The sequence below is a fragment of the Phalacrocorax aristotelis genome, chromosome 1, assembly GCF_949628215.1.
Source record: "Phalacrocorax aristotelis chromosome 1, bGulAri2.1, whole genome shotgun sequence".
NCBI lineage: Eukaryota > Metazoa > Chordata > Aves > Suliformes > Phalacrocoracidae > Phalacrocorax > Phalacrocorax aristotelis.
This window is the reverse complement of record NC_134276.1, coordinates 203,608,330-203,680,418: the sequence shown is the minus strand read 5'-3', so window position 1 is coordinate 203,680,418 and position 72,089 is coordinate 203,608,330. Positions and strand designations below refer to the sequence as shown.

Here is a 72,089-nt window from a genome sequence, read left to right as displayed (position 1 = left end):
AAAATACAGTCTTGAAATACCCTTAGTGTACTTTAGGAGCCCTACACCTCAACAGAGAAGGACACATAATTTATTCTTTTGTGAAGAAAGAACAACCTTGAATGTTTGTCAAGAGTCTGAATTAAATAAGACTTACCAAATTCAACATGTTTTACCAAAGGGAGTTTTTCTTTATTATTATTTCTATAGAGCTGAAGACTGAATTTCCCATGAATTTTGCTCATTGTTTTATAGATTTGTGACTCATACAAATCCCTTTTAACATGGAGTTTCAAACATATTCAGAAAAATGTTGACTTTGTCCCAACATAATCAAGAGTGAGATTGCCTGGTGAAACTGTTCTTCAGCTGCTCTCTCTCTTTCTTCCTTATAATACATTTGTATTCGATTTCTAATTTTTATTTTTTGTTAGAAGTGGATTCTTTGGATTTAAAGTCAGGACTTTTCTTCATTTTGTTCCTTGAAGGGATTTTATGTATTAAGCGGGCAGGACACATCAGATGTGTAATTCTGTAATACAGGACCAAGTACACTTTTTTTTTGGTACCTTCAGCAGCATCATTAACATTTCTTCTTCTTTAGGAAAAGACAACAATAGGGGAAAAGGAAAATAACAGTTTTCCCAGAATCATAACAAGGTAATATTGCAGTTTCAAGTTTTAAAATATGTCTCATTCACAGCTATTTCCTGGCTGACTCCAGGTTTCTGTGATTATTATTTATTCAGTGCTGATAGTGTGCTTGACATTGTGCAAATATAGAAGGAGATATTCATGTGGACTATCTGCCAGGATTTCCTAGTTGTTAGTGGCAGTGTTAGCCTCTTCAAGCAAAAGCTTGAGGCTGTCTTTAAATGGAGATGCTTATCCATCCTGCCAGCATGCAGCTTTGTACATATGACCGTGGGAAACACTGCTCAAATGCACCCAGCAAGGCTTTGGAAGGATGGACCCAGTGGAGTTTAATTTAATTAGGACAGCAGCAGCATGTGGTAGCCCTGACTGATCAAACCTTTCAGAGCACTCATGATAATTTCAAAAGCTGGAAATTTTTTAGGGAAAGGTAACTGAGAAAAATCAATCCTCCTGATTTGCCTCCTAAAGATTCAGAGAGACTGTTTGCCTGAATGCTACATGCTTTTAAAATCCTATGTCTTCTGTAAAGTCCATGAACTCTTTTGTGACTTACCTGTAGGACCTACCAACAGCATGTGTGCTTAGTTTACCTGGACAGTGATGGTGGTGTCCCTCACGTTGTTGCTGCCATTGGCAGACTGTCCGCTGCCAGACTGATATCTGTCACTGACTTTGTCAGAAACAATATCTTCCAAATGGTAACAGTGGAAGGCTTTTGTCAAGGACTGATTTCTCAGGTTAGTGGCATTTGACAAAAAATAATAATAATAAAAAATCTTAGCCTAAATGAAAGGATCGTTTGTCTCTTTATTAGAAGAGTTACCATCTTTGGATTTCCTCTCCAATGGAGCCACAGCAAAATCATTCTAATAGATCAGATTTTTAGTGACTTTTTCTTGACCTTATACAAGAAAGAGCAGAAGGTTTGCTGTTGGCTGTTTCATAAATGAAGAGTATTTTCCTCATGAACACTTAAAAATAACAATCCCTCCCAAATCCCACAAAAAACCCAACTTGCAGTGAGGGAAAAGGTGGAATGCAAATACTAATCCTTGTTTTCTCCTTGGCTGGGATGAGCATTTCATTATCTGGTCCTTTCAGATATACCAGCAGAATGAATGAATGAATGAATGGTGAAAATAAGCTTATCTCTTTGTCTGAGATGGTGATACCATCCATCCAAGCTATCACTCAGAGGCCTTCGTTAGAGGAACACAAGTCATATATAGGAGTCAGTATCAAAAAGCCCTATGTCCAGAAATGAACACCTCTGCCACGTATTGTACAGAAGCAGCCAAACCAAAAAGACTCGTAGAAAAGTAAGCAAACCTCTGAGGGACTTGAAAGCTGAAGTCAAACATACTGAGCTCAGTTCAGAACTGTGAAGACAGTTAAAAAAGTCTAATGTGTAAGTTACAATTCCTGTATAGGTCATAGTTATTTCATCCCAAATTTTGTTTGGAAAAGGAAAGGGAGTGCTCAGATTTCCTTGACTCTCCACCCTCCCAAAAGTCTTCCCTTTGCTTGCAAGCAATTTTTTACATTGAGCAAAATGCCTGGTTTACACTGAGAGGGAAAGTTTAATTATTCCTCATTTTACAAATCCTCCACAATATTTATTCAAAAGATTGGCAAATTCTAGGAAGTTCACCCATCCCTGAAAGAGAAGTTTTGTAAACAAATCTGGCAACAAATGTATTTTAACAGCAGCAGCCCTGCTAATCTGTCAAGATGTAGTTTGTTTCTGACACTTGATTAAATTCTTTTTGCTTAAGAGTAGAAACTAATTTGCTACAAACAAGCCATTTAGCTGGGACATGGTGACTGTCCCTCTGATACTTCACAGAGCATTAAAGTCAACAGAAAAAAGCTAATAGTATAAGGTTTAGCACTTTAGAAGAAAAAAAGAACCAAAACAGAAACAAGGCTAAATTTCTGTATTCACAAAATAGCAATAATATTAGAGGTTTCAGGGTTGGTAAAACCCATTTATAGTGTATCCTGCAACCCAGACCAGCATTACTCCACATCCTCTGGACACAAATGAAGGTAGTGTGTTAGGCTATTGGTTCCACAGGCACTTTCTTGCCCATACCCTCTAGGTCCTGGCCATTTGTTCCTGGCCATGTCATCCACTCACTCAGTTCTTATCCAGCATCAATTCATGGATCTAGTTCCCTGTACAGTAACACCAGCAGTTGTGTGGGCTTATTAGCCTGAGGTAGCTCAGGCTGAGATGAAGCAACTGAGTGGACTGTACAGCTTAGGCTGGTTTTGTCGAGAAAAATGCCTGTGTCCAGACAAATTGTTTATGCAAGGAAACAGTCCCAGAGGCCTGCAAATATCAATAAAGCAAGATGGTTAAAACCCACTGTCTGCCATTAGTGTCAATTGAAACAAAAGATACATATGTGCTGTTGTTAAACATGTGTGGACATTACCTTAAAGCTGTGCATGTCCTGGGGTGAAGGCTTGGCTGGTGCACATGTCAGTAGAGCCATGACTGTACCAGCAGGTAAAATGTCCATCCTTCCTGCCACTTCCCCAGCTCCTTCAAACTTAAATGACTGATCCAGACCATAGTGAAGTCAGTGAGAGCTTTCTCCCTGTGCTGGATCCACCTCTAGGCAAGTATGCAGCCTCTTAAGTATGGCAATTAAGATATTGAGCTAATGTTAGTAGTCCCTTCCTGCCTGCCTAGAACACCCAAACTGTCTGAGCTAGCCTTCATCTCAGGCAAAAGCCTGAGGAAATCAGCTGAGTTTATGTTGCATCTGAAAGGTCAGTCTATCTCCCCATGGCCTAAGAGGTATGGGGGAATTCCAGAACTTGGTGCCAGCTTCTTGGTATTTATTTCTGGAAGCTGTTAGATTTTTTTAGCTAATCTTAGTTATGGGGAACTGAGATGATAAGAGTGAGGGTTTTAGAAAGTCACATTTATACGTGCTTTAAAATGTGTTTATAGATCTACCATCCTTGCTTTTCAGGTTCCTTTTTAGATGGAATTTTAATTCGACATTATTTATGGACAGTCAGGACAGTGCACATATTCTACTTGTTTTCTAATACCACATGTAAGGCCTTTGCTAAGTGAACCTCCCTCGGAAGCAAAGAAATTACCTCTAAAAAATCCTAGGAGTTTGACATCAGTAACTTTATACACTACTATTATTGTGAGACATTTTATTACCCCCTCTTTGGGGAAACTTGTGATACTAATTTTTTGCAGTATATTTAAAATCAGCATAGAAAAGGAAAAAATCCCCTGTAAGGGTTTATATTTGATGATGTGAAATAATGAATTTTTAAAATATAAGCAAATTAATTTAGCAGCCTCTTGCTTAATTGGGATTCATGCTATTTAAAAGAAAACGGAGTGTTGGGTGTCTCAACTATTCCAACCTGTCTCAGACTGAAAAATAATATTCTTTTTCATTATTGACTGTGATTCCCTCTGTGATTTAATCCTTTTCTTTGCATGGTTAGTCGGTAGAAATAGCGGGAAGGTCACAACCGCAAGGAATGACATGGCAATTAACTCAGAGGTACTGTTGGGATATTTAAGTAATTTTAAGTCGACATATATAAACATTATGGTGCTGGCTTGAAAATCTGGACATTGTTTGCAGCTGGAATATTTGATTGTTTAACTGATTTTGATTTTCAAATTGCTTTTGAAAATCAACCATTGGTTTGAACCTGCTCCAGATGGGCAATGACTGAAAATTCTTATAATCTGGCATGTATTTTGTAGCATAGATAAGTGAGCCTCATTAAAAGTATCTCAAACATATGTACTGATTAAAAATCCCCTCATCTCTGGCTCAGCAGGGTCTTGGCTGAAGGGAACTGGATCACCCCTAAGGGCTCTTTCTGGCATGACAACAGGAGGAAGTTAATAATGCTGTTGCACACAGAGGTGAACATATAATATGTTACGGTCCAGTGTGCCTGCCTATCAGTGAATGCAACATGTCATAGGCCAGCGCTTATTTCTACAGCGGTCAGTGGGAACTCTTGTGTGAGTATGTGTGCCCTCGCCTGAATGAGAGCCACACAACTGAGATCATGGGGTTTAGGAGTCTGAAAGCGATATTTTGTTTTTCCACCAACAGGTCATCAAAATTATTGACTACCTGGTTAAAAAATGGTACAGAGGGGCAGGCACTAAGGGTTGGAGAGATGTGAGCATCAGAGTTAGCCATCCTGAACTCCCCTGTCACTATGGAGATACAGACTGTTCAAAAGTAGAGTGCTTCCCATCCTAAAGGCAACAGCTAAAGTTGGTCACACCAGTTGTGCCCTAATGGTATTTCTTTGTTTCCAAAAGAAGCCTAGGGTGACTATATAACATTAACACCTGCAGGTTGGTGTTTTAGTCATTTCAAGGTAGGTAAGATAAATCCTACCCCCAACAGCATCCCACCATTCTGACTGCTACTTGCTAAAGCACTATGTGAGCACTTTTGCACATTTTTCACAATCTCTGAATGACTGTGAATGGGGTGTCTCCTCCAAAACATTATGACTCAGTTCCCACAGACACTGTCATTTCTTTAAAGGAGAAAATGTACAATTTTCAGTAACAAGCTTGACAAAGACACTGACCAAAATGATGTCCCTGGCACGTAATATCCGTGGATTTTAGTATGCTTTGTAACCATTGCCTACATGAATTAAATGGCTCTTTTCTGTTTAGACAGCTGGATTTCTGTGTGGCACTAGATGGCAATATTCCCTCAGCTCCAGCAATGGTCAGGGGAGTGATACATGGCAAAGGGACATATTCTGACCTTGTTTCCTTGTTATCACCCATGTAGCTCGTAACAGCCAGGTTTTAGGTGACTGAGGTCAGTCTGAGCTGCAGAGGGGTTTTTTTTCTCTCAGTGTATTCACCCACCTACCTTTACAGCTTCACAGTTGTCTGTCAAAACATTTGTTGGACAGTACGTTTACTGTGTGGCATCTTCTGTTTCTTTAAGAACACTCTTGAGGTCCCAGGCTGTTCCATGATGTTCATGCTCAAATCCACATGCAAGAAATATCTAAATCCAGAGTATTACACTGCTTTCCTGCTGCCTTTTGTGTATTAATGTAGTGGCAGACTCAGTTAAATCATTACTCAGACATAACATTGCTTCATGTCACTTGTAAGTGGTTTATTTTTTTCACTCATGTTTGCCCGCAGATAAAATAAGCATAATCTAAACTCAGCAAGTGTAAAAAAAGATTCTGTGTTTGTACCTAGCAGAATTTGGCCCTATCCCTGTCTGATATTTCTAAAGGCTTTCTCTAGTCACAGAGCTTACAGGCAGTGAGGAACAGAGCCAGCGATGAATATTGCATCTGTCTCCCTTGCGTGATTAAGGTTTTGTTTGCCTTTGGGCCACTTTATTCTGGCCTAGGTCTATTGAAATTGCCTCTTTCAAAATCAGGCTTGTCATCTTTGTCAGACCAGGACTATTAAAATTATTTGCCAGTAGCCTAGATGAAATAGTAGTGCTACCCAAATGTAGAAGGATTCCAAGGATGGCTTTAGACAATGTATGTCCCAGGCAGGGCATTGAGGTAGAAATGGAAATTCTTGTGGAAAAGTTTTTTTCCTGTTCCCTTACTGTCGTAGGACCACCCAAGCCTCCTGTTCAAGCCGATGCCTGCCGCTTCCCATTCACTCTATCACACAAACATTTTTCCAACTTATAAACCTACATCCGTGCTGCCACCGCTCTACTGCCACATGCTTCTTAGAGCAAAGATGCCAAAACCATATCCACTGACTCCTTTGTCCTCTTATTGCATATCTCCATGTCCTCAGATCAGGACACCAGGTTCACACGCCCCATCTTTTTCTTTCTTCTACTCCTCAACATTCCCAGCGGAGACACAACTTTTTCACCACCATTTCCTTTCACTGTCTCATACTTCACAGCCCCAGCTTCAATTCACTGCCTCACAAATCTCTGTCCTCATGTCCTCACATAGCTGAGTAATTTGTTGTACTACTGCATTGGGTATTGCTAAACATAAGAACGGAGCAGAAACAAAAAATTATACACAGGGTCCTCAGGTGGTATTAGGCTACTGCATGCCATCTGATCCATGGTAATATAAGAACTGAGACTCCATGAATGCTGTAGTTACCATCAGTCAGCTGATGGATAGTTATTTGATGGGGGGAGAAGCTCACAGGAACAGCAGAAGCACAGAGCCCTCAGCAGTCACCTGATTATTATTTAAGGTCCTGCATAAAAGAGTATTGTCCTTTTTCAGACACTTCAGTCCAGCAGCCAGACTGCAGCTTATACTGTGAAACAAATGGGGAAGGGAGTGAAAAGCCCCTCCTTACTCCATTACGCATGTCTTCTAGATGCCAGGAACACAGGAACAGTCGCAGAGGAGGGCAGAAGCCACATCTTTGCCAGGGGAAGCCTGTGCTAGGAGTGTACGCAGTAGTTGTTTTTTCCTCACTGGCTTTCCCATGCCAATACCTGGAGGGGAATGTCCTCTTCCAGATATGGGCTGCTGCTGGGCTACAGTCTGGTGAGTAGAGTCAGTTCAGCACCCTTTGGGGCCTGAGGCAAAACTCATTGGAACTCTGGAGTGATGAGACAGAAAAGGACAGGGATCAGGGAGAAGCAGAATCAAGTATAAAGCAAGCAGCTGAGATAGAGATTTGGTATCGTGTTGTACTACATCTGATTTCAAAGTCAGAGGAGGAGGACATAGAGCTACTTCTGACCAGTGCCTCTGGGGAAACATGGCCATTGAGATGGGTGAATGAAGGTGGCTATAACACACTGTTGCACCTCAGGGACCTGGCACAGGTCACTCCCCACCACAGACTTGGCAGTGCAAGCAAAACTGGAGTGTTTCTAGAGCTACATGCCCTTCTTTCATCACATGCCCTTCCTCTGCTCTCCTGGAGACCTACAGAGCCCACTTGAAGATCTCAAAGTTCTTGAAACCATAAACAAACAAAATTTCACAGGGTTAGGGAGTAGTGAATTATTCTCACTCCTTCTGTTCAAAGGATGGAGGACCTTGGAGTGTTGATGGACAGCAAGGTGACCATGGGCCAGCAATGTACCCTTGTGGCCAAGAAGGCCAATGGTACCCTGGGCTGCATTAAAAGGAGTGTGGCCAGCAGGTCGAGAGAAGTTATCCTGCCCCTCTACTCTGCCCCAGTGAGACCACATTTGGAGTGCTGTGTTCAGTTTTGGGGCCCCCAGTTAAGGACAGGGAACTGCTTGAGCAAGTCCAGCAGAGAGCTACCAAGATGATCAGGGGACTGGAGCATCTCCCTTATGAGGAAAGGCTGAGAGACCTGGGTTTGTTCAGCCTGGAGAAGAGAAGGCTGAGTGAATATCTAAAAGGTGGGTATCAGGACGATGGGACTGGACCCTTTTCAGTGGTGCCCAATGACAGGACAAGGGGCAATGGGCACAAGTTGGAACACGGGAAGTTCCACCTCAATATGAGAAAAAACTTCTTTCCTGTGAGGGTGGCAGAGCAGTGGAACAGGCTGCCCAGGGAGGCTGTGGAGTCTCCTTCCCTGGAGACATTCAAACCCCACCTGGACGCGTTCCTGTGGCCCTGCTCTGGGTGTGCCTGCTCAGGCAGGGGGGTTAGGCAAGATGATCTCCAGAGGTCCCTTCCAACCCCCACCATTCTGTGATTCTGTGGAGTTAGGTGTAAAAAACTGTCCACTTCCAAGTGAAACTCCACCATCTGAGCCCTTGCCCTGTGCCTAGCCATGCTCTTTTCTGCTAATTCCTCACTTTTTTCTTTCTTCCAAAGCCAACAGAAAATATTTTACTTCTGCTAAAATGCAAGGTTGCTTTTGCAAAATATAATCAAATTCCTAATGCTGATAAAATAAGATACAGTGTGTTTCATGATGCAAAAGCCTGTTTAAATAATTCCTGGTGACATATTAAAATACTTGACTAAGTGAAGTGCATTATGCTGTGTACATAGAAACCTCAGAGTTTCTGTACCCATATTTGCCCAGAGCATTCTTTCTTGTTGCATTTGCATCATTTTCTACTTCACATCCTTGTTCATGTATTTACCAGTCAGCTCTGGTGGCCAAGCAATTACAATAACAGACAAACTTGTAATACACAGTAAATACTGTATCATGAGGTACAAATTATTGCCACATAGGTTCAGGCCCTAATCCAATATCCAGTAAACTCAGAAAGAAGACGTCATTGGCCTCAACACATTTTTCACTGAATCTTTACTTGCACTAGAACTTTTTCTGGAAGAGAAATCACATGATTAAAATTCAAGTGACATATGTGACTGGTGTGGGCAAGTGACATTTCTCACAGGTATTGAATCTTCTACACCACTGCATGGTTTTGGTCTTGAATCACAAAACACAAAGTAGTTACTGATAACATCTACTTTTGCTCAGGTGAATGAATATTGAAGCTTGTGTTTCACTGACTTCCATGTTGTGTTAACACCGAAGAAAATGTAATATTTTTAAGCAGCACAAGAACTTCTTAAAGAGAAAACCATTTTGCAACAATGTGTTTTTTACAGTCATGGTGCCTTACAGTCGTCATGATTGAGCTTTGGAGTGGGACCAAGAACTTTGGCTTTTCTGGACTTTCTGTGTCTGCCTCAGTCCACAGTTGTCAAGATGGAGTGGAGGGAATGGGAAGGATCAGAACAATCTCTGCTATCTTAATACCTTACATACTCCCAGTCTTCCTAAAATAAGCGTTCAAACTCTTTGTGGCAAAACACAGACTCCCAGGATTCCTTATTTTCTGGGAAATACTTTCATCCCTTGGGTGTATAACTGCTGGAGCAATGGGAGAACTTGTTTTCAGTACTGGCAACAGCAACTTTTTGGACTTCTCTGAGTACTCATCCAGATTTTAGGCTGTTCTTTACTTAAATCTAGATCCCAAAAAACCCTCTTGGTGTGATAGAATCACTTTTTATTAACAGACACCTCAAGTTAATTATCGAGAAGGTGACTAGTTGGTTTATCTGTCTACACGTCATTGCTAGAAAATTGATGGCCCAGATATCTGCCTGGGACTTCTTTGCATAATTGCATAGGTTACTAACCTTGCTAAGCTAGGATCTCTTTAGGTGAGATTAAGGTAGCCTGAGCAGTACTCACAACTTCTAGTTTGCTCTTGTCACTCACAAATGGTACAGAGGAAGCTTTTAGCTCAGAAATCAAATGAAATGGTGCATACGTTTTTGGTGTAGGATGCTAAGGTACTCTTTTAATATTTTAGGAAAGGTTTCCAAGGCAGTGGATGGAGAAGCTGTTCTGTTTAAAGAGAAAGAAGATGAAAATAAAACCTGACAGTCTAGGTAATTTAATTAATGAAATAACAATAATAAGTACTTTTGAACTGAAGTTGGATCAGGTGTGTGAAAATTCTCCTTAGGCGGCTCAATTTTTGATGAGTAATTACCACAGTAAGAGCAAAATGTCTCCTTTTCTGTGAGTTGGCTAAGCAGGAGAGAGCCACTACTCTGGCTGAAATAGTCATTAATGGGAAAATTATGTCTTGAACCTCTGATGCGTTTGAAAAGTGAAAGAACATTTCTTTCCTGTTGACAGACTGGAAGTCAATTGAGAATTAAAAGCATAGAAAAAAGATTCATGTCCTGAACCTGCACATTTTGTTATGCAAGTAGGCTACTTCTCTGAAGCTGGCCTCTGTTCAAATCCCTCACTTTCCTGAGGGCAGGCAATTGAAAGCTTGCATATCAAGTTCTGCTTTGTCCCACCCAATATCCCTCACTTCACATGTTCTTTCTCTCTGCATCCCAACCTAAGACCAGTGCAGTCTCTCGCACTCTGATCTGTTGGTCTTTCCCTTGGAACCAAGTTTCTATAATTTCTTGAAAGATGTAGCATCTTCCTCACATTCTGCACCTGATAATCCAGAGGACATTTTTCAGAAGTGGATTTTTTCTGCACTGCTCTAAAATGCCCATGTTTCAAATAATCTTGAAAACCAATGAATGATTAAACCCCCAGTTTGTTCCTTCACCTTTTAGTTTGCTCCAATTAATTTTTCTTCCCTCTATTTTGCCTGCCAACTCCCTGGTTGCATTCTTGCTTGTGCTGCCTTGACCTCTTTTCATCTAGCTGCTTTATATTCCCAGGAATCTCATTCCTGACCTTCCTGCAGCAGCAGAGCCCACTGTTGCCAGCCTCACCAGGGAACTTCTGCCTTGCTCACCTTCTCCTAATTCATCTATTCCTAACCAGCTCTATATTTGATGATATGCATATACTTATTTCAAGTTGATTTTCAACCTGTTTGGGGCTCTTTTTTAACTCTGGCTGCTTTTTCACCTTATTTCTCACAACCTGTCAGGATGAATCAGAGAACCACAGAAATCCACTCAGCAGAGGAATATAAGAAAAGGGGGATCTAAGGGAGGAACTGAGAGATTGTGCAGTGACTGAAGGAAGAAGGAGCCAGAGCCCTTTCTGCTCATATTCACTCCACCTGTGTGAGCTGCCCTCTGCACTCTCCTCCCTTACTGTGTGCTACACTGGGTTCTCTCCCTGTCTTCCTGGTCATCTTTCTGGTCTCTTCTCACAACATGCTTGAATCATGAGGCTTATCAAGGACTATTTGAAAGCCCTGGAGACATATTTCAGAGAGAAACAGAAATTAACTATTCTATGGATATTCACATAGCGCCTGAAATAGTTACCCATTGCACTTCCAGCTGAAGCTGGGGAAAGGCTGGCATTTCAAGTGCATATGCATTCCAGATGCCTTTGCCATTCATGTCTTCCATATCCCTCTATAGTGTCTTTACCACAAGATGTGCAGAGAAAAGTCTGATTTATGTATATGGACACTGAACTCTTGCTGAAAGTAGATCTGTGTAGGTACTCAGATGAAGGAAGGACAAAACAAAGAAATTGAAATATGTATTTATATGGAAAAAAACCAACCCAATCCCCCAAAAACCCAGCCTAAGAAGTAAGAGAAAGAAAATAAAGGACAAAAAATTGTGACCCCTGAGTTCTGGGGAAGGCTTGGCTATTCAGAGCATAGGTTGAAAACAGTCCCATCACTTCAGCTAGATATTAAACAAATTTAAACATGTATCTGAAAAACTGGTTACTTTAAAACTTTGCCCAGATGTTTCTATAGTTCTTTCAAGATTAAAAGGAACAGCAGTATAATGAGATAGGTTATACATTGCAACTAAAAGGAGGCAATAAAGCTAGCAGCAGTTTTACAGTGTTCTGATAATTAGTAAAAGATCACAAGCTTATTGTACAAGCCTGGTTCATGCCTGTGCACACAGGTCTCATCTTTGTGAGATGTCCAGTCAGATCAAATGCTTCTTTGTAGACACAGGAAATGCATATGAAGGGGTGGGCAATGATCTGGTAGGTAAAGGGACAGGCTAGACTTCTTGCCAATATAAATATATTTATGTAAATATCAGCATAACTAGGTCATTTGAGGGTGAGGTTTTCCATAATTTTTTTTATGGCCATGAAGTCTAGGCACACATTTCCTGAGGCAGTGGAAGATTAGTTTCCTCAGTACTGCAGGCTGATGCAGTGTGTGCTCCCAGATGGTATGGTGTGGCCACAGTCACTTTAAACCCAGGCTGCATATGGACTTGGCAAGGCCCTAGAAGTACCTTAAAATAGATGCAGATCAACCATCAAATAAATGTTTCTTATGATTCCCCAAACCAGTATCAGATACGTAGGTATGGCTCAGTTCCAGTCAGTAGGTTTTACCGATGCATCTTTTCCAGTTTCATTTTATCCTCCAGGAGTAGAGTCCTCCAGGGCACATCTGTACAGTAGTTTAAGGTGTGCATGCAGCAAGCATAGGCAATGCCCATCCCAGCGTTAAACTAGCTGTTCACGTTCAGCATGTTCAATTAACGTGCTTGTACTACAGAAAACACAGGAGCACAGGTCAGAGATTTCTGAACTACTGTCAGCTTTCACTGGGGCAGCCACAGGGTGTCATGCAGAACCATCTAGAGATGCTAGCTTAGCTCACAAATCAGCGTGGTTTCTCCAGAGCTGTGTTAAACCTGAATCTCTGAATTCTACCTCTTAGCAGAGGTATTAAGTTTCTGTGGAGGTGTTGAGAATCAACTAGACAAATCCCTGAGCAACCTGATCTAACTAGGCCTGCTTTGAGCAGGGTGTTTGACTAGATGACTAGATGACCTCCAGAGGTCCCTTGAAACCCAAATTACTCTATGAGTCAATGCTGATGCACTTATATTGCATCTGATTCTAGTATTAGTGTCACATCTATACTATGCTCCATGAAAAAACCCTAGGACTGCCCTTAGATTTAAAAAAGAAATGTTTCATGGGTGTATGTGTGCTCTCTGGCTAAATGCCTAATCTCAGGGAGCCAGTGCACTTTGCATAGTGGTCCATGCTGTTCCTGCGACAGCTGCAGCAAAGCTAACTTCATCATGTACGTATGCTGCAGTCTTACCTCCAGGTATGCAGTGTGTGTAGTCTGAGTAATTCTCTGATACCCAGAGGAATGAGAAAACTTCAGGTTTTTGGTTTAAGTAAGAAACAACGAGTATTTGGGCCTGGTGTGTGAAGAGAGCACCTCATTTGCCAGAGTGATGAAAGCAGCACAGTATTTCCAGATTTAGAACTTAGTAGATTCTTTTGATAATGCTTCAATAAATAAGATGATTGCAGTGAAAGGACTATTAGTGATTGTTTTCTCAAGCGTGGCCCAGGTCTGTGGATGGAGTGTCAGCAAGGAGCAGTTCTCTGACAAGCAAACAAGCTGACGGTGTTTAGAAACTCCCTTAGTGACACGGGTGCTTTGTTTCGTTCTCACTCCACAACATAACAAAGAGGAAGAATTTAGGTGGAGCTGATGTAAACTAAGGAAAATATACCATGATCCTCCTTCAGTTTGCATTCTGGGAACATGAAGGACAGGGTTGTAAAGATGATGAAGAGCATACTCCTTCTCCTCATTTTGCTGGGACTAGTATCTGGTAAGAACATGATTTCATTACACTGCTAAAATTAGAACACTGTTGGCTGTTGTGCTTTCTCTTGGGAGCTTTACAACACATATTTAGGGATAAGACACAGATGGAAAAAATCAAGTAACAATTATTTTCCTACTGAAATGGATTGAGCTCTGTGGTTACAGCAGTATAATGAAGAAGAGAATATGACTCCTAGGTAAGACACTTTGCTGGATGAGGCACTTTGTGTGCAGTAGCCACTGCTCAGTGTGGCAGTGTTGGAGTGGGAAAGAAAGTCAGCTCTCCAAGAAACAATATCTGCTATTAATACTGCGGAATTCTCCTTTCAGATGTTGGTAACATTTCTCTCTGATGAATCAAAACAAGCAAACAAACAGGACCAAACAGGACCACGCTTGTGGAGTATATTAGTAGGCATATCGTTATCTTTGCCTAGTGTAAAAACATGGGACATTTGCCAATATGAATATGTGCACGTTAGCAACTTAAAGTAGACCTTCAGACTGCAGCCTGTGTGGCTCATGGAGCACTTGATGTTGCTTGTAGTAAGCTAGCTGCTCACGTAGGGTCACTTTGCTCTCAAGGAACTGAGAGAATTCTGCCAACACCCAGGAACTTGTCAGTATTTGTTGGTTTTCCTGATGGCCCCAAAACTATGATCAGGACACTGCATGTGAATCTTAGCTTTTCTTGAAAAATAGTGGGTTTTTTAACCTACATTGTTGTGGAGAGGGAAAAGCTTGAACGTGTGACTCAAGCACACTGTGAAGACTAACAAATCACAGATAAATAAGACTTAAATATACATACAGTTCTGAAAGCCAGTCTCATGATTGCTTTGTCTTGGACTCAGCATTTGTCAATGTTTGGGATTGGTAATTCTAGATAAATAATATATTAAATTGCTTCAGGCATGTTTTGTTCTCCAAAGTAAGGATGTAAGCAAGGACTTGTGAATATGGAAAGGGGGCTTTTGCAAAATCAATTGGAAGAAGAAGCCATTTAGATGCAGTACTGAAAATTTCGGTTAAAAATAAAGAGCAAGAAGTAAGAACTTGTGATTTAGAAATACAAATCCTGAATAAACAGCCAATGAAATCTTTAGAGGTAATATAAAAATAGCAACTCTTTTCTTTCTACATTTCTAAGTGTTATAAATAATTTAATTGATTTTATGAATGGTTTCTACTAATGAACTGTGGCTTGCTGAGGGAACTGCATTCATCAGATACTGTCCACAGGAGATTATATTCAAAGTTCAGCTCCATTTACGGAAAGGTATCCCCAGAAGCCCCTCTCAGCCTAGTCTCATTTGCATGGGCAATTTTTATTGATGATATTTTCCAGAATCTGTAAGAACATTGATAAAAATTCAGTCCTTCACTGGGTCCTGCTTACACTGACATAAATCAGTAACAGCTGAGATGAACTCAGTCCTACTGGAGCGTCAGTGTGCCTGGTTCAGATTAACTCTTACAGGCTGTTCCCACCTCACAGCTTCCCACATCCCAGCCTGTACCTCACTCACCTGCAGAGTACCTCCAAGGCCTTTTTCTTCATAAACACCAGAGTAATTCCATCCAGATCAGTGATCCATGGACCTGCTGTATCTGGAGCGTGGGAGCATCAGAACCTCCATGCAGCTGTGGAGAGGCTCTGGGTAAGCACCTCAGCTCTGCCTCCTACCAGTGAGGCTCTGTGCTCAGAAGAGGTCTTCCCATAGGCAAACTCTCCCACCAAAGCCTAGTATGGCTGGTTACATGAACACCACCAGCTGTGCTCCCTCCTTCTCCTCCCCACAATGCAGTGAGTCTTGCAGGCTGCAAGAGGAAGAAGTGGAGGTGTCAGATGGAGTCATCCTGCTCTAGGAAGTGCACCAGGAAACACTGCAAGGACAAGTTCCTCCTGGGATGGGGTGTGGGAAGAAGGGAGAACATGGGACTCCATGTTTTGTCTTGTGGACTCATCCACAGCTATTAGTTTTGCTTCTCATGTAGCAAAGGCATTGGGATCCTAAGTCTTCTCTGATCCTACAGGGAACAGTTATTTGAGAGGCCAGTAATAGGAGCAATGTCCATCACACAAAGGCCATATGTGGGCTATCCCTAAAATGCTCCAAAATTTTTCTACGGATGTAGGGAAACAAGATTTTTTGACAGTTTGGGGAAAAAGTAACTGAGGCTTCTTCTAATGCCATTGGAAAGTACTGGAGTTGAACTCTGCCCCTCCAGATTAAAAAGCTTGCTGCCACTGCAGGAATAGCAGTTAGAGTGCCTCTGTTAGCTGATATGGGCCATCCCTCTCCGGCCACATGAGAAGGGGCAAAGGGAGATGGCTCTGTCCCACACCGCAGAGGTGCTGCAAAGCAGCAGATTTCACCTTGGCATTATGTTCCCAAGCTCCAGGCTGAGCCTGAGCATCCAGGCGGAAACATGCTGGAGCCCTAACGGTCACAGGCTGGCTCCCATAGCAGCTTTTTACCTTGCAGCTGCCCAGCAAAAAAAAAAAGACTTCATGGAGCTTTTGTTACAGTAATTGCTGGTATGTGAATGGCCTGGCCAGGCCTTTGAGTGAGCAATATCTGCCTCCATCTTGGCACACAGTATGTCGGAAATTAGACTGAACACAGCCAGCTTTCTTGGCAAGTGTTTTGGACAAGCCAGCGAAGCTCCCCCAGGCAACATTTAGTCCTGCCATAGTCTCATGTTGAGGTACATTGCCAGTTTAGGGATGTCCTGATTTATGTTTTCTAGACAGTCATCATGAGATAAAGCACCACAGGCCTTTGTTAACGTAACAAAACCCACACACTAAACAGCAGAGCAAGCACAGATTTTGTTTTGGGGAATCCAGAGGTCTGACTGAGAAACAAAGAGCTTACGCACAGACATTGGATGCCACAGTGCTCTGTGCTGCTTCCAGGCAGTTTTGAACCCTAGGGTGCTTTTGTGGGCCCTCATCTCCTCCAAGGAATGGAGGTTGCTCTTCCATGCTCAAAGCAGAAGACACACAGCGCATCCGAAGTTGCTGGTAACCCACACTACTGATGAACCAGGCATGCACACAGCTGTGCTAGAAAGAAAAAGAAAAGGGAAAATGGAGGAAATGGGTGCTGCAAATGGCGTAATTCACAGAAAAGATTACTTCTTTAACATTCAGCCCTATGCGATTCAAGGTGCTTTCTGATGTGATTAGTGCACAGAGGCAGCAATTAGCGCAGAGGTTGAAATAATAGAAACATGTTCAGTTTCTTTGCTTCTATATAAAGGCATATATGAAAGCAAACAATGCAGTCACAATACTACTTTAACATCAGTCACTCTAGATATATAGTATAGTACTGAATTAAAGGAAAGATTGATTCTTTTGCCATTAGCACTGGATTTACTACAGTGCAATACCACCATTCATAAGCAAAAAGAGAATCAGGTCATTTTGTGCTCATTAATAGCAGCTCTTGGCACAAGCTGTGTGCTCCTGCTAGCCTAAGATTCCCAGAAGTAATTTTACATTCGTTTTCATCTTGCAGGAAGAAGAGCCCTGTTGCTCAAGGGCTTACCTGCAACAAGCACTGTTGAAGAAAATGCAGCAGCTGGTGTTTCAGTTTATACCTTTAATGTAACTGTTTCTCCATTGTCTTCTGAAGGTGTTGCAATACTTCCTACAATAATAAATTCAAACCCACTTACAGAGGCTTTTGAGATTAAATCAAAGGGAGATCTCGAGTACAGGGTGAGTTTTACATCTAGCTTGAGCAATGTTCAGTCATGCAGGCTGATGCGCCCTGGACTACTGAGCACTGACAGTGCACAGTGACTCATCTTTTAATCAGAAAAGAGTTGCAAATGCAGACTGTGGTAGTATTTGGACATGCTGTAATAGATACGGCAAATGAGTAGCAACAGTGATTATAATTTTTAATTGCATTACCCAAAAACCACCTATGACTATAATTCCATTTATTCTGTGATAGAAAAAATGTGATTTTTGGAAAACAAAAGGTGGAGAAGAACATGTAGGACCTGTTTCTGTTTTGAGGATTTGTCCATAGTTTTTCAATTTAATTTATATGAAGTCATTGTGAATTTAAATGGCTTAGTTAAACCACACGCAGCTTCTGTTTGGCCACTCTTACCTAGAATTAAAATGAATTTGACTCACTTCCAAAATAAAGTAAGCTGAGTCAGATTAAGTCATATTTAGTTCTGAATGAAGCCTGTGACACATGAGGAAGTTATCTTGAGGTAAGAAGTTATCACACTTCCACACATCTGTGACCTATTTCTATCTATTGCGTGCTCTTGTCCGATGGCAAATGCAAAGCAATTTCTATTACTTCAGGGTAATTTTCATTGCTGGATAAATTAGCAAGTATTAGCTCATATTTGTCACTGGCAATGAGTGTTCAGATGCATAACAACTTGTCATCCCATTGTAACTCACTTCTATGTCTGAGCCTGCACAGTGACACAGAATTGTGCCTTTAAAAGATACAGATAGACACTGAGTAGAGACTTACAAAGTTAATTTGAATATATTTTTCTGGGTGTTTCCAAGGAAGTTCACATTTTCACAGAACTGATACTAGAGCTTTTTTCTTGTTCTCTTCGCTAATGTTTCTGGGAGAAAAGGTGGGGGAAGTAAGACTGTGACCCCAGGCGGTTGCAGCTTATTGATCCAACCTGTCTGGCTTCTGCCTCCCAGCAGAGTACAAAGCTCAATTGTGCCACCTCTGCTGGTTCTTTAGCTGGTCCCCAGCCAGATCAGTGAAATGGACAGAAAAAACTCTCAAAAAGCACTCTTTCACCTGTGAAGTATGGGATGTGGCTACACAAACACCTGAACTGACTCCGCTGAGGGTATCTAACAGGCAGATGGAAATGGATATGTCCCTTAAGCTAGCTTTGCTGACAGAGAATTCATAATGTGGGACTCCCTTCCTAGGCTGTATTTTGGCATTTCAAGTTAAAGCTATCCCTTCTGCTGCAAAACATAGCCCTTTTTTATATCTGCTTGTTCCTGTTCCATGCCATCTCTATACTGTGCAGCATAAACATTTTATTTTGCTGCTTGTTGAGTGGGACTGACAAATTAAACTGGAGGAAAAATAACCCTGCAAATAGGTAAAAGTCTCTCCTTGTTTTTTTTTCATGGCAGGGATGATGGAGATATTGTTCTAGCACAGTGCAGAGAGTGACACAAGGGTGAAATAAATGGCCAAGAAAGGTATAGGCTGGAGACTGCTTCTTCCAAAGTGCCAGTTTATATCCATTTCATACTAGAATGGCCTATTTGGACTTGGTATGTCTTCCTTGAACTGTGGGTGTTTTCAGGGTTTCCTAACTCACTTGAGAGACTGAAACAAAGAGGTTGGGCCAGTGCATATCAGTCATGGGAAAATGATAAATAAAACTACATACGAATTCTGCAAACTAGCAGTTGAGTGCTAATTACAACTCATAAGGCAAGGATAAATACACAAGTGTCCTTAGTTAATTTATTTGATGAGCATTGCTACTTTTAATTATCTATGCTTTGTTGTTGCAGATTGGTACAATATTTTGTAAAAGTAATGTGATCCAAAATTAGATACTTCAGCGCTACCTACTGCCACTAAATCTTTGCTAAGATATAGAAAAATGAAGTATTTAATGCATGAATTATGTTGTTTGCAGATTAGCTAAGTACCTCTTAGCACAGGCTTTCCTGTATTTATGAAGCACATTCACTCCTGTTGCAGCAAGGCAAGGCAATATCACATTTCTTGATATGTTCTGAGATTTCTGAGAAAGTCCCTGTTTCTGCGACCTGGGCCCAGCCCATTCCTCATCTTACTCTTGTTTGAAGAATGCCATGGGCAGAAAATGTGTTGAATGCATGAAAACATACTGTTGCCCGAAACTACCATGATGCTGTTGGTGGTGCTCCCTCTGCATCCCGGGAGTGAAGGGGCAAGGAGGGAGCAGTGAAATTCCCAAATCGAACAAGGGGTAGACAGTTATGGGATGACTCTAGACCCCCTTTGACAAAGTCTGCAGCTGCTTCAAGTGTGTATGGTGCTGTCTTTATCAGTAAGAATTGCTCCTACCTGGAGAAGAGGTGAACTGTGGCTCACAGCCTACACCAGTGACAAGCTGTTCTGTAAAGGAGAGTGGAAGACAAGTATTTAGACAGTCTGGCTGTAGTTACATGACCAATGAAAATATTTGGCTGTGAACTGGAGGGATAATCCCCAGAGCACGTAATTTCTGCTTAGAATTGGACAGTTTCTTATTCTGAATTCATTGCATCTGTTTACTGTATTTAGGTCTCCAGCAAACATTCATTTTGGAGAGCAAGCTTCCCATTGGTGTTACAAGCTTTTGTAGAATGTTTTTTCTGACTCAGCATCACTTCTATGGGGAACTTCTATTTGTCCAATATAGGAGAGAAGGAGACCACCCAGAACACAGTTGTTTTCTCCTGCAGCAGTGTAACAAAATGATCCAAAAGGTTCCAGAGAGCAGCCGTTTTACATACCTGAAAGAATAAAATGTTTGTGCTTCTGTTCACTCTCCTCCGACTTTGTTAATTAACTCTATTTTGGCTTCTGTCTTCTAATTGTGATGCCGTCACTTTTGCATTTGTCCTCTGGCCACAGCATCTCATCTAAAATCAAGGATTGATTTCATTGTTCTCCTTCTACATCCTCTCTAGGCTCCTCTGCTCCACAGTATTGTAAATACACTGACATGCTCCTTGCCACACGCACTTGTGAGCCTCAATTCTTCTCCTTCTCCAGTTTCACAGCAACCCCACTACTGGTGTTCAAGCTTCAGAGTTTTTTAGCTACACAGCAAATTTAACAGTCATCTTTTCCTTTCTTGTCCAAGAAAGGAAAGTTCTTGTTTCTTTATTAATTTCAGCAGTGAATATCATGGCATACAACATTCAGCATCCTGCTGTTGCTCTGGACTCATCCTAAATCCAAAATGAATTTTTTCATATTTTTAATGGAATGTCAGTCTTGTGCTTATACAGCTTCTGTGTTAAGAGGTGATGTGCGGAGCTGGAAGTCTTAAAAAAAACAACCCAAAGTAAACATTTGCCTTACCAATCTTACAAAAATTAAGACCTGTGTTATTTTTTAATTAGTTCAACATATTCACCAAACAGTTCTGGTCCCTCTCGCATTCAGTGTGCTCGTGGAGCTTCCCCCTTTCTTTGCTTTCCTGCAAGTCTTCTCCCAGACGCAGCTTATACAAGGAAGGGGCTGGTACCTGCTAGACTATACATTCTCCTGCCCCCACGCTCGTTATTGCAAATAAATGGTCTTCCCCTTCGTGCTCCTAACCCACAGAAACAGTGAAACTACCCTTGGGTCCTGCAGGGCTTCCTCCCAGTTTTCAGTCTCATCACACCTCGACTGCTCCTGGAGCTTGGTGAGAAAAGGTGAGGACTTGGCACAGACAAGTTACAGCAAAATGTAGTCCTGGCCTTGAAGGCAAAGCATGGCCTTCAAGGGCATGTGAGGCAGGACAGCTCCTTCTAGGCTTTCTCTTCCTCAAATTGTCCCTCACAAAAGAGGTCCTTGAGTGGCTCCATGAAGCCATAACATTTTTGTCTTTCCACTCTGCTTTTCTCACATTTCTGCCACTGACAAGAAATGTACCAGCAAGTAGAAGATGATCTAAAATACTCACTGCTTACTGATGGACAGTGCCCCTTTACTTGTATTTACTTGTATAGACTCTGACTTATATCTCTTTTATCATGTGCTAAGAATAATTTTTTTCTTTTCAGGTTGTTACTACTGGAAACCCTGTCATAGATTATGAAACTATGCCAAAGAGCTTTGATTTACAGATTTTTGTTGAAGATACAACTGGGAGAACTGACCTTAAAGTACTGACTGTCCGAGTAACAGATAAAAATGAACGTCCTGTATTTCGAGGAAATATGGCAATTCAAAGTAAGGTGGTGGTGGTATTTGAAAAGAACAATACTTGAAAAGATGACATCAGATTAAAAAGCCACTATAGCTGCATACAGTGCCTGTAGCTAAAGTGGTCTAAGCATTTCCCTTTTGGAAAACAAGGGAGGAACAGGACACTTTTTATCAGAGCTTTATTTTACACAAATGTTTGGAATGCTTCATCTCTGGAAATGCTCTTTTAGTTTTCTTAAAGCTTTGACCAAAAATGATTTAACCATTTTGAAGCACCTGAAGAATTATAAGAAAGAAAAATATTTTTTATACCAATAAATATGGATGTTCTTTTTTTGATGAGATGAATACCTACCTAGAGTTACGTATTAGAAACTTGAAGTTTGGTGGGGATATAACCATTTAATATGGGTACATGTTTCAGTTGTTTGTTGAAAACTGGACAGATTTGGAGAAGCAAGATAAATTTAAATTAGTGTGTCCTGTGTATGTGCAAGAATTTCTGAGGGGAAACAATAAAAAAATTGCTCTGCCAATGTTTCACACCTGCGTATTGCATTTGCACCTGCACATGAGAAATTAAGTGGAAAATTGGTTTTGAAGAGTGAGATCTCAGAGATTGTGCTCTATAGTGGTGCAAATGGATAGAGGCAAAGAATTCTGTCTCCTGTGTGGGGCAGATGGCCTCAGCCAGGTTTATTTTCAGACCACTGGCAAAGGTGCAAGAGGGAGGAGTTTGCAGTAGCCTTAGGAATGAGGCTGGAGTGTCTAAACCCTGGCTGTCAGTGCAGGCTTCGCATGCCATGTGGTACATAATATGAGTGACAACACCATCAATAAAAAGGACAGGAAATAACTGTCTTACTCTCTGAGCAACATTATCATGTTTATTTACTAAGGAGAGGACCTGGAAAAATTGTACCATGAGGCAACAGGGTATGGCGATGTATTTATTGTGTGTTTACACACAGACAGAACAGTTCAGGTAGTGGGTAAAAATATGCTCTTATTATTTCACGAGGTGCTGACAGCCTGTTTGAAGTCTTGATATTCTAACAGCACTGTATAGAAGAGCACTCAATAATTCAATATTCAATTTTTTTGCTGTTGGAAAATATCAAACTGTGATCTGTTTGTGGTAGGCATTCAAAGCTGGCAGCTGAACACCTCCCCCCACACCCCCACACCCCTCTCATCTGGACTAGCAGCAGCATTGTATAGGCTGTGACTTGCAGCCTTTGGAGTGGTCAGGGGCTGCAGCCTTGACTTCTGCCTGCTACAGAGGGCAAGGCTTTTCTGCCCAGATGTGTTCAGCCCAGGCCTGCTCAAATGCTCAAATCCAGCTGGCTTCGCTAATGCCTCCGAATCACATTCATGTTCCTGCTTCCATAAAATACTTAGTTTGTAAAGCAAATTACCTTCCCCTAGGGAAGAGGCTGTGTCATCTCAGTATAGCTGGTGCCTTGTGTATCATGGGTGCTGCTGGAATCTAATAATAATTAAATGTGACACTTCAGGGGATCGGCACAGCATGAAACGCACTTTACGTGGGAGCTTGTTACAAATAAGTGCATCAGCTTAACTCTCAGCCAGAGCTGCCATAAATTGGTGAGCACAGATGTCTGATCTGTCTAACTGTGTGGCTTTAGTTAACAGTACCAGCTACAATTAGACACTAATTGCGCATTCGCTAGTTGTGAAAAAGCATCTCCCTCTCATTAAACTTTATATTCATATTGTTGTCCTCTGGGAACAACTCATTACGCTTCTCTGGGATTCCCACTGCTCTGATGAGAAACAGCAGTCAGCAGGGGTCACAGTTGAAATTAATAGTCCAGAAACAGCGGGTCCAGCAGACACAAAAGGGCATAAAGCAAATAATGTGATCTAAAGATCAGTTGTTCTTTTAATCGCTATAGCCAAGGAGAGCTAAACCTGTTGCCAGTGCCCCAGTACAGGATGGCCTGGCAGTGAGAAATCCTGACATGGAAAGATGTACACCTTGCACTGAATTAGCACCCTTAATAAGGCAAAAATTTAAGTCAGAACAGACCATCCACTGTTTGTTTACCTCACAGGTGTAAAGGAAAAGCCGAAATTAAGAGGAAAGTCTCTGAGCTCTCCTGGCAGGGGGCGGGGTAGGTGGGAGAGGATGGTGATGAGGACCTAGCACAGGGCTATGTTCTCCCCATCTGCATAGTAAAGAAAGACACAGGTGTAGCCCAATTGCATTGTTTCACTCCATACCTGGTGAGCAGCTCAAGACAGGCCGTAAGTAAAGATCAGTCTTTCTTGCAAAGGCACAATTCATATTGCAACTCACAGTGATGGTTGCCTGTTTACAGATATGCTACTGGTTTCTTTTTATCTTTTGAGTATTTGTGCTCTTTGTGATGATTTTGGAATTACACTTGTGAATTGAGAAGGTGTAGCAGGCAGTACTAGGTCTGGACAGCTTCAGTGTACCAGTATGTTTGCTGCCGTGTCCTTTATTCTTACCCGATTAACAATGGTTATGCTTATATCCATGCAGCCGTAATGATCTATGTCTTGGAAGGAACACCTCCAGAATGCATTTACAAAGTTGATGCAGCTGATCCTGAAAATGCTGAACTCAAAGTAAGTTGTATTAAAGAAAAAACCCAGAGATTATATAATCCACTGTATCTGAAATGCTAATTGCCAGCATCTTTCAACAAATTCCTTCCTTATCAGGAACACAGGAAAAGGTTTAATCAGGAAAAAAGAAGCATTTTCAATAACAAACTAAGAAAACCCAGACTCAATGTTTGGGCACAAATTGTATTTTGAGTTCTCAGCCCTCCAAAATTAAGGGATATTGAATGCGGAGTTTGATATACTTAGTCAGAGATACAGCAGAAATTGTGTCTCTCTTTTTCTTTTAGATGGCTTGCAAAACATTTCTTGTAGATGAGAGCGACTAAAAGTTAATAAAATTTTTGACCTTCTGTATCACAATGTAAATTCTTTTAAATGAGGCAGTAAGGAAATCGCTTACAAGGCAACTGAATCTCAGCTTTTTGACAATCCCAGGGCAAACTGTGACCTTCAGTTAAGAAAGTGTGTTAGCTGATCTGAAAATACTCTTGGTATCAGCAAAAATTTCTGGAAAGTGATAAGTTTGTTTGCAGACAGGGGAAAAGTATCTGTACTTACCTAGGAATTGGGTTGTAGCTTTGCTTTATTTGCTTTGGCTTTTAAAAGACAGCACATTCAAGAGCTGAACCTGAAGATGCTACTTGAATGTGTAGCATTATTCAAGAGAGCAATTACCTTGAAGTCTGTCCTCAGGCTTTGCCCAGTCAAACCACCAAACCTGAGGTGGTCAGGCGGGAAGCAGAGGCCTGGGGTTTAGCTCTGCTTTGTTTCTGAAAGCAATGGCAGCAAGTTCCACATGCCTTCTAACCCCTGACAAAGCTCAGGCATAATAAGGAGCTACAAATATAGAAATGCTGGGCAACAGGTAAAATAATAATCTGGAGAAGGAATTTAGAAAGGTAAACTGGCAAAAAATTTGTTAATATAATTGTAATCACCTAGGTGCTTTTTTTTAAAACAATTTCGATTAAATCTATCACTGCAGGAGGCAAGTTGTTTCACTTAGCACTCTGTACCTCCTGTTTTTTTCCCAAAAGATAACATGAGAGCGGTTGCATCCCCTGGACAGATCTGGTCAGTGGATTTTGCATATTACTTGTATGGTGCATGACCCTCTGATGTTGTATACTTCAGACTTTATGAGTATTATTAACACCTGCACCAGCAAAGGAAATGTCCTTGAGGGCTTATTGGTGATGGCCTGGCAGAGGCATGTGGACAGTAGCAGGGAGGTCATGGTGGGTGTGTGGTAGCTACCCGCAGCCAGGATCAGGGTGCTGCCTTTCTCCCTGCTCTGTAGGGTGTCAGGGTGCTCAGCTCCTCCCCGCACCCATGCACTGGTGCAGTACCCATTTGCGTTGTGCAATCACAAAGCAGCTGCTGCTACATGCCACCACTGAACACCTGCATTAACACTGAGCTGTTGTGAACGCCTTTCAGCCTCACACCCTCACATACTCTGTGAAAGTCCACTCTCCCCTCCTTGGCCTCTCCCATCATCCCACTCCTAAACTTCATTGCCTCCTGCACAGTGAATCTTATGCTCCCCAAATCCAGCCTCACCCCTTCTTCTCTCTCTTCTCCTTTGTGCTCTGTTGCCACTATAAAGCTGATTTTTGCCTACTGCGCTGTGGCTCTGCTGGCTGGCCTCGATGTTAAATTCTCCTTGCAGAGCTGGAGTTCACAGAGATGGAGATTAGTGTGGGCTTTATTTTAATCCAGTGTCTGTGGCTCTCCACTGGCTGTCAAGCAAAGCACGTACAACCACGTTTGAGCTGCTTCGGCTCAGATGATCAGGGCTTGTGCTGGCATCTGCATGTCACCATGTTTCACAGTTTTGGGGCCAATACTGTAGTACTACTTGGCCCATTTTACAAGACAAGGAATGAATGGAGGGATGTTTAAAGATACAAAGACTAATTTCCTGCTCTCTTCATTTCAGTATTCACTGCTCCCTGCATCAGTGCCATTCTTGGTCTTGAAAAGCGGAGCCATTTTTTCCACAAAAAAGTTTGATTATGAGAAAGATCCACATTGGTGAGCATGTATTTTATTTACATGGTCTATTAACTTACAGTAGGCAGAGAAATGTTTTCCTACATAACCACCAGAAGATTCTTATTTTGTTTTATTATTTAACAGTTATTTTTTAAATATAACAGTGACAGATCCAGAAGGACTCAACTCGACTAAAACACTGAATATAAATATAATTAACATCAATGATGAAAGACCTTACTTTACCACGTGAGTGAAAAACTTACATTGTACTCAAAATCTAGATGTTTTCCCACCTTTACTGCTTTGGCATCAATGGGAGGGTATAACGTAAGGGCAAGTAAATATAACAAAATACTACTGAAAACAGTATTTTCTTTTTTTTTTTTTTCCTTTTATTGCTGTTCTTCTACTGGAAAGCTTTTCCCTCATTTCTCTCTTTTATTCTTATTTGTATTATTAACAGTTTGAAGTTTTCCAGGCTCTGCCTTCATGCTAAGAACAGCCAAACAAGCTTGTTGTACTTGTTAGCATTTAGAGAGGTTAAAGCTGTGCAAAGACCTTTGGACAAGTTCAGACAAGGAGACTAATTTTACACTGTGTGAATACAATCATATAGAATTTACCCTTCATGCAGATGTGCATTTCACTGTAATGATGTTTATTCATGCAGAAATGTCTAGACATAAAAAGGTCTCACTTTTGATCTGTCTTCCTCTTCTTCCCAGACACTTACGCTTGTAAACAATCCTGGTGATTTTTGAAACTTTGTTGTCTCTTACCATGTCATAAGCAGGAAATTGTGTCATAACATGCAAGTCAGAAATAGCTTTTGAAGACTAATGGAGTTTTAGTTGGAATCAGGAATATTGTTGAAAATTTGGAAAAATGGGAAAGAATATACACGTGCCACCAGCAGGCTGTTTTATGGTGGAAAGCATGATGGGTGATTGTTTCTGAAACAGGAGTTTGACAACTATTGCAGTTGATCTGGTTCTGTTATTGATTTATCTTTGTCTCTTGCATGAGACACTAGTTGGTTTCAAGACACACTCTTTATATCTCCTGATCCTGAGGCTCTGCAAGGTCCTCGCTGAGAATATTTAAGATGGCTGCCCTCCTGCCATCTGTGCAGAGGAGAAGGCAGTGTAGCACTGGGACATGCCAAGAGGTTTCCAGCCACTTATTTGGAGCAATATTCTGGATGCTTTGTGGAGCCAGAGCAATGCACGGCTCCTGGGCTGAGGCCAAGGATCTAGACCTTGCTGGGTAAAGGGGTGGACAATCTGAAGAAACTGAAAAATGAAATGTTAGAAACAGACATGGATTTTTTTTGTTGTTGCCACTTATTTAATACTTGAACTTCATGGCTGCAATAATCTATAAGGTTAACAGCTCGCTCCATGTTACTGTAGTGCTACAAGCAGGAGGAATCCTCTTCCCAGTGACGTTTGCACATTGTGTTCTGGACTGATTATTTCCTCCAAATACTGCCATTTCTGTTTATTTATCCTTATGTCTGGAATGCTAAAGGAGTACTTTAAGTATTTATCTACTTTTTTGAATTAGTGAAAGCTGCAGTGACTTGAGCATCCATAACACCTAAGGTCTAAGACTCAGTTCTCATATGGCACAAATAAGGCCTGGTATTTGCCTGAATCTTCTCCCTTTTAGATTGACACTACAGACCAAAAAGAGCCGCTCAGTTTGTAAAGAACTTTAGGTTAAATTACACTTCATAAGCTGCCCTCAGTATGCACATGTGTGGCCGCTCCCCTGCTAAAATGTGAGCTGCATGCTGGGCCTATGTACTTTGTGACACTATAATAATTAGTGGGATGAGAGCTGGGGAAACTCGACTAGTTAGCGAACCTTATTTATTTTCTCCCCCATCAAAGCTTTCAAGAACAGAGTTTCAAAGGGTCTTTTAAATTGTTCCCATAGTATATGCAAGCACATCTGTTTTTGGTGTTCACAACACTACATTGGCATTCAGCCTTTTGAAATTCTGGCTGTTAAAATCAGTGGAAAACTTGTGGAGTCAGGAAAACAAAGGAGAAGACAAGAAAACAAACATATGCTTCCTTTGCTATTACATTGCAGTGTCTAAAAGGTCTGCTTCAACCATTCTGTAAAAAACCAATGGCAGGTGGCAGACAGATGGACAACAGGACACAGCCCAGATCTAGCTGCATAGGAAATGGCCCCAACTCCTCCCCAGCTGTACTAGTACTCCGTGCTACAGGGATGTGCTCAAAAACATCCCATTTCTTCCCAAGAGATCTGGTGGGGACTGGACAATGGTTGGTGCAGGGCACAGGGGAGCTGGTAGGGCTACAAAGGTGGAGCTGTGGTGAATTTTCTGTCCACAGAATGGTTGGAGTTGTGATCGCTGTGGGCACAGGGAGTTCCCTACTTTGAGCCAAACCCAGTAAGAGCTGTCCCTCCCATATTGCCCAGTGATCAGAGAGGCATTTTGGGGTGGCATTTTTGGTCACAGTGAAGGAGGTACATTGCTATTTGTTTTGTTTCTGAGTGACTCTGGAAGCAACAGGAAAACAAGGAAGGAAGATATCCAATGCCAAGAGCAAGACAGAAACATAATAAATACACTGACTCCCCAGCCTTCACAAACTCCTTGTTTTCTTCTGGCTGTAAGTTAGGTGTTTTTACTGGGAAAACACTATGCGATTTCTGTCCTGTATGCTTTCCTTTTTTCGTATGAGCTGACAAAACAGCTGAAGATACTGTGTCTTCTTAACCATTTTTAAAATTGCGAGTGGAGACCTGGAGGCATGGGATCTTCTGTTCTGTCTCTGCAGTTCTCTGCTCCGTGGCTCCATGGGCTAAGTGGCCCATGATGTTGGTTTTCAGAGGACAATAAGGGCTTATGCTTTCCTTTACTGGGAACTATAGATTAGTCAATTACCTAAGTGGTGGCATAGGAAGCTTCAAATGTTCAAAAAGGATTCAGTCTTGAAGCATACTCCTAATGCTTTTCTGAACTCTTGAGCACCTTCCACTCCCTTTGATTTCTAAAAGCAGGAGATGTTTGTGTGTTTGTGTGTGTTTCAGTAGAATAAGTCAGCCTTCATAAATTCCTTGCACAGTTTTTGTGTGCTTGTCCACACCTGCTTTTGCATGTGGTTCAAGTACCATTATTGCATACCTGAGTACCCATGTGAACATGCAACTGCAACCATTATAAGCAATCCTGCACAATTACCTGTCAGACTATATCTGAGCTATAAAACTCACTTAATTCATGGGAAATTTGGGAGCACTGGCATACCAAACAGCAGCAGTAAAGAACTGTTTTCCCTACATAGAATGAATCAGACAGACAGATGTTGCTGGGAGTTTGGAGCGTGTCCATCTGGTGGGCACCCACAGGAGTGCTCTTCCCTGCCTCCACCTACTGCAGGGGCAACTCAGCTGTTTAGTAGTACTGTTGTCCCCCAAAAGCCTCCAGCATTCATTCCAAAAGATGATTAATTGTATTACTGCATCTATTTTTGTTTTTCTTTTGTAAAATGAAGGAATTAAAGCAAGTGGCATTACAAGCTGGTGGCTTTGTAGGGAGACAGACTGCATGACTTAACAGCCCCTTCCATCTTCAGCTTCCATGATTCTGTGAAAGTCAAACTGTTTTTACTGTGAAAAAGTTGCAGGGGAAGGACACTTACTTGTGTGGCTATGTCATGCTTTATGATCACACACCAGTTCAGCTATTGCTACACGTCCAGCTGGCAGAAACAGTGACTGGGATATTTACCCTGACATGCAATGGCCATCTCTGAGTCCAGAGTGGCCATGGCTCTCCTGCTCAGTTGGCTGCTCAGCTAAGTCTGTGTTCAGCTGCCCTTGCAAACACAGATGTGTGCATTGCTGAATTTATTTTATCTTGTAGAAAGCAAAGAATCTACAGGATTCCAGAGGAGCAAACCCTGGGCACCGTTGTTGCCAATATGACAGCTAAAGATCCTGATGATGAAGACTCTCCCAGCAGACTTTTATACAGCATCCAGTCTTCTGACAGATATTTCTCCATAAATCCGTGTAAGACCAAAAAAAAAAAAAAGTGCTTTCTGACACCTGAAAAAGAGAGTGGCTACTTGAAGAAAATTTTTTTTTTGCCTTAGTTTTAAACTGACTTACTTTATTCTGTGGCTACCCCTAGAAATAAGAAATGCTCGGTACATTATTAGGGTCAAATTCTTCAGTCAGCGGACCAAGATTCAGTAAGATATCTTGAAGGAAGTAGACTAAAGGTGACTTACTGACAAATATTCATGGTCCCTTGGGTGGAGGAAAGATTATTTGCCTTCTTTTCAATCTCTGAGGACTGAAGCGACCCTTTCTGGGGCTCCTGAAACAGCTGCACATAGTTAGACCATAATGTCCTCTTTCCAGCCTGAAATCTGCTCTAGCATTGAAGTGCACAGCAAATCTGCACCTCAGCTTCATTGCTTGTTTCATGACCCTTCTTAGGCAAGGCCATCCAAAAGAGTCCTCTCTCTCATGCTGGTCCTGTCTCCCCATGCTCTCTGGGGTGTGTATACCAGTGCCCTGAGGTTTTTGCTCCAGGGCTGTCATTCAGTGACTCCTTCACTCCTTGTCTGCTATTGCTTTAGAACTGCTTATTACAGCTGTAAGAGGTGCCACACAACACAGTGCTGTGGGGGATCAGGATGATCCTTAAATGCTTTGGATCCCCTATGTCCTTTGGCCATGTATTGTCACCCTCCCTGTCAATTACACTTCAAAAGGCAGAAGATATATACACTGCTCCTTTACCTCCGTTGTGCTCTGGGAATAGTACTGTGCTCTGACACAAAAACCTCTTTTTGAAGAGAGGCTAACAGAAGTGAAAAAAATATTAAGTGAATGGCTGACCAGAGCACTTGGCACAATCTGTCACACAACTAAGAGCAGCTCTGTTGATGTGTGAGTAGATTTAGAGGTGCTGAAGGATGCTTGAATAATAACAGTAGGAAGTGAAGCAGTCTTACTAGCTAGAGGCCCAATGTTATTCAATATCTTTATAAGTGATCTGGATAATGGCATCAAGTGTAGCCTGATGAAGTTTGCTGATGACACCAAATTGAGCAGGGAAGTAGACACTCCAGAAGGGGTTGCTGCTCTGCAGGAAGATCTGGACAGGCCGGAGGAGTGGGCTAACAAGAACCTTATGAAGTTCAACAAAGAGAAGCGTAAGGTCATGCACCTGGGAAAACATAACCCGGGAGTGCAGCACAGACTGAGATCCACCTGGCTGGAGAGCAGCTCTGTCGAAAGGGACCTGGGGGTCCTGGTAGACAGAAAGCTCAACATGAGCGAACAGTGTGCTGCTGCAGCCAAGAAGGCCAACAGGATGCTGGGTTGCATCAAAAAGGGCGTCGCCAGCAGAGAGAAAGAAGTCATCAGCCCACTCTACTCAGCGCTTGTCAGGCCACACCTGGAGTACTGTGTGCAGTTCTGGTCCCCAATACACAAAAAAGATGTGGTCAGGCTGGAAGGGGTCCAGAGAAGGGCCACCAAGATGGTCAAAGGACTGGGAAGCTGCCATACGAGGATAGGCTGGGAGAGCTGGGTTTGTTCAGCCTTGAGAAAAGGAGGCTCAGAGGGGATCTCATCACCATGTACCAGTACTTAAGGGGTAGCTACAAAGAAGATGGAGACTCCCTTTTTACATGGAGTCCCATGGAGAGGACAAGGGGGAATGGACACAAGTTGCTCTTGGGGAGATTCCAATTGGACACGAGAAGGAAATTTTTCCCAGTGAGGACAGTCAACCATTGGAATAATCTCCCCAGGGAAGTGGTTGACTCGGCCACGTTGGACACTTTCAAGAGTCATCTGGACAGGGTGCTGGGCCATTTTGTCTAGACTGTGCTCTTCCTAGAAAGGTTGGACTAGATGATCCCTGAGGTCCCTTCCAACCTGTGATTCTGTGATTCTGTGACAGCACAGGCATTAGCAGCTCATTGTCCTCGATGCTTTGTGAGTGCACTCAACTCTGACTTGTATTGACTCTTTGAAAGCATAAGGGAAATCTAATTGCTTTCCAAGCCCTCTGCTGATGCCACCTGTAGCATATTTTTGAGCAATGGTTGTCTGTCAATTAGTCTTACACATGACTTTCAGAGCCATTTTTTATAATTTTGAAAAATAACTAAACCAGGCATGATTTGCACAGAACAGAATACTTTTTATCCTGCCACCTGTCTGCTGAGGTACGATGTCCTCTTGCATGCACACCACAACTGTTTCTTACTTCCCTCCATGGTAAGCATCTAACTTCTGGATGCTTTCTTCCCAGCAACCGGAGTGCTGCAGGTGACTGGGAGAATTGACCGAGATGCCCTTCCACTGCGGCTCCATCCTAACATTTCAGTGATAGTCCGCGTAGAGGAAAGTCCCAGCAGCGATCATGCCAGCGAAATGGAGATCACAATCATTATTGATGATATCAATGACAACCCACCAGAATGCAATCCTTCTACCTTCAGGTATTGAGGGTCTTCATTGCCTTAATGTTGCCTTGTTGCCCCAAACCAGTGTGCAGCCTAGGGTTCACCAGTTAGCGTCCCCAGACCTACTACAGCTAGAGGTTCAAATGGACATTTATCTTTAAGCCTTTAAAGGTTAATGTTCACTGTAAATGTCTTAGGGCACAAATCTCAATTTCCTGACATGTTTAAACTGGGAATTTGGACTAAAAATATCTGTGTACTTTCAGATACTTTATTTATCTTTCTTTCAGATACATAAACCCTAAGGATATCAGAGACATGTGTTATAGAGTTACTTTTCTAACCCATTCAGATCCAGGCTCCTCCTTTCTTACTTTATGCTAAGCTGTGAGTCATTCGCCAGGGGAAGCTTGCCAGTCAGTTCTGGAATTTTATTTTAAACTTCCCAGTCTTCTCTTCTAAATCTCTCCCGGGGGACCTGCGTGATTTTTGTCTAATGCAATCCGTAAGATCTTCAGAGCCCAGATTACCTCTTGTTATAGGTGTCCTCTGTGCATAGCAACTTAGTCATGGACTTTGCCATGGCTATGAATGCTCTGAGACCTTTGTGATTATCAGGTGGTTTATACTTGTAGATGAGGTTATACAATTAACTCCATTTTACAGATGAAATGTGTCATAGAAAGACTGAAGTAAAAATTGTCCATCTGAAGTGACGTGCCTGGACTTTGATCTTTCAGGGTACACCACATTGCATAGTGCTAATCTCCAGGTGCACTTTGGGTAGTTTGACGGTTTGACGGTCCTGCAGATGAAAAAAACAGCATCTCAGGCCAAGTATCTATGCAACGAGGAACACCTAGTTAGTGAGGATCTGTTTAAAGTGCTTGCACACTATCTAATAGAAATGTCTTCATTTAAATCACATACTTTTACGTACTGGCAGGAAGAGAATCCAGCTCTTCAGAGTGCTGCTTAGTTACAACATCCATGACAATAACACAACAGTCTCTGTGTTATCTAGTGAGCTTAAATTTTATCTGAAGGAGGCAAAAATAATCAGGGAAAAAATGCAATCAAATAAAGAACTAGTCTTAAAGGGATTGTGCAAGGAAACAAAATCAGGGCTTAATGGTATTTAATTTGGTTCTTCATTCTTTTTGTATTGAATTCTCTTGATTAAAAAAATTAAATTGACACCCTCTGCCCTCAGTTCTATTATGTGCATCACAGGGATCCTCACTGTCAACAGCAGGGCCAGAAATGCTAGTTTCACAAAGGAGCAGAATGGTCCAGCTATTAGTTAAGGAAAAAAGAATGAGCTTCTCATCAGTAGAATATTATAACACACTGAAGAAATGAATGTTGTAAAGATGTTTTAAAATACTAACTATTAATTGAACTAATCTTGAACATTAAGATCTCATGGCAGCTTCTGAAGTTTAGCTGAGTTCCAGGTTTATGTTTTGGATCTGGCTAAATGTTTACGTCCTGCTCATTGTACAGGGCTGTTGTCCACCACAGTGTATGAGTCAGATACTGGGTTGCTTCATCAACAGCTGCCTATTTAGATCTAGGATTTCACTTAGAAAACAAATGGCAGTCAATGTTTTGGCATGTAATATATGAAAAGTTGAAGAGAAGAAATATAAGTTGCTCTGATGGGAAATGTGTTTGTTTTAAACAGGAAAGAGGCAAATGAAAATATGACTGCTGGGACATTTCTTCTTGATCTTAGAAATTACTGTAAGGATATCGATGTTGATCCATCAAACAATCGATTTAATTTCACTGGATTATCTGGTTTTGGAAGCAATAACTTTGCTTTGGAGTCGACTCTGTCTGGAAGACTTGTGGTCAGTTCTTTATGGCTTTATTTTAGATTGTCCAATTTCAGAAATCAACTTACGAAATATTACAAGTTCTTTGAATTCATTGTCTGTACAAGAAAAAAAGAATTCATGTCACAGTGGATATGATGTAGAAAATGATTGTTCAGACTGGGTGTGAACTACATACCTTTTGATAGGATGCTTTCTATGGATTCTATAGAATTTGGTGAACAGAGAACTGTTTCCTCCAGTTTTAAATAAATGTGATAGCTATGATCGGAAAAAAAATTCCTTTTTTAGGGAGTGTGAAGCATCAACTTTGATATGGATAAATAGAGATATTTGATGCCATTTCACACCCATTTATTCATGACAGACTGTGGAAGATCCTTGCTTTTCAGCATGAAGAATTGAAATACTTGAGAAATCCCACACTCAGTACCTACTTCCCAGCTTCACTGGTCAGAATTGTAAAGCCAGTTTGAGTGGTAAATTTTTACAGAAATGTGGTGGGATTTGCACTTGTGTTATTTTGCATGTCAAAATATGGGTTCCTTATGCTGATAGCTGCTGGCAGATTTGCATTGGCCAGAACCCCCACCAGTTGTTGCTCATGTGCAATGGTGGTTGGTTTGTTGCTTTAAAAAGAACTGTGGACAAATACAGAAAACAGGGAAACATAACAAAAAATAGACATTCTGTATAAGAGACAAGAGCGCTAAGGAGCAGTACATACAATTTTGTATGGCTTTAATTTCTGATCTGAGGTATGCATGTCAATGAGCACAGCCCTTAGCTGCTTCCTCTGCCAACATAAAAAGCATTTTCATTGCTGCACAGGATATGATTGTTGTCAGCCCTTTGATCACCACGTATGTATAATGTAACAGGCTATCTGAAATGTCCTGTCCCTGCAGGAATTTCCCTGTAGACAATAAACAGTAGATGCTTGTGCTTTAGTCCTGTTCCACCGAGTTTATGAGGCTCCTACAGGAAGACAGAGAGTTCAGGAGATTATGATTTAAATATGTGTGAGCCACCATTCAGTAACAACTTGGTTCCTGGATAAACACTTGTGGCTGAAACTGATACCTTTAACACACGTCTGCAGGCATGAGCTCAGGGAGTAACTATTACTATTTAGCAATAGCAGATTCTTGCTGAGTCAACAAAAGGCACAGCAAATAGCTGGCTCATTACATACACTTTGAATTAACCTGGTAAAAGGCCAAGACCTTATTATCAAAATGATAAAACTTCCTGAACTTAAGGGGAAGATATTTTGTTGGCAGAAGGAAAGGTGAATTGCCAAGAGAGTATGAACATGCAGAAAAAGCCTGGAATTCAATTCTGTAATTGATTAATAGCCTATATTACTCCTACAGGGCAGTTCTATATATCCAAGGGGGAGACCACAGTTACTGAAGACTGAAAAAAGTAATTGCCATCACGTGTATTGTGACTTTATGTAAGGAAGTATAAATACAATTGTGTTTCTTTTTAATTTAGATGACTGAAAGTATTGATTTAGAAAACCCAGCTCATCCAGGAGTTGAAGTTTATTCTTTGACTGTTAGAGTGCAAGATATTGCCTGTCCTAGCTACTCAAGCAAGTATCCCTTTTGCACTTCTTTTGATATTTTCCTGTGCTGTAACAGCACGGAGAGAAGAATACCATATGTATTTTGAATATATGCATGAGAAAATTTCACAGCCATACTTAACTAAGATTTGATCTTCTGTTATATTTCCAGATATCATCTACATTTACATCAGGATAAAGCCAGTGAATGAATTTTTTCCAGTCTTCAGTAATTTATCATATGAATTTAATGTCCCAGAAATTATTAAAGGTACAGTAAGTAGCACCTACATGATAGAAATAATGTCTTGTGATAAGTACCTTTTTGATCCAAATGAATTTTCATCTATTTGAATGAGGAGAATGGCTCAAAGTTCCAGTTCAACCAGGGTTGCACCATACAACCACCTACTACCCTTAAATAGACAAAACTGGCAACAACTCCAATACTACAGATGGAAGCTGAGACACAGACAAATTCAGCAATTGCACAAGAAATCTGTGACAGAGCCAGAAACCGAATTCAGCTGCCTTGTTTTAGACCGTCTTTCTGCTCTTGCTAAATTAGCCTTTTGGGGGGACTGTGACGGTTCAAAGAAACCACTATGACTGACACAGAGGAGTGAGGACTCCCTTGGCCCAGGCATAGTGCAGGATGGCCACCCCACCATCCCCTTAGACCCAACTCACCTCAGGTGCAGTGGGTACCCTGGAGATGGGGTGGATCCCTGGGAGTGCTCAGAGGGGGAGGCTTTGCCCGTCCAGGCAGCAGCCAGAGCAGTTCCTCGTGCCCAGAGAAGGATCCTTCCCATTCCTCCAACAGCCCAGGACCAGTGGCTGCAAACATGGCATTAAAACAGAATTTGTTGAAACTGTTCACATGCTTGACTCCCACCTCATCACCCTTCCTGTCCCCTGGTGGATCCTGCCAGCCTGCTCTGTACTGTGCTGCTTTGGGCATAGAGAGGCTGGCTCAGGAATGGCATCTTCTCCAGCTTCAGCCTCTCCCTCATATGACCCAACATATCAAACACAGGCCTTCTGTCCCTGGACCTCCCTTACTGGGTTTATTCTGTTGGCTGAAAAAAAATTGAGAGGTCCATTAGATACATGCTGGATAAATCTTGACCCTCATTCTGGACTTCCTAGCATCACAGAAAAACTGAAGATGTAAGGGACCTCTGGGGGTCTCAAAGTCTAACTCATACTGAAAGTGAAGCTAGTTTCAAAGCTAGATCAGGTTGCTCAACACCTCATCCAGCTGAACCTTTAAAATCTCCAAGGATGGAGAATACACAGCCTCTCTGAGCCCCTGTTCCAGCTGAGCAACCTTCATTACAGGTAATTTTACCTTGTACCCAGCTTGAATTTCCTATGTTGCAGCTTGTGTCTCTTCTCTGTTGCCCTTTCACTGTCCCTTCTGAAAAGAGTGTATCTTGGTCTCCTATATTATCACCCTTTAGGTAATGGAGCAAAGTAATTAAATCCTCCCTTCACCTTCCCTGCTCCAGCCTGAACAAGCCCAGCCTCATCAGCTTCTCCTCCTGCATCCTCTGCTCAACCCCCTCACATTTTTGTGGCCCTTCCCAGCCTTTCTCCGATTTGTTAGCATCTCTCTTGTACTGGGGCCCCGACACTGGTCTCGGGTAACTTTGTGAGTGCTGAGCAGAGTAGAGTAGTCACTTCCCACCACGTGCTGGTAACACACTTGTTAATATAGACCCAGTATGCAGTCTCCATTCCCCCAAGGGTGCCCTGGTGGCTCATGTATAACTGGGCCACGAAGGCCTGGGGTCCATTCCTGCAGAGCTGCTGCCTGCTCAGTCAGTCCCAGCATGTGCTGACACATGGGCTTGTTCTGGCCCAGGTGCAGGACTTTGCATTTGTCTGTGCTGAGCTCCACGAGTCCTGCTGGCCCATAGCTCCAGCCTGCTGGGCCCCTCTGAACAGCAGCCCTGTCCTCCAGCATGTCTGACACTGCCCTAGGCTGCTGTTACTCACGAACCTGCCCCAATGACCACGTCACCAAGGAAGATGTCCAGCTGCATCACTGCATCTGAGTGGAATGTGGTGAAGCTGCCCATGAAACTCCAGGAGATTTAGCACACAGATAATCTAGCACCTGCTTGAATTCATCAACTTATTCTGGCAAGGGCAAGCTCAAAGCACAGGCAAAGGCAGCTGTGGCTATGGCCAGCAGCACTGTGGGCTCTATGGTGCTTCTATGTCCATTTGCTTAAGCCAGGAAGCAGGGGCTTGAGGGAGGGAAAGACATGCTTCAAGCAGCCCTACCAGCCTGCCCACAACCTCCTCTCCCTTGCCATGGGCAAAGGAGCAAGCTCAAATTTCCAGCCCTCGCCTGCAGCAATCTGTTTTCTTCCTTTTCTGGTCAGGATGACCCTGCCCAGGTGCACAGGTCTGCAAAAATCACTCCTGCCTGCCCTGTGGAGAAGCCGTTTTCAGCCACTGCTGAGTACGGTGAAGCTGCAGCACGGCCTGGGAGGGAGCTGAAGAGACTGTGGAGGCTTGGGTCAGGGCTGGCTCCTGGGGGTCTGCCAGGCACAGGGTCGCTGGCAGCCCTGGCTCCTGAGGGAGCCAAACTACCAGGAAAGCAAGGAGGGCTAAGGGGGGACAAGGAAGCACATCAGTGGACCTCAACCTTCAGGTGTTCGTACCAGCACCTTACATTGCTCAGCGGCCTGTTGTTCTTGCCCAACCTTTATTTCTATGGTGCATGGATGAAGCTTGGGTTCCTACACTGTTTCCCAGTGGGTACAATGCAGCAAATTTTGTGGCATTTCCTATTCTGTGTGTATTTCCTCACACCACTGATGTGTACCTTAGAAATATAATACTTGAAACCCATCTGTGACACGGATATGTCTGTAAACCTCTCTGTGTCAGCTACAGAACTTTCCTGGATACTGAGACTATCAAGAGAAATGTTTTTTTCAACTCAAGACTGCCTTTTATTTTGAGCTGAGTTGACATTAACAGGGTGCTTGCTATTGCTGTACCAAACAGGACCCAACAGTTTGCAGCAGGGCTGGAGTTCACAGGGTGAGGAAAGAAAAAAAAAAGCCAGCCCTTCATTTACATCCTCCTTCTGTCTTACTCAGTGCATGTGCACTATTCATCCTGTATATCCCCGGGTCTTGTGCATGCATTTAGCATTGAATCAATGTCTGCAGAGATGGGTGTGCACAGTCCCATCTTCATTCCCATAGTTTACAGCACAGTCATTTGTAGTTTGCTTCATAAATGCTCAGCACAAAGGTAATTCAAACCGCCTTTCAAACACCTTGGAAGGAACAGCAGCAATTGCTTTTCAAAGCAGAGTCTTGTTCCTCCAACCAAGCCAGTGCTCGGGCTGCCACAAAGCAGCAGTTTGTGCGCGTCTCTGCAGGGCTCAGGGTGGCCCTCACCACCAGAGCACTTGTTGTGGTTCTCTACAGACTCTTTGTGTTTTGGTATTTATTGCTAGCAGGCAAGCCCATACATGGGGGAGCCATAGCACAGCATGGTGAACTAGTATTTCTAACACCTTTGCTTTACTTTTCTGGGGGTGAAAAACTCTTAAAACAAATCTTTAGTTCAGTTTCATCAAGTTTTGGTTGGAACAAGTATTCTGTACTTATTTTTCCTTAAAATGGTAATTAAATATGGAATTTCTGTGTCTCAGTCGGATCCAGCATTGGAAGAGTGAATGCCAGAGACAAGGACTGGCCGCCCAGTGTCATCACTTATTCCATTGTAGCTGGAGGAGGCACCAGGGATTATACAAATATCTTCTGGATCAGCCCAACCAAAGGAGATGTGAAGATTTTAGCTCGATTAGACTATGAAACAACTCAGAAACACATTTTCGCAGTGCAGGCCTCAGACCAAGAGAAGACTGCAACAACATCTGTGAGTAAATTCACTCTACTTCTCCCCCTTTATCTACATTTTTCTCTCTTCTTCCTGACAAGAAGAGCAGGCAAAGCATTTTGGTCTGTAAAAGGCAAGTCTACCCCTGCACAGGGCTGTATATCAGTCAGATGAAAGAGGTGGTGTTCACTCAGTCTTGCTTTATTTCTTACAAAAAGGAATTACAGTAATATTTTTGTATTTTTAACTCTGTGGGTTTTGTTTCTCAGTCTTTTCTTCTTATTTCACACGGGCAGTGAATTTTTTTTCTGTGCCCTAGACAATTTAAGATATTCTTTTTGGCTACACATGTACTGGAAAATGGAAAAATGAAAGGGTCTTGAGGCCAGGTAGCACAACCTAATTAGCCATGCTTAGTGCCAAGTCCTCTTTGGATCTTGTGTAGTGCCCCTTGGTCCTCAAACATAATTTTGATTTTGTATGTGATGTTTTTTCACTGCAAAGTGCCCAGAATAATGCAAGAATCATGTTGCAGTCCATCAGAAATGTGTTTTTGTGGGCTGGGACAGAGGAGATACGCTGCATACCTTGGGGATGGGATGAGGGCTTGGGCAGCCTCTTGGAATGATATCAGAAGGTCCAACCAGTACAGTTGCGTCCACATGGCCTACTGGGGATGGGCCTTTACATGTGCCTTCCCCTGACCATGATCTAGTTTTGACCCAAATGGTGCTATCTGTCTGGAGCCAAGAGCCTGCCAGGGAGCATGATAACATTAAACAGTAGGGTATTGCGCAGGTTTGCTGCCCAGACCTATTTTATTCAGAAGAAAAAATATAGACAGTATATCCACAAAGGTATTTTACAGTCACTTCTTTCAAAGAATTCCAGTGTCCTTCCCATACAAACTCCTTTTTATTCCTTTTCATGACTTCTCCCTCATGACTGGAGATGCTAGGTGGGAGGTACTTAATTTCATTATCACCTATAATATTTCAAGGTGATGATTAAGGAAAATTTAGCATCAGGATCTTGTAATGATGACAAGTTTATCTCTTGTATGTTAAAGACTAACAGACATTAGAGGAAGGAGCTTTGAGAAGGGTAACCTTTTTCTCTCAGCCAGCAATCCCAGCTGACATTAAGCGCATCTGGTGCTACCTGCGGTGCTCCCAGCCAGGCAGAAGGCCAATACCAACATTTATCTCTCACTGGGAACAACCAGTCTATAAGAAGTCCTCTTTCCTTCCATGGACCATGCTGTGAATTATTATTAAATATGTTAAGAAGCCTAACTAATGACTATGAACCAATTTGAGAGGTTTGAAACAACGTTTAATGAATACGTAGTACTATTATTATTTCTTATTCTTACTATGACACAGTTCAGGTAATTCAAATAGCCAGACACATCAGATCAAAACCCCTGTGGTTTTGGAAGATGGTTCAGGTTAAGGAACCTGTTCCCAGAAAAGTGCTGATCACAAGAAGAATTTAAGGTCAAATGATCACAGACGTTTTCTGGTAGAAACTAAATGGGAAGAGAGGTTCATTGCTCTTCAACTGCTGTTGATCAAAAGAGCAAAATGGGCAAAGCCAAACAGTTTCTGAAGTTAACAAAATTCTGGCTCAGCACAGTGGAGGAGCTTCAGCTTGCTATTGCTCTTTTCTTTCAGGTAACTGTCAATGTTTTGGAAGTAAATGATGAAGAACCAGTTTGTTCACCCAATTTCTATTCGTTTCAAATCCCAGTCAGCTTAGCTGTTGGGACCAATGTTAATGGCTTCAGGATTGAATGTCAAGATCGTGATTCTGATCCCAGGTCTTTCCGTTACTTCATTAATGAAGGTACTATGTCACGGTGTGTGAGCTGGGAGCATTGCAAAAATTAGTGAATGCTGATGGTTTGCTTTGACTCATAAATAAAAGTCTTTCACAGTTTGTGTGCTACATCTCACGGAGGGCTATTTGTGATCCACAAGTTTTGCACATCATTACTTTCCTGCTTATCAAAAGAGATGTTTCTCCACAAATTGGCTACTGGTGCTACCACCTAGAACCATTCCCTCGCAAGACGGCATTGCCTACCATGTTAATTAATTGGCAATTAATTGCATAATTGCGAAGGACTTCAGAAGAATGAGCTGGAATGATATGCAGGGTCAAATTTCACTCGCAATTACAGCTAAGTAAATCTTGAGAAAGGATGGTGGGCTCTGTTACTCTACATACCTCACCTTTACTTGCTGGTACACTGTTCAAAACAACTGGGCAAAGTGCATGTCCTAAGCCCATGCAGAATGCATTAAACCCCCATTTTAAGACTGTGTGTTTGAACCTAGTAATCAACGGCATCTACTCGGAGAACTGCTGTGGTATGGGATGATGCTCAGCTTCACAAAAAGAAGAAGGCACTCTCTTGGGGCAATTTCTTTTTTTGTGCTGAGGCAACTGCTAAGAAGGAGGGAGCAGATTGTCCAGGTGCTAGTAAAAAGCTGTTAGCATAAAAAGAGAGAACCTCTGTCCTATTGAAGCCCCTTAACACTGCAGAGGACCTCTGCAGCAGTGGTATTTACACATGAGCCCATATGACTCCTGTGTTTGCATCAGTAAATCAGGGTCTGGCCACAGGTCCAGTATTGGCCCATGCTGCTGAAGCATTAAGTTTCGTTGCTGGCATGATTTTGGTCTATGCCAAGCAGTACATTCCCAAAGAGATCCTGGGCATTGCTGAGGGACCTGGGACTTTGTCCAGCAGGCCCTCCGTATGGGCTGACCAGGGTGAAGGCTTAAGGGTTTTGCTGTATGGAGTAAGTTGTGCCATGCAGTTGGCTGGTCTGCAGTTGGCAGGATGTAAGGACATTTCATTCGGGTGACCTCTTGTGTGCCCTATGGCTCTGAAGTGTTTTCACAGCCTCCTCTCAGCTGTGTCCCCATAGAAGGTTTTATTCCATATTTTAAGGTTTTTATGACTATATTGTTTTATCTGATTTTATATGATATCAGGAAGATCAAGGATCTGTTCTTATCAATGATATTTCACGGCACAGGTGTATATTGCTCCATAACAAGGTCTCAACAGAAACTGATCTTCTTGCTTGTTCCAACCATTTATTTTAATGTAGGAATGCTTTTCTCTTTTATTCCTTTTTTTTTTTTTTTTTTGCATTGTTTTGGTTTTTTGCTACTGCTTGCAGGCAATGTGAACAATCATTTCACCTTTTCACCAAGTGCCGGCTCCAACACATCTCGGCTGATTCTTGCATCGAGGTTTGACTATGAAAGTGGACTTGATACAAACTGGATTTACAGACTGCGTGTCTATATAACAGATGACAATTTACTATCTGCCAGGGACAAAGCTATACACCTAATTAAAACTGGAACATTGTCTTTAAGCATCAGAGTTATCCCAAACCCAACTACTGTCGTTCCAACAACAGTAAGTTCACTGAAATTTATGTCCACTTCTCTGACTGTTTCATGGGCTACTTTCCATAGGAGTGAAGAAAAGAGCGTTGATGTATGCAAAAGGGAAGCAAAAACCTGCAGTGGGTCCAGTCCTGGGAAGTGCTGAGCCCTGTGCTCTTACACTGAAGCCAAAGGTGGTTGATATGCTCAGCATCATGAAAGATTTGTCCCAGGTAGAGAGTCATAGCATATGTTTTGTGTTTTAGTTTCTAAAACAAAAAGGGCAAGTAGCCAAAGGACCAGGCATGCTGCCATTACCATGTAACTGGAAAGTTAAAGATTTTGGCAGCTTATTAATAAAGGAAAGAGCAGGGGTTAACCTTTGCCCAGAACCTTAAAATTGCCTCATGCATTTTGCACTGCCTCTTTTTTTATTCATAGCTATTCACTTCCCCAGCTGCCTTGCACTTTTATGTGCTTCTTTAGCAGTGGGACACAGTAATCTGTGGCTACCAGAGTTGAAATAGGCAACAACAATAATGACAAGAAATCCTCATCACTTGGAAGGGGCTTTTTTCCATCCCTGAGGTTACCCTCATGTAAAACTTTGAGCAGCCTGTCATGAAATGAAGCGGTTGTACACGGCCTCAGAGTGTCACTGAGGTTTCAGAAAGTTTCAGACAGCAAAGTCTGAGGGGTGGGATGGGTCTCTTCTGAGCTCCCTGCCCACATGGTGGTCCATAGCTGAGGCAGGGAAGCCTGCACAGCTTTCAGCAGCTGGAATGGGATCTGGCACCTGCAGAGATGCAGGTCTGTGTCCCAGCAATATAGTCTACTCCTCTGCACAGCCATCCCCAGAAAGCTCTGGCTCACTGGTTTTCATTTTGGAGCTGATTTCCATCAAGCTGGGGCGGGATGTTAGGGGAGTTTGCTTTCTCTCTGCCTGCAGTAGCAGCACAGCCTAAGGGTATGGACCACTGTGTCCTCATCCTTGTGCTAGTTGCTGCCTTCCTTCCTTGCTGCACCATCTTTCTGTCATCTAGAGTCCATCCATTTTTCTGCCTTCCTGCAGATGGCATTACCCTTTTCTCTCTAATGTGCAGGAATGAAAATATGAGGATGATGGTGAAGGGGTAAAAGAGCTGCTAGGTACTACTGGTAACTAAGCCAGAACCAGGGGATCCTGCAAACAGCACATGCAAATCTGGATGCTTTGCTGTGAAAAAGCTTAAATCCAAACTTGCAGACTGATTAATAACCCTGTTATTATTTAATGCTCTGTTGGGAAGGAATAAATGGTTTTCTCACAGCCTTCTCCTCCCCTACTTGATGTGGAAATGAAAAGTTAAGCTGAATAACAAAACTTATTCTGTATTTCTTTCCCATGCTTTACCACACATGCAAACAGTCTAGACCACATACCACAGTGCTAAATTTGCCTCTCCAGAGATATCAGCCTTCCACTTTCAGTCTGTTTTCCAGAAGAGCAATTCCATTACAGCAACTTCTCCCATCACTACTCCTTACATGCGTTCAGTGCAGCAACTTGACGACTCAGATGCTGGAAGGCTGGAAGTGTAGGAAATAAGCACCATTGCAAAAAGTCACTTGTGACTTCAGTCCCAGTGAGGGTGGAGTGGTGGTGGTGATCTTGAGATTATCTGAGAATTTCTCTAATGATTGGATGTACCTTTATTGCAAGGCTAAATAAATTATTTTAAAGGTATCCTTAAACAGGAAAGAAATAGATACCCTACTAAATTTCATACACAATATGATTACAAATATCTTACTGAAAATTAAATAAAAACTTCAGTAGATGATCAAAACTAATAGAACCACACTAGGTAATGACCCAGGTAGAGCAGACAAGTAATTTCTGATCCGTGTGAGGACAGTTTCATGATGGGACCTTAATGAATGAGCTGCTAGCACCAAGTGCTGTGACAGCTCAGAGCCGTGTCTCCTGGCACTTGGGAAGATGTGGGAGATTGCAACTGCTCAGGAAGTGTAGTTTTCCCTTATGGAACAAGTCACAGGAAAAAAAAAAGGACTTTCATTTATTTTTATACAATAACTCAATTCCTTGGGGTTCAGCTCCTCTTATGAAGGGGCCAAATGATCACTGCAGTGAAGATGACCTACTTCCAGTTTTGCCTTAGGTAACAAGAAACCATTATCTTGGTAATGGCAGTATTCCCTGAACTTGCTTACCCTCCAACAGCATGCTCACAGCTTCTCCAGCAACCTGAGGCTTTTAAACCCCACCATGGCATGCCTCTTTTAATATAAGTCATTGAAACATAATATGGAATCTCCTTTTTGCACCGTGGGTGGGCTCCATTTCACCTGCCTTTGACTGCCCCAGGAGCTTGGTGGTTCATTTCAGTCATCCAAGCTGCCTCGGCGGTCAGCAGGTACATGGGATGAATACTGTCTCCAGCAGATACTATCTCCCTCTGCCCATCATCTGCAGAACCCTGGGGCAAGCTTGGGCCAGATGCTTCAGTGCAGAAGTTCAGCCAGATGAAAGGTGCCGTTGGTGCCAGTAACCTTAAAAATATGCAGCCTTGAGGAACTTCTCCTATCTTGTTTTAAAAGCCTGGCTTCACTGTTGTGATGAAAACAGAAAACCTCTACTCTGACTCGGCGTGGTACGTGCCGTTTGTCGTCACCCTTGGCAGTTTGCTGCTCCTCGGACTGCTGGGCTACCTGGGCTTCCTGCTGGCGACGTGGGTCCGCACCAGCTGCCCACTGGCAGGCAAAGCAGACGGTGCACCTCTGTGAGTCCTCCCAAATGTCACACTGGGGAATTACCCAGCAACACCTGTCAAAGACAGAGAGAACTCAGGCCTTTCAGCTGTAATAAAATCTATGCTTTGAATATTTTATAGCGGTATGCCCTTCACTGTAGTAAATGCTATTACCAGCTAGAGTGATATTTAGAGTTAACAATATGAAATCAAGGAATAATGTCCATGGCATTTTTTTCATGGATTTATTAATATTAGCATTAGCGGAAGATAATAGTGGAATTAACAGTTATGACCTCTAAAGGCAGCTATGCTTGTGAGGCACAATCAGAGTCTGTGCCTGAGTGTGCTGACGAAAAATACAAATGTTGTTGGTTTGTATTTGGCTTCTCCTCCAAGGGAGCTCCCATCTAGGTAGTTACTGGATGCATTTTCCTCCCTCTCAGCTATAGATCCCAGAGTCCTTTCCAAACCTTGGTGCTCGTGCCAAATTCTGTTCTGGCAAAACTTCTGCAGATTTCCTGGAGTTTTACCCAAGACCATTGCACAGCTCTGGCCCATAAAGCTTCGCAGTACCTCTAAGAGCTCATGCTTGGCAAAAGCCACGGAAGCACCTGGGGCCAGCTCTGGTTCATTGTGGGAAGAAGCAGAGATCCCTGATGGCTGCCTTCACAGTGGGCTAGAGCCAGACTGCCTTTAAAATGAATTTTTACTTCACAAAAAAAAAACCAAACAGCTCTTTAAGTGGACTGGGATTAAAAAAAAAAAAGGATTCCTATAAATATTCTCAGGATTTGGGCATAAATTTAGGAATTATAGTAAATATAAAGACGTAATATATGATTGTGATTATAATTCAAATGGTGTGTGCAAGGAATTTAGTAATTTGTGATAAAATTACAAAAGAATCTAGCAGGATATAGCTTGGCTATTGTTATTATTTATTAACGGGGCAAGTGATTCATTAGGAGCTAGGCTGTCCCATTAAAAAGCAATTTCTGTATTTTCAAAAATATTTACAACCTTTCAAATATTTTAAAATGTATTATCTGAGCACATCAGATCCAAAATATTGACCTTCCTCCAAGGACAGAACAAGAGGACAATATTTTAAAATATTTTTTTCCAGATTACATAATAATATATAACAATAAAGAATAATATATATAACTATATATAGAATAATATATAATAGATAGAGAATATAAAATAATAGCTATCTATAATAAGAAAATTAATAAATATATTATCTTTATCTTAAAGATAAGAAGGATAAAAGCATCATGCTATTGTCAATATGACATTATTTTCTTTAGTACCATCCCGTCTTGGAGCGATGTTAGAGTAGTGCTCAGGGCTGTTTTCCTGTTTGCGAGCAGCATTAAATGATGCAAGCCTTCAGTGAAAGCAAAACCAAAAACCAAACAAACCAAGCAAATCCCAGAACTCAAGGAAACACATCCTTCTTGCCAAAAGAAAGACAAGAAAGCATAGTATTTTTATGTAGGCAAAAGTACGACATTTGTTAACTACGCTCTTAATCTTTTTTTCATTACAGGATAAATGCTCCAGGTGCGTGTCTCTTTTTCTATATTTTAATACTTTACTACAAGACCTTGTTTACAATTCAGTGTAAAATTTGTAAATCCATCTCTAGACCAATAAATTTGACCCAGTACAAGAGTACTGAGATTAACGAACCCTGGCTGAGTATGGGAGGCCTGCCTAAGTGATTTCATGGTCCTTTTGCTCTTCAAATCTTTTAACTATTAGGTAAAAACCAAATTCATAGTAGTCTGGTATCTGGCATGGATGCTAAAGAATTACTGTGGTTTTCACATGCAATTCATATGCTATCTGTTAAAAAATAATGCCATCCCTCTACAGCACCTTCAAGAGTCCTTTCCACTCTAATTGCCTTTTCTCTGATCTCTGCATTTGCTCCCTTGATACCATTACTTCAGGTACTTGAAGATTTAAAGTGTTGGTGCTTTTAAAGGGGTTTGTATAACTTAGCAGGGGTATAAGTTGCACATTAAAAAAAAAAAAGTGTTTTTTTTTAAACAATCTTGTTCCTTTTAGTCCCATTATCTTTCTGCCAGTAAGCATAGCTTATATGGGCTCAGTAAGACCCTGCTTTTATACTCCTCCTTAACTGGTATCTCTCAGCTTGAAAAAAACCACATGACTAACAAAACCCAACAAAATTAGCTGTTCTCTTGGTTGCCTGATTTGAGACATTTCAGCATTGGCTGGTTTGCAAAAAAATGGATGCTTGGTGCTTTCTGAAAAACTGGTTCCCAAATGCTGGGCAGCAAAGGCCAGACAGAACAGGTCTCCTATCAGTGCTCAGGTTGAGACCCATCTGCAGCACTTTAGAGTACTGCACGCCTGGTTGCAAAGCCCCTTGGTGTCCAGGCATACAGTTCTCCAAAGAAAGGCCATTAAACAAATTGGCAAGGACTGAGCAAGAAGAAGTCATAGCAACTATTTGGGTATCATCCACAAATCCGTGCTGTTGAGATGCCCGTGGCACTGCTGCTGTATTTGTTTGCATGTGGGATGAGTTAATAGTGTGGTAAATTCACACATAACCAAACTGTTTTTCAGAATTTTACTTGACTGGATCTGCAGCACTTCCCTGTTTTGTCTCCAAGCGCATGTTTGAGTGCACAAGCTTTGCCACTACAAACATTCAGGGAAAAAAATCCACATTTGTAGTTCAAATATCCCCAAAGGTGAATTTCTGTATATGTTCATATTGTTAAGAAAGGGAAATTTATAAAGAAGCCTTTTTTTTTTTATTCACTACCAAAGGAATAAGACTTTTCATGGGTAAACTTTTGATTAGTCATTGGCAACTGTGGATTCTTACTCTGAAATACTATGAAGGAGTTTGCTTTTCAGTTAGGATGAAGGATCAACCTTTGAAAAGAAATAAGGCTCATTTGAGATGTCTCAGAAGTTGAGTATCAAGAATGTCTATTTTTTTTTTAGGAAATCTTGGCTTTAGTGTCTATAGTCACTGTCAGAAAAATCTGATTCTTTACAATGTGTGTTTTCCTTTCTGTAGAAAAGAAGAAACCTAAGAAAGAAGTGGTTGTGGTAAGTACTGCTGGCCTCAAAACAAAACCCAGTTTTGTCCAGCCCTATCATGCAATATGATGGTAGGACCCTTTCTATGAAAGGTGTCTGTTTTCCAAAGAGAATATAAAAATGATAGGCAAGGAAAAAAGGATTGTCCCCAAATGCAAAACACTTCAGTGCCCCAATTGGCCTTTGTATTTGGAGGCAACACTGGGTGTGAGAGGTGCTCCCCCCCTTCTGTGGCCCCTTTGCTTCCAAGTGCCGAATTCTCCAGCCCCTCTGGCAGCCCTGTATGTGGGAGGCCAGAAAGGCTGAACCTGGAGCAGTGACAAGACTCGTTGCAGCCACACAGGCAGGATGACAAATGCCCCAGCTTCACTGACGGCAATGTTGTTTTGCTGAGACACCACTGACCTGTGCAGCTAACCCTGACCCGCCTGAGTGCAACCAGTAAGTGCACAAGTGTACCCAAGCTGTAGAGTTTGGTCTTGTTAAGCTGTTTGCAGCAAAATGCCATAGTTACTTACACTGCAATAGATGTTTCTTTTTTCCTAGATATTGGGGCTTCTTCATTTTTCATAGCCATAATAGAATAAAGGCTGCAAGGTACTTTCATTAATGTCCTGTCCCTCCCCAGGTTCTTCAGAAAGAGGATTCCCAAGCCTCCTGTGGGTGGAGGTGACACTCTTGTCGTTACACACGTGGAGGCATTTAGCATGTCAGACCTTATTAATTCTGCTTTGAACATCTAGTGGCAACACCCTACACCACAAATGGCTTTTGTTGCCAGTTTTTTATTAAACCCAGCCTACAGGAATGCAATGTGCAGGTCATACAAATCCACCTCCATCCATGTGGGTCTTGGTTTCCAAGTCACTGCTCCTCCTATTTACTTAACTAATTCACAGGATTCATTTCACATTTTGTCTCTCTTCACAGACAATGGCAAAGCTAAACACTGTCTTTGATGGAGAAGCCAGAGACCCAGGTAATAAAAAGCAATTAACACTGGATATGAATATTTGGCTGGAAACAAACTGGATTAGTTGATTTAAATATGGCTCAACATTTGCTTTTCATATTTCAGGTTTGCTGTTTCCAAGGAGAATGGGAGATATATTTCACAGATAGTGAAAATCAAGACAGTGCCCTAGTAACATTTCTAATGGTAGAATATACTTATGGCCCTTGAAAGCACACATCCGATGGCCAGATTATTCACTACTACTCTGCTAAATCTGAGTGTATGGATCTGGTATAGGAAGGTGGGAGGGGAGGAGGAATTTGCTACAAGCCTACTGCTCTGGTGCTGTCATAGCTACATAGTTTCACCCTTCTCACATCTGGGGAGTGGCCAGCAGGTTAACCTAGCAGCAGATGTACTGACTTAATCTCTTAAACCTCTCTCTGGATGCAGGGCAGGTGGGTGAGTTACTTGCTCCTGCCCAAACCTCCTCCCTGCAGCAACAGTGCATTGCTGCTGTTTACCTAAGGCTCAAGCATCACTTGTTGGAGGGGAAAGGGAAGACCATTTACTTTTACAAAGAGTTGTGGTGGCATCAGCTGCTGAGCATGACACCAGGCCCCAGATGTGCTAACTCTGAGCATATCTGATTAACCAGCTGGGAAAAGTGAAATCAAGGCAAAAGCTGTGAAAACCAGGATGATCCAGGAGGTGTAGCGCTTGCCCCCTTCCCCAAGCAATGGCCACTGTGCTCTGGAGCAGCAGGGTTCGTTACAGATTTGTTTTTTTCTAAGCATTGATCTGCCATACCTCATCCCCCTGAATCATATCCCCTGCCTAAGCCCCACACTGTGGTGCTTGGCCTGGCATTAGGGTGCCCAGCCCTGCGTCTAATAGCTTAGGGCTGCAGCATGCAGGGGAGGGCTGGTAAATGTGATAGTCAAAATAGGTCTTTAACAAATAGATCCAAAAATAGGTCTGAAACAATAGGTCTAAAAATTATCCAGAAGAAGGCAGGCTTGTTTCAAGGCTTGGATTAATCTGGCCCAATTTCCACCCAAGTGCCTCTACCTTGTGTTTCTTATTAGCTGGCTTGGAGCTGTCAGATGCTGTGAGCTAATAGGAAACACTAGGCATGGGGACATTGGTAGAATTTGGGTGAACAAATGGGACTCTACAGTGTAATTAAGCCCATCGATGAGGCTGTTTGAGGCCAATTTGGTCCGGGTCCAAGACCACCTGCTATTTATAAAGAGATCTGGAGGGATGGGCTCTGAAGTCCCTGCTTTTCCCTATATAATTACACTTGTAAAATATTAAACATGGATGTTCCCTAGGCTACAAGAATTACTTCCCAGTGTTTTTGCAGGACAGCTGGTGGCTCCCTTCCTACAGCAAACCTGACCACAGCAGTATTAAGGATATCTGAGTCAATCTGAGCTGACTCCCAGAGCCATAGCATTTGCGTCATGCCTGACACAAACATTAAACTATAACACAGCTTTGTGGTGTCAGCAGATGTGTGTGTTCCCCACTCCTCTGCTTTCCCCTCCATGGCTCATCCCAAACCCTAGAGGATCAAGCCTTGGAGATGAGATTTAATAATTCCCAGCACATCATCTGTTGCATATGGTTAGGAGGGATGGTCAGGAGCTGCTTCCTGATCTGGGATGCTTTAACATGCCTGCCTTGTAAGCAGTTTAAAGAAATAACATATAAAAAGATCCAGTTTCATCTTTAATTGCTCAAATTGTGTTAATGTGTCAGAAACTATTAATTCTGATACAAACTGTAACACGTAGTAACGCGTAACCACCTTTTTTCCCCAGGCCTTAATGGTCTTTTGTTTGTCTTGTATTAATAATGTTCAATTACAAGAAGTGCCACTATAGCTCCTGATTCTCTCCTGTTTAGCAAGAGACAGCGATTTAGACTGTGAGGCAATCACATTGGATGCATGGCAATTTTTCCACCTATCTCTAGTTAGTAAATGAACTGGAGGAGAGGATACTTGCTTTTAACGCACAAGTAGAAATTACCCATAAAATCTGAAGAGGGACAAAAATCTTTCTAACAAGGGAAGGTAGACATGTGTGCTAAACAACCCAAATTTAGCAATATTTTATGTATATGAGGGAAGCATGTACTTGCACAAATGAAAAATATGTAGTATTTCACTCTATTAATGACTATGTGCACAGCAAGCCTGAAGGAAAGCGTTTTATGCAAATGGCAAAACAATGCATACAGCCAAAACTCATTTGGGATCCCAGATCTCCAAATCTTGGGTCAACCTAGATGGTCTGGAAGATGTATGTAGCATATTGTGTTCCTAGGAGGTTTTGCTACATCAGCTAGGTAACTCTATTTGAAAAAAACGGGCACAGGCATACACAATGACCTTTCCCAGCATGGCCAAAGGCATAAGTTTTGGGAGACTCAGTCCTAACAACTAAGGACTATGGATGTGTTTGTTACACTGCCCACGTTAACCCATGGTAGCTGGTAGCCTCTATCCAAAACCAGAGGATTACAAGGTCCTATTTTGAACATTTCTATTCCCCAAACTGCAGGGTCAGTTTTTATACTGATAGAGTAGCATCTCTGAGCAGCCACCATGATGCCCAGGTCCCCACGCTGGCATGGAAATGAGGCTTTCCCTCTCAGGGCTCTCTTCCCAAAATTATTTGATTTTCCAGGTCCTTCACATTCCGCATTTCAGCCCCATCCTGAGGACTGCCACGTCTTAACCTGCTAAAGCAGGAATGATTTAAATCCATTGTCTTTTCTCCCTTGCAAGTCACTGGCAAAATGTACGAATTCAACTCACGTTCAGGAGCCAGGAGGTGGAAGAAGAGTGGTGAGCCCCTTCAGCCAGCACCATCTGTGCAGGTAACATCCAGTACCACAGACAATGGTGGCCAAAGGACAGACAGAGCAGAGGCACCAAGCAAAAAAGAGCCTTCAGAGAAGAGGAAAAGCCGTCAGCAGGGACAAAACCCGCTGCCAAGCCCTGGGCAAGGCAATCAGAAACACCAGAACAGGATGGGCTGAGGTTACAAAAGCAGAAAGAAGAGTCTGAGGACAGAGGATTGTCCTCACCAGCCCCCCAAAGCAGATACTGACCTTCTCTCACGTTAAGCCAGCCTTAAAGCAAGGTGCACAAGTATCCAAGGCACCGCCCAAATGACCACTGCTCCAAACAGCCAAAGAATTAACAGATGCTGACATATGTGTTTTTCACTATACATATCACAGCTGAAAACATAAGGTGCCCACTGCTGTGTAAACTGGACCCAAAGGCAGGATGAAGCCGGACTTACCTTTGGCAGGTGCAGGTAAGAGTGGAGGAGAAGGGGAGGATGTGAAAGGGGGGGGAAGAGGAAACAAAAGCAGAATCCCAGATAGAAGCATCTGCTGCCCACTGGCCCTGGGCTACAGCTGCTGGCAGTCTCCTCCTGGAAGAGCTCTGCACCTCCAGATTGGCATGGCCATATCCTCTGACGACATCTGGGGAGGGCAGCATACACATGGACATGCTTTCTCACTGGTGAATGGGGTCTCCTCTCCCTGCTGAGCAGCAGAATGGGTGAAAAGCACATTAGGGTTGAAAAGCTTGCTGGTAACAGCTGAAAATATTTTCTTTTCATTCAGTACTTTATTTCACTGCTTCCTTACCCTCCCATCTTGCTGTAGAAAAGACCATGGCTTGAAAGCAGTTTTGGAGTGGAGAAAACCCACAGTTTGTTACGGTATTTCAGGCTGTCAGGTCAACACTATCAGCTTATTTATCTTTTGTAGCATTAGGCACATTCAATATCTCCACCTTTGGTATTTCCTCTGGTGTATTTAATGTTTTACAGAATCAAGTGCAACACACACAAAAGAATAATGACAATAAACACATGGGTGAATCTTTCCTGAGTGTGGGCATGTATAACGTAAGTGATGTCTAAGAACCTGATATAAAACACGCAAACCCTACAAGATTTCAGAAAATCATTTTAATCTGAAGAAATTTGTTTATAAATGATGACTTAATACTGTTGGCTTCTTTTCTTTACTAATTACAAAAAGTTTTTTTGGCAGCAAGGGACTGATACCAGGTGGCAAACTCTTTAGGTTTAGGACCTAAACTTGGTTTAGGTTGAGCAGGGACAGTCAATGCAGATTTTATCCAATCTGTCACATACACTGTTTTTTGTCGTACAACAGAGGACCTGGATGGGGAGACCCAGGGTAATTTCACAGGGGATCCTACACTTTACAAAACCACCCATCATGGTGCTGCGGCTCTTTGCTGCGCTTCAAAGGAGCAGTTTGGCTCAGGAATAACTTCCCTTACAAACACCAAACTTCAGTCAAATGCCGTTTCATTGTGCAATCAGAAACCCAGCGTGTCATGAACACCACGGTGCTAGAGATAGGAAAGAGTGATTTATACTCTCTGAACATGTTATCAGTTTACTGTGTCTGTGGTGGTTGCTATAGCATTATCCAACCTCCAGCACTGTCAGGGCTGGTCACACATTCAGATCTCCAACCCACCATTGTTTGCATTCATTTGCTATAAATACAATAGAATCAATTTCTAGAGAGGTGTTTTTCCAGTGACATAGAGAAGTTCTGCAGTAACTGGAAGTACTGCTGTTAACTCTGGATCTTTCTATCACTCTGACACCAAGCTAGCCACAGGCATGCCTGGCACCTACAGATGTTAAACCTTCGTTACCTGAAGAAGTTAACTGCATTGCTTTAATGACAGGAAGACATACAGGCTTTTGTGTTTATTTTCCTGAGCATTTCTCTAGGGCAGCCACTCTGCTTCCTCAATTCCTCTCATTCACTTTTGTGATTAGAGGTAACTACTTTTTTGTGGGTGTTTTTTTTTGTTTGTTTGTTTAAGGGGAGGCAGAGACAGGCTGTAGTTTCATCCAGGAAACCTGGAAAGAGGTGGATGAAAACTCATCTTTCTTTACCGCTCTTCCTGCTGCTGAACCGCACAAACTTCTTGCCTTCCTTCTCAGGACAAAAAAAACCCCAACAATAGCATAACACAGTATTACAGCATGCTCTGAGCATCCATGTATGCAAACACATTTTCACAGCCAACACTGCGGTGCTTTAGTCTCCCACAGCTGGCCAACTGCTGGATGAAAAGCAACTAACCTCGTACTGATGCTGACATACTCTAACCTCCAGACAACTGACAGCTCTACAAAGAGGCACCATAGGTCTAAGAGCTGCCAGATCTAAGAGCTAATACCACCAGGATGCCTCCATGCAGTGGAGGTGAGTTTAGCTGGTGCACTCAGTCTTTTGGGGGGCAGGTTCAGACAAGAGGAGGCATCTTGGGAGTCCCATGCAACTTACTACATGGGGAAACAATATGGTCTCCACCTCCAAATAATTCTGCATCCTGATCTTCACTGTAAGACCTTATTTTGGCCATACACAAAACTACTTTCCTTGCTGGGGATCTACAAAATCAAGGAATAACAAGGCTTTATCAGAGCATCAGCTTTATGCAAAAGCAGCCCAATTTTCCTATCAGCCACCCCTAGTACTATTGACTTTCCTCCCCATGAAGAAATAAAGAATGAATTCAGGTCTCACTGAGCTGAAGCACAACCATCCATTTCTTTGGCCTGTCTTTGGTAAAGCAAAAGCAGAGAAGACAGAACTGACTGACCCAGATGTACACTTATTGCATATTATATGAAGCAATATATGAAAAGATACTTTGAATATATGTAAAAGAAACGTGTTGTTTCATATAATACAGATTACAATACTTACACTGTGCAGTACAGCTTTAAATGTTAGAAACCTCATTTAATTGCTAAACCAGCTTTCGTGCTTTTGCCATTCAGAATGTCTTTGAGAACAGTGATTCAGTGTTGAAAACTGCCACTAGATGGACTGAGAGCAAGGATTAAGTGCAGGCTCCAGACAATAAAAGCATTTAATTATTGGAACAATTAGCTAAGACTGTGAGGCTTTTCCATCATTTGAAGACTTCAGAAGTCAAGAATGGCTGCTGTGTGCTGTAAAGAGTCAGAGTAGATGATGGAAACAGCCTCTCTAGTTTTCAACAGCTCTGTTAGCCTCTGTGCATACAGTTACAAGGTATGAACTGTGGTGTCATTCACTTTAGAGCGATGATGATGATAAGCTGAGACTAGAAAGGGAAGAAAGGCATCTGGTGGTTCAAGCAGAGTGGCTGGGGGCAACAGTTCCTGACCTCCAGCTGCCTGTTACACCGTACCTGTTAATTTTATCTAAGGTCTACAAAAATCAGTGTGAATTCTGCCACAGCTTTTGATTACTGTCTCCACCTATTACACATCCCTGAAGTGCTTTGAGACCTTTGGATTAACATTGCTTTGAAAGTTTCAAGAGCAATTACAAAAGAGCACAGGTCACTTTTCCTGACTGGGACTAGTTCCCCCAGTAGTTTATGTGTGATGATATTTCTGTTTTTTTAGTGGATTTCTCCGAAGTTAATGTACTTCTAATGCATAGATGCTCTGCTTTCATATTGGTATTATCTATAGTACTTGCAGTAAACATCAGAAGTCTCAGTTTCTGGCCATGTAACTTCTTTTATATCAAAGAATGTAAAAGTGCTGATACTGTATTTGTTCACAGTCTCCAAGAGAACAGTTTCAGGTGCACAGATGGAGAATGTCTGCCCAGGAGGCTGCCACTTTGTGACTGCTCACTAGGAGCAGGAGATGGGGCTTGGACCTCCTCAGAGAAAGGGGGTCAGACAAAGGGAACAAGCCTTCTTCTCTTTTCTTCTGAGCAATGAATCTAGCTGCTAGGTTTTTTTTATGATATGCAGATTGCAACACCATAATGGAAATCCCATTTTAACAGCAAGCAGCCACAACTGCATATTGCACATACCCGGGTTGATCTGTTGCCTGAGATCCCGCAACCACAACAGGCCTTTGCAAGGCTCCAGCTGAAAGGCTGAACACAGGCTCGGCACCCGCTGGGCTTCACCCACACACGCCTTGTCAGAGCTAGTTGCTGCAAGCTCCCTGTGTAGTCACTGGGGAGAAGGAGACACTTTGGGGGTGACTTATTGCAAAGCAGATACATGTCTAGAATAGATCAGATGAACTGTGCCCTAAAAGCATCTCTTTCTGGCTGACTAGATCAGATACCAATGCCTTCACACCACACACACAAAGGAAGATCAGCTGAGTCTCAGCCCAGGTTATTCAGGTGAGGACAGGTCTGTGCCACTGCTTCAGTGCCTGAGAAAGCTGAAAATCAGCAGGAAGCTGAGCCTGGAGGTGTGCCTGGCTCTGCCTGCCAAGATCCCAGGAGAAGATGGGGCACCACCTACGCTTTGCTAGTGCTCTGAGGTCTGCAGGCTGCTTTCTGGGACCTGTCTTTGGGGTCATTCTGCATCTGGAAGCATGTTATGTGTTTCAAAGCAGCCAGGTAGAAAAGCATGGGCCTGGCCAGGAGACTGAAGATGACAGATACCAGCTTCAGTGAGTTTCTGCACCAAGCTCTGTATTATTGAGTGAAAGACACACTTGAAAATAAAGTAGGTGAATAGATCTTACTCAGTGTTATTCAAGGATGCCAATGCTCTGTGGTTCTCCGCTACCAAACTGCCACAGGTCAATAGACCCTCTGGGATCTGATTCTGAAGCAAGGTCCTTGCTTAACTTCCCAAGCTTGAAAAAGCAGTTGGTGAATGAAACAGGCAAGGCAAGACTTGGCCCAGCCATGCGTGCCCGATTTTCAATTTATTCCCGTGGATATTAGCAGGGGCAGGAGCGGTGTGTTCGTGCAGGACCTACCTGGATTAGCCCCATCGGGCCCAGCACAGCCTGCCCTACCCTGGGTGCCCACACGGGGCTTACCCCACAGCGACCTGCCTGCTGGCAAGCTGTAACAGCCGGCTGTTTCCGGAGGGGCTGTGCGTATCCCAGTGCAAATGAAACTCAGGGAGGGTTTGCCGGCTGGTGCCCATCCATGTAAGCAGCAGAACTGGTGGGCCCGCAAGCTACCAGATCCGCACAGTTGGCAGAGCTCTGGGCATGGCCTCTGACAAGGGCCAGGTGGGCTGCCAGCACAGCACACGCCCGCCTGGCCACGCAGACCCCGGGGGAAGGCGAAGCATCAGCATCCCCTTTGCTGGCCGGATCCCAGCTCGCTCTAGCTATCTCTTCTCTCCTGTAATTACTACAAACAATAGCAAAGGGGTCTCTGCCATCTGGTCAGTGACGAGTCAGCTGAAGGCTCTCACCAGGGCCTCTGGGCACTGCGGACAAAGAAGAGGGAGGCAGGTGATGCTCTGCATTTTAGACAGGGAAGCTGAGGCAGGTGGGTTCCTCCGCGGAAGCACGACTGCGGCGTGCCTGAACGTCCGAGGCGAGGCCTTGCTGCTCTCGGCTGGCCTTGCTGCTCGCCGAGCCGCCGTGGCCCGGGAGCTCCCCAGGCAGCGCGGCCCGGTGCTCCCGCGCCTTCCTTCGGCGGAGCAACACTGACCCCCGGCGGCCCGGGGAGGCGGGAGGCGGCGGGGAGGGCGGCTTCTGCTCGCCGCACCGCTCCGCGGCTGCCAGCCCGGGGCGGGGGGAGGGAAGGGCCGGCGGGAAGGAGGGCAAAGGCGAAAAAACCAAGGAAATTTTAGGGGAAAAAAAAAAAAGGGGGGGGGGAAACAGCCGGGTCATTAAGGCACCATAACGCTGTAGACATAACAAGAAAGAGATGATCCCGTTACAGGATTAATTTTCTTGCAGAGCACACTGGGTCATTTCTGGAGCGATCAAGCGGCCCGTTTTCTGTCCTCTTTGAGCTTTTCCCTTCACCCCACCGAATCGAACCCTTCCTTACTACTTATGTAAGCCACAGGATGGATGCTCCTGTACTTCATCAACTACTCTTTTATATCCGAGCAGACTGGGTGCAACTAGCTGGCAGGGAAGGATGCTCTGGTATTTCTCTACATGGCCACAGACAGCAAAGCAATAAGGAATTGGATCCAATCCATTTTCACATTGAATTTCTTGAACACTCCTCTGCAATATCCAGTCTGACCGTGCCTTCCCACTTCATGCAAGCAGTGTTACCACACCGATACTTACAGAGGAGGCTGTGCTTTTCCCACTGACTGCGAGCAACTAGGGCTATCTAGTGCACTTGCTTTGGCATGGCCTTACAGATGTGAGAGCATGCAGCCTGTGGCAGAAGCATCTACAAGATCAGACACCCTCAGAATTCCACGGAGTGAAAAAAAGCAGTTCAGAAGTTCAGAACAGTGACAGCATTCAGAGAGATCAAAATGGACACCAGTTTTTGCCAGCGACCTTCTGTCAGAAGGTATTTCCTATTCCCTATACAGAAAGACAGCAGTGCTTACTTATTATCAAAGATTAAAAGGCAAGGACTGAAATCCAGATATACAATCTCACCTATTCTCTGAAAGTGTCTGAAGAAGTTGGGAGACCTTGGTTTGTCAATGACTGCCCCAAAAGCCTTCCCAGGTGCCTGAGCATGCACTTCTTAGCCTGCCCAGGGAAACCAGAGTCCTGACAATGTCCAACAGCGAGATATCAAGCTCAGTGAGGAATTTCCCCAAGCACATTACCTGATGCCAGGTGGTGTTTTGAGGTCCTACTTGCCCCACTGGCTGTGGAGGGGATGAGGGAAGGGGGAAGCAAGCAGAGCATCGGTGTAACACTCCCTGGCTGCCTGCACTGGGTGGATAGTCTCCGTGGGGCATCTGAGAGCTAACTGGCTTTAGTGCACCCTTCAGGACCAGAAAAGCTGCAGCTGGTACCTTACACCCTTTCATCCCTTCTCCCCTTCACTGTTGTGCTTGATGTGAGGGAGCCAGCACAGATGATCAATGAATAACTAAAGTGACAGATGTTTCAGGCCAATATTTCAGTGCTGTTCTGACAGGTAAGTCAGGACAAAGGTGGATGCTCCCAGGGATTTCCTCACACACAGCCAGGGCTGAATCAATACTGTGTTCTTACATGCTCCTGAAGAGATCCTGCCCTGTCACTGAACCAGAAGAGGTTTTTTTCCCCAAGTTAAAAGAGCATGAACTTACCCACTTAGTAAGATAAAGCAGCCGCCAGCCCCAGGGTGCCTCCAGCCAGAACTCAGCTGTAATTGCTCTGCTGGCTCTTCTTGCATGGAAGATTTTCTGTCCTGTCAGCTTTGCTAGCTGTAAATCGTGACTTCTGGTTGCAACTGACCAGTGCCCCAGGGGATTTGTCCTGAAGGGACTGATCTTTCACAGCTGTGCCCATTTTGGGGCACCAGTGATAATGCATGGCAGGTAAAAACTCTGTCACTCCAGACTGAAGGCCTATTGCACTTGTATGGATCTACAGCAACTGCACAGGACATAGGAGAATAGGTTCATGGCTCTTGAAGAAGAAAGCTGAGATCTTCCAAGTTTCTAGCACTCCTGTCTATTTCCAGCAAGGTTAAAAGCTCTGAAGTGCCCACATTGACCACATGTAAAGACAGCCAATCAGTAAAGTTCAAAATTAAACTACTTCCTTGTTTAAGAGCTTTCAGGGCCTCAGGACAAGATGGGAATACAGGCCCTTTGGCTTTTTTGATTTTAGCAATGCATTTCTCAGGTTCATTTCTTGGTCTACCTTCATCCTAGAGATGCTCTTCACGGAGCTGAATGCAAACCACACAGCCTCCTGTGCTTGCCAGTCCTTTCTTATTACTTTTGATGCACAGTCTCTGTGGAAACTAAAGCTAAAAATAATCACCCTCATCTCCTCTACTGGCACATACTGTTTTCTTCTTTAACTGTAACTGCTTGAGCTACCTGCATTCCCAATCTTCTGAGAAAAGACCCTACAAATACCATGTCATTTCTGCATGAGTCCTCTCCAGGGGTACTGCTGGGGCTGTGCCTGGGGTCATTGCTGGTATGCTGTCATGAAGATGCCATGTATGCCACAGTCACTACTGGGAACCTCTAATAACTCTGAGTTCAGCTCTGAGCTTTTGCAGCTTGAAGGACTGTATCTCTCTCATTTTCTGCTTTGGATCCACTACTAGCTTATTGCATCCTTTTCTCTCCTCTTCTGCTCCTGATCAGGGATCTCTTCCTTGCTGGCCAGCTCAACAAAGTGAAAGGTTCAGTTGGATTGCAGGCTGTTTCCATGGTGTAAACATGACTTGATCCAGAAACGCTCCATGTCAGTAAAGAGCCCAAAGACAACACTGGTCCTTTTGATCAGGGGAAGGTTCCTGAGCTGCAATATTTCATGAAGCCCTTATGTAAGAATAGTTCAATTTCAGTCTGAAGGCATCATAGCCTCCTTTTGCTGTGTTCAGTCTAGGACATTTCATGGCCCCAGAAAAGGTGTTTTTTCATAAGCTAGCCAGCACGTGTCCTTCAGAGTTTGCCAAGTCCTTTGTTTCTTAGCTGGACACCAAGCTTTACATCACTGCAGGAAGTGACCTTGACAAACCACTAATGCTACCCAAATGATACTAACTCCTCTAGCTGAAGATCTGAGCAATATAAAAGAATCAACAACAAAAAAAACCCCACCACCCAAGATCTTCAAAGCTACAGGCACCTCTCCATGGAAGAGGGGATGTTTCATTTCAACCCATAGGACCAGGGATGGTATAGAATAAACATTCTCTAGTTGTTGTAGAGCTTATGAAGTGCAACTTGAGGATAAATTCCTGTATTACTGTGACTGTTGTGGAAGTAGCTAAAATATTTTGTGTTGATAGAGACAGAGTAAAAGCAGAAAATAACTGCTTTGATCTGAAAACTCTTTTAAAAGAAAATACTAAGCAGCTTGAAAAGTAGTACAGTCTAGTGGCTCAAAAAGATAGCAATGAAATACAGTATTTTCAATTCAGAAAAGGGGAAAGAAAAGCCACATAAGCAGAAGACAGCAGAATCCAGTAGAAGGATTAATATTCACAGTGCAGCCATTCGCCCTAGAGCACAGGAGAGCTCCAAGGGAACCTGATCATATTAAACGTGAAGCTAAAGTTAGATGCTTGCAAAAGCGGATCAGGATGCAAAAATTAAAAATAGCTGCTGTATCTGCAGAAAGTCGTGGAGAATTATTTTTTAAGTCACCAGAGGTAGATGATTTAGGGGATGATGTGTATAAATGGGAAAAGAAAAAGGAGCTGGGAACAGCAGCATGTGTAACAACTGATAGATTACTATGCCAAGGCAGGGGGTGCATCAGGTAAGACTTATTCCTGCTTTACAAGACAAGAAATGACCCAGGGGACTTGGGACAGATAGCTGCTGATCTTGGGTCACAGAAAGCAAGCTCAGCTGCGGACTAGAGTGCAGTTGTTTTAGAGACTACACACTTTTAATTGAAATTAAATGGGCATATTGATTAGAGCTTGTGCTAACACCAGCTTTTACTCAGAATCTGAGTAAAGGATCAGTACACAGCCTCCTGCGTGACTGCATTAAGTCAAATTGCCAAACAGACAGAGATGAAGAAATTGCAGCTGGCAGCATCAACATTAAGTCACAAGCCAAGAAAAGGCAGAGGACATCTCATGAATAAATGAAGAATTTCTCAGATACTGCCAGGATGTAATACCAAGTACAAACCACCTGTTGCTTGTGGGGCACAGGGACCTGCAGCCCTGCTGGCAGCAGCAGCAATCAGTCAGGTTCCTTGATCAGGGGTTGGATTATGGGAACTGGCTGCCCAAATTCATCCTCACTATTTGCAGTGGCTGCTGGTATAGCAGAACAAGAGGCAACCTACATAGAACCAGCTAGAAAAAGACTTTGAAAAGTTACCAAGTGTTATGGGTTTGCTCCAGGAGGAAAAAGAAAGGGGGGGTGGGGAGTTCCTGTGTTGGCCAAGCAGGATCCACAGTGAAACAACTGAAGACATGGATAGTGTAGAACAGCATCTGGCTGAGGCAGATTTTTTGTAAGGCAAGAATGAAAGAAAAATATGGCCAGGGTTAGCAAAGATTTCTCTAAGCCTTAGAGTGCTTACCCTGAAATGAAGGGCAAAAACTGACTGTGTCCATATGGGCACAAATTTTAAGGATAGCACAACTTAGCGGTATATTGCTGCCTTCCTGACTCAAGATGAAGAATGAAATACCCAGACAAGAGTGCTACCGAGCGCAGGCAAGTGTTTGGAAGTTGCAAGTGAAAAGTATAAAGAAAGCTTCTAAAAACACAAGTCAGAAATTTTGATATCTTTTTCCCTGCTCTAAATACAGAGTGTCCATAGGAGGGTAGTGTTATTAAGGGCACACCTGGATGCACTTGACATGAAGAAAAGGGAATTCCACATTTGAGTCAGGCTCTAAAAATACAACTCTGCCAGCATACACAGACTTGATCTTAACCTTAAAAGAAACAGCCTCATTTGCTAGTTTTAAGAGGAGTACACACACTCCTACCTGTAGCATTCTTTTGAATAATTTCATTATTCAGGTTAATATTTAAAGGTGACTAAGCAGCAAAAACTAGCCTCTGACTTTGTGACACCACCTTTGCTTTAGGCTATACAGCAAATCTGCTCTGAGCAAACGCCTCCTAAATACTGCCACAAGAATAAAAGCAGGTGATCCAGGATGATCTAGAATGTCTGATGTGCAGTCATGACTTGCTCCAGAGTCAGGCATTTGTGAAAGCACCAGGCAATATCTTTAGACAGGTTCCAAGAGTGAGATACCCTACCAGCTCCCCAACAGTTTGCAGCAGGGCAGACAGCCAAACCAGCATGGTACAACACAGCATGGCCAAGTTGCCCAGCTTTACGGGCTGCTCAGTTCTAGGGGATAGGGGAATATAAAAATACCTGTAGCTACCCTGTATCTCAGAGCAGGTGATGAACCCACAGTTTTACAGCTCTTCACATGTAGACAGCACCCATCCTCTTTCCTGCCTTCAGCAAAAGCTACACACCTACACCTTCTACTGCTAGCAATAGGAGGTGTGCAGAGACAGAGCCCTGAATTATTCACTGCACATCACAACAATGCTCAGCTCTACTGCAATATAAGCTATTAATACTGCTGACCCACCAGCTGGCATTTCAGTGTCCTGGCTCCAGCCTGCGTTTGAGATGGGTTTGCTTGCTGGGGTGATAGTGGCCACAGCGATACTGATCCCAAAGTGACTCCATTCAGCACTGTCTGCACTGACCTCTGGAGATTTAACATTGCCAGATGTCTCCTGGGCTTGAGTTCCTATGGCTTTTCCTCCAGGTTGGTGGCACAGCTCTCAGCCACCACTGACACCACGCTAGCTCCCATGGCAGGGACTCTTCTGGGAGTTAGCACACACAGTATGTATATTTCTCAGCATTGTCACACAGGCCTGACCCCCAGATCACTGGTCACAGCACTGTAAACCACAAATTACTTAATTCCTTACATACTTCCTAATGCTGATGGGATTCTATTCTCTGCCACGGAGTTCCCTATTGCTATCCCATACCAATCCCTCAGCTTCATCTTCCTTCACTGCCACTATCCAATCTTTCTTCCTGCTGTGGGTTTCTGATCTCAGTTCCTCTCTTTAGTACCACACCATGCATCATATTCATTTCACTTGATAGAGATGCATAACTATAGCTTGCTAGCAGAAGAATTCATGCAGCGTGAGAGGATTTTCATGAGCTTGCCTCACTGATGGCTACAAGAGAGTTTGCTGCCAGCTGAAGGTACCTTGCCTAAGTTCCAGGCCCTTTGTTCCCTCAGTACAGAGGAATCAAGTGCACTGCATCTCCCGATAACAATGGTGATTCTTGTGTAATTAAGATAAAGCTGGTAAATCAGTCAGAGTCCTTTTTTTCCTCACTCTCATGAGTAAATAAGACACTGAGTATTTTGGTGCTGCCAGCATGAATGGGATGTCAATTCAAAGGCAAAGGCTGCTCAGCCCTTTGTGGGTGTCCAGGGTAAATGAGAGCAGCTGCTTGCTCCTGCTGCACAATGCTTTCCATTTCATCTTGGCTGCAGGGCTCTAGCAGACATCAAAGCTAGCAGTATTCTGATCAGTCCCTCCCCCTTGTGAAGGAAAATAAGTCTTATCCTAATGAACCAGAAGAGGACATGTGGTTATTTTTCCTTTTCAAAATCCTGCTTGCTGTGGACTACACATCACACTCACCTTAGCCTGCAGAGCCAGGATGCTGGTACTGTTTAGCTATATAGAACATACACATATGCAGCTTTAATTTCTACAAAACATAAGCACATATTTTACCAGTAATAGTCCGGTCTGCCATCTTTGGTCTCCCTGTCTTCTGAAGGAAAGCACTATAGGGATGGAACGCACTTGTTTCACGTACAAGGAGTGAAAGGGAAAGTTCAGCCCTATGGAAAACAGGAATGTCTCTTTGCATATGAAATTTCAGTTTTTGTTGGAACAATCAGTCATAACGTGCTAAGCTTTCCAACTCTGTTTCAGTTGTTGGCTAGACCTTAGCCATCAATCAGACATATACTGGTCTAATCCATTCCTGCTCCCATGTGTACAAAAATACACACAATTACCATTTTATAACTAAGCCATCCCAATGACTAACAGGGCTATTTGTGACAAAGTCAGTTTGTTGTAGAGCTGGAGCTTTAGTTGGTAGATAAGCACATACTAAAAAGACAGGAACAGAGTTTCGTTAAAAATACTAAAAGTTAATTAATAAAAACATTTTAGCCACATCATGTGTAAACTTAAATCTCAGGGGAATAAGAGATTGAAAAACTTAATTGATCTGTAATTATCAGTGCTTTTTCTTAGGCAATATGAGAAGTCATAGAGGTTTTACATTTTAGGATGAAATACATATTTTAAATAAGCATGCACAATGACAAACAGGGAGCCTCTGGCTAAAAGACAAAAAAAACAGGAGGCAAAGGCAAACAATGGCCCATCGGGTGTTAGGAAAAAAACATATTAGAAAGAAGGTACCTCTGGAGAGAATAAAAAAAACCCAAAACAAAAACCCACCAAATGAAACTTGGTTCAGCCTCTTGCTCAAAGCAGTACTAACTTTGATTAGGTGACAAATAATAATTTGCTTCAGTTCTAGTTTTGAAATGTAAAATATAGTAATAAAATTACCAAAACATATAAATACTGAACTTCTTAACCTTGTACTAGTGATCCTGTCATAGCTCACCACGATGAAATAGCAAAGCTTTATATCTCAGGTGTCTGCAATTACATTAAGAGAGCAGAGAAAGTCCAATAGTCTTGACTTGCCCCCCAAAAAACACACCAACCCCAAATCCACACACCACACCACCAAAAAAATAAATCCTATGTGCAGTAACAAAGTAATTTTCTTTCCCCAGCTCTCCTCTGTCCCTCTCTTCCCTGCTACACATAGTGATATAGATATAACATTACAAAACACGCCATCTGTGACAACTGTCAGTTCAGAGCAGCATTAAGTAATAAATGAACTCACTTCAAGGAGGAATGAGGATTTAAGGTCCAAAGTTAGTATTTGGACCATGGAACTGATGCAAGCAAAGAGGTCAGAAAGGACACCACAGAAGTTGTCAGCAGGGGTTCTCGAGAGGCAGGAGAACAGCTGGTGCAAGAGCACTTCAAAATAACACCTCCTTATATTTACAGTCAATTGACTTAGTACTTTAAATCTCAATAAAAGCTCCGTATTCTATGCTAGCTAAACACCAAAGCACTGTAATTGCTATATAAGTAACCTTTCCACAAAAGTCACACTACATTTATAGCTCAGTGCAGTTCTGCTGGGTAGGGCCCCAGCAGAGATTAAAGAAAAGATCACATTTGTTTTTTATCATCGATACTTCCAGTGAAGCTTCAAGACCCAGTTCAGACCACTGAGATGACAGAAGACTACCCAGCCATAATTCGTATTCTGATGGTAAAGCAAGCACAAACAGCATGGGACTGCTAGAAAAATGCACATGCCCTGGCCCACTTGAATATCACATCTACCCAAGCAAGGATGTGGAAGTGAGCTGGGTCAATCACTGTGTTAACACCAATCTGCTTAGAGACCTTTGAGCATGAAGCTAAAAACCACTTTATTGGCAAAACCACATGGTGGTTTCATCAGCCCTTTAGATCAAAGCCCAGTGTTTCTACCCCCCTCCCCCCAACAAACCAACCAACCCATAATAGAAGTAACTGGTTTCATGTCTCACTTTAGAATACAAGAATGATATTGCCCTTCGTAATAATGATAAACCTTATGCCCCAGTCTTCTCCCGCTGAGAATTGCCTCTTGAGTTGCAGAAGGTCCAGGACACAGAGGGAAGGTCCTGAGAAGGCTTCGTTATGATTTTGAGTGCCATACTTTTGATGCAGGAGTTGGAACTGAGTACTGCTTTTCTCTTATCTTTCCTCAAGAGTCCTTTGTAAGGCAGGGTAATACTTGCTACTTGAGTAACCACTGAGAAAAGTCAAGCCTGTTCCCTTGCAGCAGTAACATGGCTAGTATTACTAAACAGAAAACAGCAGCAGCTCATTGCTTTTAAATCCCTTATCCAGGAACAGGGAAGAATCAGAACAGCATGCTTTTAGAAAAGGACACCTGAACATTGCACTTCTCACCCCTTCCAAAAGGAAATTCAAATGAAGTTTTGGACAGTTATAAGTAATGAAAGCCCCCAGTATGGGCTGACAGAAAGAAGTGCTGGGCAGCACCAGTCAGCTTTAGTCTACAGGAGTGATAGTCCGCTCTACAAAAAAACCAAGGCATCAGTGTAAAAACCCTTCTTTAGCACAGATAACAAGGTCAGCAATAGCTAAAGCCATGTCCCAGAGGCTACAAAGCCAATACATTTGCACTGTTACAGCAGTAAGGACTCAAGGCACATTCTTTCAACAGCAGTCGTACTGAGTTTTGGACTCTTTGGACTGCAAGCTTACTATCAGAAAGTCAGTAGCTCATGCACACCGAACAATTAGGATTTGTGCTATATACATACTATTATGTCTATTTTAATCACAGTTTAAACAAATCAAAAAGCTTTATTAGATTTGTCAATACAAACATTCTTTCTGGGCAATTCACAGTCAGTCAGATATCTTAAAGAAGCCCACGAGAAGAACCAAATATTGCTCCCAATGAATAAGGTGAACAACATCAATGAAGACTTAATCTTATTCAGACATCTCCAGTTGTGTCCTTTCACACACAGACATTGTTTATGCACCTCAAAAGGAATTCATAGAAGCCCAGACACTAGCAGTTAGAGTATATCAGCTTTGATTTCCACAGTATTTCTGAGAGTTTTGGGCCATCCTTTAGTTTGGGGTTGTGGTGTTTGTTTTTTTTTCCTCCTTCAAGCATATAGGTCATCTATTGCACACATATAAACACTCTCATCTTTATTAAATGATTTTATAGTGAAACTATAAGGCATCTTCTTGTTCAGAGATTATCCCAAGCCATTAAGTAGTAACAACGTAAGAAGTAACATCCTTCCAGACAGGCCTGTCAGCAGATTTGATACAGTAATCTGAATGGAATATCTGGAAAGCTACATGTGATGGCTGCAACTCTGACAGAGCTGAGAGTTCTACTTAGATGGCTTTTGCAAGTTATCAGTGATACTAAGAAGCCAAACTGCATTTTCACATGCCCTAGCTGCATTTACATTTCATTTTTTCAGCCAAGGCTTGTTAGAACAAAAGAAGTTGCAGCAATAACACAAACAGTTGATTCTCACCTGACCCTCCTATGAGGCTAATTTAAGAATCTGAAAGGGTCAGCAACCAGATAACCTCAACATTCTGCTCCTCAAAAACTGTAATAAAGCTGCATATCTTAGAAAGGTATAATATATTTCAAGATATTTAAACACTTCAGTTGGAGTATCCAAGACCTTACATCAAACCATAGTACAAAATGGAAGTTTGTACGAAGTATCATCAGTTATTATTTAAATAAATCCTAATGGCTCCGTGCTCTTGGCAGTGTGATATAAAAGTGGAAGCACTTCAAAGTATCACCTTGTTTTTATACTCGTCTTTGAGTTGGATATGTTCCTGGACTTTGAGAAATTCTGCTTGATTGGTTGTGCAGGTTGGTGTCCTTGTATACAAACCAAATATTTCCTCCCCATAAAACCATATTAAGTAAGCCAAACACCTGTAGGTTAAGAAAAAAAAAAAAACAGATTAAGATATTAAGTTGGGTGGGTTTTTTTTGTTGTTGTTGTTTGTTTTTTTTTAAAGCCAGACTATGACTTCAAGGCAAGCCAGAAACAACCACCATCTTTGACACCCCTTTGGTTGGGACAAGACATTTCCACATTAGATTGTAATAATCTATTTTAACAGACTTCTTTGGAAATCAAATAGTCAACTTTATACTTTGCATGGAATTAAACAAATTCTTTTCAGGCACTCAGCACCTCTACATATGCACATCCAGAGCACATGGTTAATTATTACTGGGCCAATGAATAACAGCCAGGATTTTGAAAAGCAGAATTCACTAGGAATATCTTACAATAGGCCTCATTTACCCAGCTGTGAAGAGGTTTTTCTATGAACATGAACTTTATATCTTTGTATTAAAAGGATCTGATGTGTAAAAAATGTTCACAGTTGATTAAAAAAACCTAGGTTTAGCACCAAGAGACAGAGGAGGAAGCATAGTGTTTCCTCCTTACTTATATTGGTCAGACCATTTGGGTGGCTCAGTAACATATTTTAAAGGTGCTCTTGGCTACAGGCAGAAATAATAGAGACACTCAAATATGTCTGGAAATGCTGCATCTAACAGCTCTAGAGACAGATCCTAGCAGTTGTTTCTTTTAGTTTCTTTGAGGGAACAAGTTTCCTTCTAATGAAAAAATTTCGTTGGTGTTTTACCACAGTGTTAGTGGGCCTAAGTGACTGATAAGATTGCTTTATGGGTTAACACACAAAGCAACACATGCAATCAGTAGAACAGGGCTCTCAGGTGCCATTGGCTATTTTCTAACACATTTATTGTGCCCATATGGCAGAAGGCATACATACCACAGACACATTCAGAGCTCCCATCCTGGTCACAGAAGCAAAATGACAAGTTGTTCCTGGTGCTTTACAGGACTCAATTCCTGGAATAATGCTGGCCCCTGTGGATATTTTGATGTCAGCAAGTGCCTTTCCCCAAGCAAAAGTACTGACCAGCCACAGAAAAGCTGTGATGACAGTGATAGTCAAGTCCTGCAGAAGAGAAGTACTCATCATGAGGTTAAAAAGATGTGCATAAATGTACATAAGAGAGCAAGGCAGAGATAGTATCAATTATATTAGCAAAATAATGGCATCAGTGCTGATGATCACAAGCAAATTTAGCCATTAACAAAGTTGTAACTACAACACAAGTTATAGTCTGTGTGGATAATCAGCTACAAAACTGTATGCCTTTTGCATGTATCAAGCATAAGCAATCTTATCCTTTGTAAGAAATGAGTTTCTCAAATCAGATGCCTAGCACTTCTGTTATAAAAATTTAAGTCACAGTTTAGTAAAGTGGGGGTGACAGGGGAGAAAGAGAAGAAGATTTAAATCTGGATGGCTGATATGTTGGAATTTGGCTTGAAAAGTCACTAGGACTGTTTCTGGGCATGCTCTGAAATTTCTTATTCTGTGAATCAGGGCTTTGGTACTTAAGGTGATTAAAATTCAAAAGATACCCATTTCCCTCTGCCAGTTGCATCTGTATAGCAGGTGGTCTGCACAGGGAAAATTCCCAGAGACTAGTGAAGGAGGTTGCACCTATGGAACAACTGTATATTCAAATACATGATACAATACAGAAGTTTTGGTGAAGACACTGTTCACGTGAAAAGGTGGAACTTCATTCCACTCTGCTTCAATAACAGCATAAGGAACGATGCCTTGGATATTCAAGGGCTTTGGGCCCTCTTTTCTTCTTGAGTGCTCTAGTGACTAGTCCGAGATACTTGTGTTCACGCTCCATCTACTGAATATTCCTAAGTTATTCAGATAGTCTTGATTAGCAGTATTTTTCATCTCTCTGTGGTTTCAAAGGTAAAACATTAAAATATCTTAGTATTACTTACAGTTAGGGGAAACTTGCTGTTTTGCTGATACACATGCTTATATCCAATATATACCACAAGGGCAGCAATGCAGTAGAGGAATACCACCACTGCGAGCGTAACAAAGAACTGTGCAGAAGAGGAGAAGTTGCCCACGAGATAGACGTCAGTCCAAGTACCACCGCAGCGTTTTGGGTTTGGTGCACTAAATACAACAGTGTTCAACCTGCAAAGATTATATCTTTCATGTAATTAGAGTTTACTATACAATGGACACTTCACACAGTCATGCTTTACAGTAACAGTGCTTCAGCATTCTGGTTGTGTAAGTTTACTCTAAAAGGCAATTTGTATAATGTATCAGTTATACAAGACAAAGATTTGTCAAGGTATCTGAAGATTGTTCACCCTCCTACATTGAGATATGCGATATCAATTTCAGGAGAAGAGTCTTAATTTTACCTCTAGAGCAACTGAAATAAAAAACCCTGATTTGAAAGCAGACTTAATGACATTGTTTCAGAGACTGGCAGTTAAACGTGGGATCAGGACTTAAAAGGCACAGGAAGTTCAATAAAACCTGTGTGACAGGCAGCAACCACTCAGCGACCAGCACAGAATAATTTCAGATTCCCACTCTCCCCTCCAAGTAATGCTGGGTTTTCTGACCAGATTCTATACTTCTGTAGTAGCTTTTACTAGCTGGCCTCTGAAGCTGTTTCTATACCTACATCTATGCTTACTGAACACATCTGGAACACTGACTGCACTTGTTATAACTGTGCAGCTGTGAGAACAAGGAGGAAGCCTTCCTCCTCATGCTTCAGGAAGGGATCTTATCTCTACAAGAGCACTACAACAACAGTGGAGTATTTAGTGTTTCTGTACCCAAC

The 72,089-nt window shown here is 42.5% G+C and overlaps 2 protein-coding genes across 2 annotated transcripts in view; one reads left to right on the top strand and one right to left on the bottom strand.

Moving 5' to 3' along the window:
• The first annotated feature begins 13,580 nt into the window (after positions 1-13,580).
• On the top strand, positions 13,581-53,387 carry CDHR3 (cadherin related family member 3). The gene is given in 20 exon segments (XM_075081389.1): positions 13,581-13,650; positions 17,177-17,379; positions 21,430-21,598; positions 24,108-24,193; positions 26,136-26,230; positions 26,336-26,440; positions 30,102-30,250; positions 32,514-32,703; positions 34,355-34,523; positions 36,009-36,108; positions 36,254-36,352; positions 39,764-39,990; positions 41,628-41,799; positions 43,149-43,393; positions 45,964-46,145; positions 47,674-47,687; positions 49,189-49,220; positions 50,142-50,190; positions 52,967-53,146; positions 53,149-53,387. Coding segments are annotated over 20 exon segments (2,679 nt in total). The 3' UTR covers positions 53,292-53,387.
• Positions 53,388-69,155: 15,768 nt separating this feature from the next.
• SYPL1 (synaptophysin like 1) overlaps positions 69,156-72,089 on the bottom strand; it is a 4,330-nt gene continuing 1,396 nt past the window's right edge. The window contains exons 3-5 of the mRNA XM_075092467.1: positions 71,218-71,422; positions 70,166-70,354; positions 69,156-69,287 (exon numbers count right to left, since the gene is read on the bottom strand). Of these exons, the coding sequence (XP_074948568.1) occupies positions 69,156-69,287; positions 70,166-70,354; positions 71,218-71,422 (526 nt within the window). The remainder of the gene's footprint in view (positions 69,288-70,165; positions 70,355-71,217; positions 71,423-72,089) is intronic.